Genomic DNA, 72,089 nt, shown 5'->3' with positions numbered 1-72,089 from the left:
TGTCCTTCAAGCGGGTGTCAGGCCTTCAGCGGGTACTCTGCCAACTTCTACCAGTCCACTTTGCCACTCATATCTGGTATCACAATAGCGTGCCGTTAAAAATAAAAAAGTTTTTCACTGTAAGCTAATAGCAGCCAGTGTCCTTCAAGCGGGTGTCAGGCCTTCAGCGTGTACTCTACCAACCTCTGCCAGTGTACTTTGCCACTCATATCTGGTGTCACAATAGCGTGCCTTTAAAAAGAAAAAAAAGTTTTTCACTGTAAGCTAATAGCAGTCAGTTTCCTTCAAGCGGGTGTCAGGCCTTCAGCGTGTGCTCTGCCAACTTCTGCCAGTCCACTTTGCCACTCATATCTGGTGTCACAATAGCTTGCATTTAAAATAAAAAAAAAATTTCACTGTAATAGATTGAATAGCAGTTAGTTGTCTGCAAGCGTCTGGGTGTCAGGCCTTCAGCGTGTACTCTGCCAACTTCTGCCAGTCGACTTTGCCACTCATATCTGGTGTCACAATAGCGTGCCTTTAAAAAGAAAAAAAGTTTTTCACTGTAAGCTAATAGCAGTCAGTGTCCTTTAAGCGGGTGTCAGGCCTTCAGCATCTACTCTGCCAACTTCTACGAGTCCCCTTTGCCACTCATATCTGGTGTCACAATAGCGTGCATTTAAAAAGAAAAACGTTTTTCACTGTAAGCTAATAGCAGTCAGTGTCCTTCAAGCGGGTGTCAGGCCTTCAGCGTGTACTCTGCCACCCTCTGCAAGTGCACATTGCCACCCATATCTGGTGTCACTATTGCGTGCATTTAAAACCAAAAACCTTTTTCACTGTTATAGATTGAATAGCAGTTACTTGTCTTCAAGTGGGTGTCAGGCCTTCAGCGGGTACTCTGCCAACTTCTGCCAGTCCACTTTGCCACTCATATCTGGTGTCACAATAGCGTGCCTTTAAAAAGAAAAAACGTTTTTCACTGTAAGCTAATAGCAGTCAGTGTCCTTCAAGCGGGTGTCAGGCCTTCAGCGTGTACTCTGCCAACCTCTGCCAGTCCACCTTGCCACTCAAATCTGGTGTCACAATAGCGTGCCTTTAAAAAGAAAAAAGTTTTTCACTGTAACTAATAGCAGTCAGTGTCCTTCAAAGGGGTGTCAGGCCTTCAGCGTGTACTCTGCCAACTTCTACCAGTCCACTTTGCCACTCATATCTGGTGTCACAATAGCGTGCCTTTAAAAAGAATAACGTTTTTCACTGTAAGCTAATAGCAGTCAGTGTCCTTCAAGCGGGTGTCAGGCCTTCAGCGTGTACTCTGCCAACTTCTACCAGTCCACTTTGCCACTCATATCTGGTATCACAATAGCGTGCCTTTAAAAATAAAAAAGTTTTTCACTGTAAGCTAATAGCAGTCAGTGTCCTTCAAGTGGGTGTCAGGCCTTCAGCGTGTACTCTGCCAACCTCTGCCAGTGTACTTTGCCACTCATATCTGGTGTCACAATAGCGTGCCTTTAAAAAGAAAAAAGTTTTTCACTGTAAGCTAATAGCAGTCAGTGTCCTTCAAGTGGGTGTCATTCCTTCAGCGTGTACTCTGCCAACCTCTGCCAGTGTACTTTGCCACTCATATCTGGTGTCACAATAGCGTGCCTTTAAAAAGAATAAAGTTTTTCACTGTAAGCTAATAGCAGTCAGTGTCCTTCAAGCGGGTGTCAGGCCTTCAGCGTGTGCTTTGCCAACTTCTACCAGTCCACTTTGCCACTTGTATCTGGTGTCACAATAGCATGCCTTTAAAAATAAAAAAGTTTTTCACTGTAAGCTAATAGCAGTCAGTGTCCTTCAAGCGTGTGTCAGGCCTTCAGCGGGTAGTCTGCCAACTTCTACCAGTCCACTTTGCCACTCATATCTGGTATCACAATAGCGTGCCTTTAAAAATAAAAAAGTTTTTCACTGTAAGCTAATAGCAGTCAGTGTCCTTCAAGTGGGTGTCAGGCCTTCAGCGTGTACTCTGCCAACCTCTGCCAGTGTACTTTGCCACTCATATCTGGTGTCACAATAGCGTGCCTTTAAAAATAAAAAAGTTTTTCACTGTAAGCTAATAGCAGTCAGTGTCCTTCAAGTGGGTGTCATTCCTTCAGCGTGTACTCTGCCAACCTCTGCCAGTGTACTTTGCCACTCATATCTGGTGTCACAATAGCGTGCCTTTAAAAAGAATAAAGTTTTTCACTGTAAGCTAATAGCAGTCAGTGTCCTTCAAGCGGGTGTCAGGCCTTCAGCGTGTGCTCTGCCAACTTCTACCAGTCCACTTTGCCACTTATATCTGGTGTCACAATAGCGTGCCTTTAAAAAGAAAAAAAGTTTTTCACTGTAAGCTAATAGCAGTCAGTGTCCTTCAAGCGGGTGTCAGGCCTTCAGCGGGTACTCTTCCAACTTCTACCAGTCCACTTTGCCACTCATATCTGGTATCACAATAGCGTGCCTTTAAAAATAAAAAAGTTTTTCACTGTAAGCTAATAGCAGTCAGTGTCCTTCAAGTGGGTGTCAGGCCTTCAGCGTGTACTCTGCCAACCTCTGCCAGTGTACTTTGCCACTCATATCTGGTGTCACAATAGCGTGCCTTTAAAAAGAAAAAAGTTTTTCACTGTAAGCTAATAGCAGTCAGTGTCCTTCAAGTGGGTGTCATTCCTTCAGCGTGTACTCTGCCAACCTCTGCCAGTGTACTTTGCCACTCATATCTGGTGTCACAATAGCGTGCCTTTAAAAAGAATAAAGTTTTTCACTGTAAGCTAATAGCAGTCAGTGTCCTTCAAGCGGGTGTCAGGCCTTCAGCGTGTGCTCTGCCAACTTCTACCAGTCCACTTTGCCACTTATATCTGGTGTCACAATAGCGTGCCTTTAAAAAGAAAAAAAGTTTTTCACTGTAAGCTAATAGCAGTCAGTGTCCTTCAAGCGGGTGTCAGGCCTTCAGCGGGTACTCTTCCAACTTCTACCAGTCCACTTTGCCACTCATATCTGGTATCACAATAGCGTGCCTTTAAAAATAAAATAGTTTTTCACTGTAAGCTAATAGCAGTCAGTGTCCTTCAAGTGGGTGTCAGGCCTTCAGCGTGTACTCTGCCAACCTCTGCCAGTGTACTTTGCCACTCATATCTGGTGTCACAATAGCGTGCCTTTAAAAATAAAAAAGTTTTTCACTGTAAGCTAATAGCAGTCAGTGTCCTTCAAGTGGGTGTCATTCCTTCAGCGTGTACTCTGCCAACCTCTGCCAGTGTACTTTGCCACTCATATCTGGTGTCACAATAGCGTGCCTTTAAAAAGAATAAAGTTTTTCACTGTAAGCTAATAGCAGTCAGTGTCCTTCAAGCGGGTGTCAGGCCTTCAGCGTGTGCTCTGCCAACTTCTACCAGTCCACTTTGCCACTTATATCTGGTGTCACAATAGCGTGCCTTTAAAAAGAAAAAAAGTTTTTCACTGTAAGCTAATAGCAGTCAGTGTCCTTCAAGCGGGTGTCAGGCCTTCAGCGGGTACTCTTCCAACTTCTACCAGTCCACTTTGCCACTCATATCTGGTATCACAATAGCGTGCCTTTAAAAATAAAATAGTTTTTCACTGTAAGCTAATAGCAGTCAGTGTCCTTCAAGTGGGTGTCAGGCCTTCAGCGTGTACTCTGCCAACCTCTGCCAGTGTACTTTGCCACTCATATCTGGTGTCACAATAGCGTGCCTTTAAAAAGAATAACGTTTTTCACTGTAAGCTAATAGCAGTCAGTGTCCTTCAAGCGGGTGTCAGGCCTTCAGCGTGTACTCTGCCAACCTCTGCCAGTGTACTTTGCCACTCATATCTGGTGTCACAACAGCGTGCCTTTAAAAATAAAAAAGTTTTTCACTGTAAGCTAATAGCAGTCAGTGTCCTTCAAGCGGGTGTCAGGCCTTCAGTGGGTACTCTGCCAACTTCTACCAGTCCACTTTGCCACTCATATCTGGTATCACAATAGTGTGCCTTTAAAAATAAAAAAGTTTTTCACTGTAAGCTAATGGCAGTCAGTTTCCTTCAAGCGGGTGTCAGGCCATCAGCTTGTGCTCTGCCAACTTCTGCCAGTCCACTTTGCCACTCATATCTGGTGTCACAATAGCTTGCATTTAAAATCAATTTTTTTTTTTACTGTAATAGATTGAATAGCAGTTAGTTGTCTGCAAGCGTCTGGGTGTCAGGCCTTCAGCGGGTACTCTGCCAACTTCTGCCAGTCCACTTTGCCACTCATATCTTGTGTCACAATAGCGTGCCTTTAAAAAGAAAAAAAGTTTTTCACTGTAAGCTAATAGCAGTCAGTGTCCTTCAAGCGGGTGTCAGGCCTTCAGCGGGTACTCTACCAACTTCTACCAGTCCACTTTGCCACTCATATCTGGTATCACAATAGCGTGCCATTAAAAATAAAAAAGTTTTTCACTGTAAGCTAATAGCAGCCAGTGTCCTTCAAGTGGGTGTCAGGCCTTCAGCGTGTACTCTACCAACCTCTGCCAGTGTACTTTGCCACTCATATCTGGTGTCACAATAGCGTGCCTTTAAAAAGAAAAAAAAGTTTTTCACTGTAAGCTAATAGCAGTCAGTTTCCTTCAAGCGGGTGTCAGGCCTTTAGCGTGTGCTCTGCCAACTTCTGCCAGTCCACTTTGCCACTCATATCTGGTGTCACAATAGCTTGCATTTAAAATAAAAAAAAAATGTTTCACTGTAATAGATTGAATAGCAGTTAGTTGTCTGCAAGCGTCTGGGTGTCAGGCCTTCAGCGTGTACTCTGCCAACTTCTGCCAGTCGACTTTGCCACTCATATCTGGTGTCACAATAGCGTGCCTTTAAAAAGAAAAAAAAGTTTTTCACTGTAAGCTAATAGCAGTCAGTGTCCTTTAAGCGGGTGTCAGGCCTTCAGCTTCTACTCTGCCAACTTCTACGAGTCCACTTTGCCACTCATATCTGGTGTCACAATAGCATGCATTTAAAAAGAAAAACGTTTTTCACTGTAAGCTAATAGCAGTCATTGTCCTTCAAGCAGGTGTCAGGCCTTCAGCGTGTACTCTGCCACCCTCTGCAAGTGCACATTGCCACCCATATCTGGTGTCACTATTGCGTGCATTTAAAACCAAAAACCTTTTTCACTGTTATAGATTGAATAGCAGTTACTTGTCTTCAAGCCGGTGTCAGGCCTACAGCGTGTACTCTGCCAACCTCTGCCAGTGCACATTGCCACTCATATCTGGTCTCACAGTAGCTTGCACGCATAGTACCACTAATCCAAAAAAAATGACATGAGGGGCAAGCCACCCCGCAGGGGCCGTCCTGGTCGTGGTGCTGTGATTCCCTTTTGCCCTAGAATAATGCCCAATTTTCAGAGGCCACGTACCCTGAACTTGAAAAGTTCTGAGGACATAGTTGACTGGCTAATTCAGGACACCCAATCTTCTACAGCTTCCGCTCGGAACCTTGACGCACCATCCTCCTCCAGCTTAGCTTTGGGCACCTCTAGAGTTACCACTCACCCGCCTGCCACCACCACCAACACTAGCACCACAGCCGCTTCACTTTATTTGTCAGAGGAGTTATTTACACATCCGTTTGAAGAAATGAGTGATGAGCAACCATTATTGACAGAGGATGTAGATAACAGGGATATGTCTCAGTCAGGCAGCATTACACACATGGACGTACGGTGTGATGATGATGATGTACCCGCTGCTGCTTCCTTTGCTGAGTTGTCAGATACAAGTGAAGCGGTTGATGATGACGATGCGTCCATGGATGTCACGTGGGTGCCCGCTCGGCAAGAAGAAGAACAGGGCGAAAGTTCAGATGGGGAGACAGAGAGGAGGAGGAGATGAGTTGGAAGCAGGGGGAGGTCGTCGCAAGGGGCTAGTGGCACAGTCAGACAGCATGCATCGCACCCGGGGTCAGCCCGACAGCACGCCAATCAACGCATGCTGTGTCCACCACCAGAATGCTGTCATTGCAGAGCTCAGCAGTGTGGCATTTTTTTTGTGTGTCTGCCTCTGACAACAGCGATGCTATTTGCAACCTGTGCCAAAAGATACTGAGTCATGGGAAGTCCAACACCCACCTAGGTACAACTGCTTTGCGTAGGCACATGATCGCACATCACAAACACCTATGGGATCAACACATGAGTACAAGCAGCACACAAACTCAAAGCCGCCATCCTCCTCCTGGTCCAGCATCTTCAGCCACGTCAACCACTGCTGTCCTCCTTGCCCCCTCTCAACCATCCGCCACTCCGTCTCTCGCCTTGAGCAGTTCCCGCTCATCTGCCCACAGTCAGGTGTCTGTTAAGGACATGTTTGAGCATAAGAAGCCAATGTCAGAAGGTCACCCCCTTGCCCAGCGTCTGACAGCTGTCTTGTCTGAACTATTAGCCTGCCAGCTTTAACCATACAAGCTGGTGGAGTCTGAGGCATTCAAAAAATTTGTGGCTATTTCTTTTCACAAAAGGCAATCCCCAACCTGTACTCGATTGTGCAAAAGGAAGTAATGGCATGTCTGGCACACAGTGTTGGGGCAAGGGTCCATCTGACCACTGATACCTGGTCTGCAAAGCATGGTCAGGGCAGGTATATCACCTACACTGTGCATTGGGTAAACCTGCTGACGGCTGCCAAGCATGGAATGCGTGGTTCTGCAGCAGAGTTGGTGACACCGCCACGACTTGCAGGCAGGCCTGCTGCCACCTCCTCTACTCCTCCTACTCCATCCTCTTCCAAAACCTCCTCGGCTGAGTCCTCTTCTGCTGCTGCTTCTTGCTCCACATCAACGGCACCCCCCCAGCTCCCCAGGTACTATTCCACATCCCGGATACGGCAGTGTCACGCCGTCTTGGGTTTGACTTGCTTGAAAGCAGAGAGTCACACCGGACAAACACTCCTGTCCGCCCTGAACGCACAGGTGGAAAAGTGTCTGACTCCGCAGCAACTGGATATTGGCAAAGTGGTTTGTGATAACAGAACAAATTTGTTGGCGGCATTGAAGTTGGGCAAGTTGACACATGTGCCGTGCATGACACATGTGTGTAATCTGATCGTACAACGCTTTGTGCATAAGTACACAGGCTTACAGGACGTCCTGAAGCAGGCCAGGAAGGTGTGTGGCCATTTCAGTCGTTCCTACAAGGTCATGCTGCACTTTGCAGATATCCAGCGGCGAAACAACATGCCAGTGAGGCGCTTGATTTGCGACAGCCCGACACGTTGGAATTTAACACTCCTAATGTTTGACCACCTGCTCCAACAAGTAAAAGCCGTTAATGAATATTTGTATGACCGGGGTGCTAGGACAGCCTCTGGGGAGCTGGGAATTTTTTTGCCACGTTACTGGACGCTCATGCGCAATGCCTGTAGGCTCATGCGTCCTTTTGAGGAGGTGACAAACCTAGTCAGTCGCACCATGGCACCATCAGCGACATCATACCATTTGTTTTCTTCCTGGTGCATGCCCTGCGAAGAGTGCTGGATCAGGCGGTAGATGAGCGTGAAGAGGAAGAGTTGTGGTCACCATCACCAACAGAAACAGCCTTATCAGCATCGCTTGCTGGACCTGCGGCAACGCTGGAAGAGTATTGTGAGGAAGAGGAGTCAGAGGAGGAATGTGGCTTTGAGGAGGAGGAGGAAGACCACCCACAACAGGCATCCCAGGGTGCTTGTTGTCACCTATCTGGTACCCGTGGTGTTGTACGTGGCTGGGGGGAAGAACATACCTTCATTGAGATCACTGAGGAGGATGAACGGGAAATGAGTAGCTCGGCATCCAACCTTGTGCAAATGGGGTCTTTCATGCTGTCGTGCCTATTGAGGGACCCTCGTATAAAAAGGCTGAAGGAGAACGACCTGTACTGGGTGTCCACGCTACTAGACCCCCGGTATAAGCAGAAAGTGGTTGAAATGTTACCAAATTACAACAAGTCGGAAAGGATGTAGCATTTGCAAAATAAATTAAAAAGTATGCCTTACACAGCGTAAAGGGTGATGTCACAGCACAACAGGAATCTAACAGGGGAAGAGGTGAAAGTCATCCTCCTCCTCCCATGACCACGCCGGCAAGGACAGGACGCTTTAAAGACGTGTTGTTGATGGAGTACATGCAGAGCTTTTTAAGTCCTACGTATCGCCACAGCCCTTCGGGGTCCACCCTCAGAGAGCGACTCGACCGACAGGTAGCAGACTACCTCGCCTTAACTGCAGATATCGACACTCTGAGGAGCGATTAACCCCTTGACTACTGGGTATGCAGGCTTGACCTGTGGCCTGAGCTATCCCAATTTGCGATAGAACTTCTGGCCTGCCCCGCTTCAAGTGTCCTGTCAGAAAGGACCTTCAGTGCAGCAGGAGGTATTGTCACTGAGATGAGAAGTCGCCTAGGTCAAAAAAGTCTAGATTACCTCACCTTTATTAAGATGAATGAGGGATGGATCCCGAAGGGACTGACAGTGGGCGATACATTCAACTTAAAAAAGGCCTGATGAGATTAACTGCTTTGGGCTAAAAATGGTCCACACGCTGCTGTATTTTAGCTCTGAATGCCGGTTGACTTGAGTGACTTATCCGCCACCAACTAGGGTTCAAGCCGCAATGTTTTAGGGCACTTTCTGCCTGGGAAACAAACATCAATTTTTTCTGGCCGCTGCTACAGCAGCGGCTGCAACAATACCTAATTGTGTACATGCCTAATCTGGTGCTGAACTGTGGCTTCAAAAACCAAACCAAAAAAAAGGCACATAACAGGGATTAAACTGATAGGAATAGTACTACTTAACACACCACTCCTATCTGGTGGCAAGTTAGATTGCATGCGCAGTGCCCAAATTTGAAGTAGGAGGACCGACCAAGCATCTTTTTCCATCTCCCGGTTCCTAAAATCGATGCCATATACACGTCCCCTGATAGGGTGCCAGCTCGTTATTCTCTTGGGCGCCAGCTCGTTATTCTCTTTTTCACTTCACTAGGGACACTTTACTGCACTATGGGCACTTAGACCCACTCTTTGTCTTGCACAGTGTTATTCCTAGCCAGCATATGTGATGGGAAATCAGGCAGTCATCTAAACGTTTAGATTGAGCTTTAGCTTAGAACACCCTTGAAGGTGTTTAAGGAGATTAGGGCTAGTTTAGAGGATTCTTCTTAGACCTCTCTGAGTCTTTATAGCCCTTCTACCTATCCAGCATTTCTTGAAACTAGCTAAGAGAAAGGGTGGCTGTGTGTCTGTGATACATTTAACTTTATATCACCTTATTGACACTTTATCACTCCGGTCTCCATACTCTCTGCCTATACCCATCTATTTAGAGGGAATTTCCTTGCCCCTGCCAATATTATATAATAGGTAATAGTATTTCCATTATTACACAATTAGCCACTATAGGGGAATGAGTATAGTATCCCTTTGTTATTTATAAATGATACAATTAAGACTTTTGTCCATTACTCAATTTACTTTAACAAAGGGTACTAACCACGATATTAGGAAGCATTACTCTGCTTTCCCTTTCTCCCTCTATTATACACCTATGCTCACTAGAATTTGTAGGTATCACTTTATTATAGTTGTCTAACCTTTTCCTATGCCAGTTTTAGATCTCCTTCTTGGGAGATTTTTTTCTTTTTTTCAGTTTATTAGCATACTTTCAGGGACCCTTCGCGTTGTACGTGGCTGGGTGGAGGAAGAGACCTTCAATTACATCAGTGAGGACAAGGAACGGACATGGCTAGCTTGGTATCCAACCTTGTGCAAATGGGGAGTTTGCATATGTGCAAATGGACTGTTTGCGTTTTTTTGCGGTGCGTTAAACGGGGAGTTTGGTCTGTCACTGTGAAGCGGGCGTAACCCTTACACTACCTGATCGATACAACATCATACAGTAGGTCACCCCCTCATTATTTTTATGGCCCCAAACCAACACTCACGGGTGGGGGCGGGCGGGAGGACAGTAGGTCCCCCCATTGTGATTTATAGCCCCCAGTAGGTGCCCCCCCCCTTATCCTTATTTACTGAATATTCCCCTGTATAACAATGTTTGGCATTTAGTGAATATTCCCTATTCTGCTCTGTGTCAGTGTGTATCAGGGTCCCTGAGGACAGGTGTCAATCCATATCTGCCAAGTGACCCTATGTAGGGGGAACAGTCCCTATTCTGCTCTGTGTCAGTGTGTATCAGGGATCCTTAGGATAGGTGTCAATCCATACCTGCCAAGTGACCCTATGTAGGGGGAACAGTCCCTATTCTGCACTGTTTCAGTGTGTATCAGGGATCCATCGGATAGGTGTCAATCCATATCTGCCAAGTAACCTTATGTAGGGGGAACAGTCCCTATTCTGCTCTGTGTCAGTGTGTATCAGGGTCCCTGAGGAAAGGTGTCAATCCATATCTGCCAAGTGACCCTATGTAGGGGGAACAGTCCCTATTCTGCTCTGTGTCAGTGTGTATCAGGGTCACTGAGGGCAGGTGTCAATCCATATCTGCCAAGTGACCCTATGTAGGGGGAACAGTCCCTATTCTGCTCTGTGTCAGTGTGTATCAGGGATCCTTAGGATAGGTGTCAATCCATATCTGCCAAGTGACCCTATTTAGGGGGAAGAGTCCCTATTCTGCTCTGTGTCAGTGTGTATCAGGGTCTCTGAAGACAGATGTCAATCCATATGTCAAGGTGTCAATATGTCATATGTCAGGTGTCAATCCATATCCATTGGGATTTAGGAATGTTAGGTGATTTATGCCCTTTATGGATTAAAACCAGACTCTGCATCAACTGTGTAATTTTCCATGGGAGTTTTGCCATGGATCCCGCTCCAGCATGCCACAGTCCAGGTGTTAGTCCCCTTGAAACAACTTTTCCATCACTATTGTGGCCAGAAAGAGTCCCTGTGGGTTTTAAAATTCGCCTGCCCTTTGAAGTCTATGGCGGTTTGCCCGGTTTGCCGGTTCGCGAACTTTTGCGGAAGTTCGCGTCCGCCGTTCGCGAACCGAACATTTTGTGTTCGCGACATCACTATTTGTTTATATTAACTTAATATATACGGAGGAGAAATAGTTATTTAAAATGCCTGCCTTTTCCTGGTCTTCATTAACTAACACCCCTGTTTCAGTTTTTAGTGTACCTACACTTTCATTTTTTTTTTTTATTTAGGTACTTAAAAAATGCTTTGGGGTTTTGCTCTCTTAAGCTATAATTTTTTCATTTTGAAGTTTAGCAAATCTAATCGCCTTTTTGCATGCATTATTTGCTTCCTTATATCTTTTATAAGATGCATCTGATTTGTCCGATTTAAATGCTTTAAATGCCCTTTTCTTATTTTTAATCTATTGTTTTACTTCTCCCCAGTATGCCACATTGGTTTTAATGTGTTTCTTTTATATTTATTACCCAATGGTACATACTGAGAAATGTACCTTTCTAATATTTGTTGGAAGATGATCCATTTATCCTCAGTGTTCTTTTCACTAAAGAGTTTATGCCAGTCAATATATTGTAAAGCTGCCCTTAACTTATTGAAATTGGCGAAAAAGGCGCTTCCTAGGTATAAAACCTAAAGGGAGCCCCAAAGAGAAAGGGTTATTGGGGTGGAGAAAAGGGCATAACCCTGCATATAGCACAAATAGAAAAAAGAAATGAAGGATAAGACCACCCTGTTAAAAACAGGCTAATCACCTTCAAGCCACCCCAAAATGGCGTCTCACACAAAATAATAAACAACTTTATTGAAAAATAAGTAAGAGTAAAAACTCAAGCGGCAAAAAAATGCCTAAACAGAGATAGGTTCCTGATAAGTAGCTACAGTTGTGTATCCTAATAACAATCTCGAGTGTTTGTAACAAACTGTGACAATAATGTAAAGTATGGATACAATTTAGCAATGTAGCTTAAATGTAGCAGGCACCAAGCCCCACATGGTTAATAATTAAAAAGCAGAAATCGAAAGGATAGAGGAGGGCATAGTTTAAGAGTGAAAATAAAGTGGAAATAATCAAGTAAACCTGATAGAGGTAATATATACAGGTAGTATCACCATTAAACCAAGACAAATGTAGCCCAACCTCCCTTTGAATAGAGTACCAGAGTCTCAAAGCGACTCCTAAATTGAGAAGTATAGTATCCTGCTAAATAAGTTATGTCAGTTCGAAGTATAAATCACCATGGTAACCCATGGATAGCCCAACGCGCGTTTCGGCGGTCCAAACCGCCTTTCTCAAGGGCACAAAGTAAATAAAAGTAAAGTGAAAATCGACCGCACTTAGGTTCCCCCCCCCCCGCAGTCAATTTAAATGTCCCCTCGTACCTCCCATCCGACATGATTGGTCACTAACGGCCAATTGGGTAATTCCTCTCAGTAGGAGGGGTAGGGAAGACTGCGCATGTCATCCATGCAGCGCGCATATCCGGAGAAACAGTGTCGTTCATGCGCATGTCAGAAAAGGAGATTCAAGTGCGCATGTGTATATCTCGGCAATCGCGCATGCGCGAGAACTTAGCAAATTTGTATTGCGGGCGCATGTCTATCGGCAACACAAAAATACTGTAGGAAGTGAGTCGCATATAGTTATTTCTCACTTCTATAGCAGTGGCCGGTATGAAACAGACCACTGGCTAAGACTCTAAGGTCATATAAGGGGAGAGTCAGGGGAGGATAAAAAATAATAATAAATGGTCCAGCTGCAAATATATGGTATATGGAGACTAAAGAGAGGATTTCATGACAAATTAACTCAAAAAAGGCTGGGAAAAAGAGAAAAGAAGAAAATAAGAAAATACACGATGCTAATGAACTAAAGTAAATTAATTAATTGAATAAATAAATAAATAAAGAGAACATGCTAATGCAACCACAACAAATGTGTATGTATATATAGATATATTGATAAGTAATGAGTGTATATACATAATGTGTATGTAATTATAGATATATTAATAAGTAATGAGTGTATATACATAACTGTGACAAAATGTATTTACAGATCCATATACAAGGGAATGTGTACATATATAGATGTATATATCGGTAGGGTGCATGCACATACATATATACAGGCAAGGTGTATGCATACACATATATACACACACCCGGTCATGTACATGAGACAGAGAATCCACCTGGAGGTTGTTAAATAAACGGGGCAAAGGAAAACCCCTCATTCAAACCTGCAGGTTGAAGTGTCTTTAGTTCGTAAATCCATCTGGACTCTCTCTGTCTCAGAATTTTGTCAAAATCTCCCCGTCTAGGGGTCCTTTTGACCAACTCTAGACCACAAAACCTCAAGTTATTGGAATCCCCCCGGTGATGTTCCTTCAGGTGTCTCGAGATAGGAGTCTCAAGGCGATTTCTTGGAGACCTGACATGCTCCATGATTCTATCTTTAAATGCCCTAAAGGTTTTCCCTACATACTTCTGTCCACACGTACAGGACAGTAGATATACAAGGCCCTTTGTGTTGCAGTTAAAGAAGCTTTTAATTTTGAAGGAGCCATGTCCCTTGCTGTCACTAACGGTTTTGGAGCCTTTCTGAATAAACTTACAGGCTACACATCTAACGCAGCCATAGGAACCTACTGGAGGGGTACCCAACCAAGTGGCACGTGGTTGTGACTTGATTGAGAAATGACTAGGGACCAGAAGGTCACGAATATTCCGTCCACGTCTAGCCGTGATGTTGGCATGTGGACTTAGGGAGTCTTTAAGATGTGCATCATTCAAGAGGATGGGCCAGAATCTCTCTAGGGACTTTCGTACTTCTGGCCACCCCAAATCAAATGTTGCAACCATACGGATAATGCCGGCATCCTGACTGGTATTACTCTTTGAATTGTCACACAACAAGTCACTCCTGTCTGTTTGGAGCGCTCGTTTGTAGGCTCTTTTCAAACAACGATTCGGGTAGCCCTTCTCTTTGAAGTATTGCCGAAGTTGTTTTGCTCGTACTATAAAATCCTGGATGTCACTACAGTTTCTCCGAAGGCGGAGGTACTGACCTACCGGTATACCCTCTTTGAGTGGCCGGGGGTGGTAGCTAGTCCAGTGTAGGAGAGAATTGGTTGCTGTGGGTTTCCTAAACAGCGTAGAATGAAAGGTACCATTTTCACTGATGCTGATAGTGACATCGAGGAAGTTTATAGAACGTCCTCCAAATTCGGACGTGAAGCGAAGGTTTTCATTATTTTGGTTAAGAAGTGTAACCATATCTGAGAATTCCTTGGGGGTGCCTTGCCAGACAATCAAAATTTCGTCGATATATCGACCCCACCATAGGACCTTGGATAGGTATTCACTTAGTGAGTCTGAATGACGAACCTGTTGTTCCCACCAACCCAGGTGAAGGTTTGCGTATGAGGGGGCACAAGCCGTCCCCATCGCAGTTCCCCTCACCTGGTGGTAGATACGATTGTTGAAAAGAAAATAATTGTGTGACAAAATAAACTTCAAAAGGCGTAGAAGAAATGCCGTATGTAGATCATCCCTAGGGATTCTTTGATCCAAGAAAAAGCCCACATGATCAATTCCTCTATCATGAGGTATAGAGGAATATAAGGATTCAACGTCCAGACTGCAATGTTGGACAGTGGGAGAGAATTTCAAGTTGGCTAATTTGTTCAGTGCCTGCTTGGTATCCCTGATGTATGAGGGTAAGGTTTCCACAAAAGGTCTTAGGATTCTGTCAATATACAGGCTGCCATTTTGTGTAAGGTTATCGACCCCAGACACAATAGGGCGTCCAGGCGGTATCTCCAAACTTTTATGGACTTTCGGTAGGCAGTAGAAGGTTGCTATCTTAGGGTGGCGAGTGAAAATAAAATTAAACTCGTCACCTGATAGCAACCCCCCACTGCGACCCTCGTCCATGATCTCCTTGTATACAGAAAGATTAATATATCTATAATTACATACACATTATGTATATACACTCATTACTTATCAATATATCTATATATACATACACATTTGTTGTGGTTGCATTAGCATGTTCTCTTTATTTATTTATTTATTCAATTAATTAATTTACTTTAGTTCATTAGCATCGTGTATTTTCTTATTTTCTTCTTTTCTCTTTTTCCCAGCCTTTTTTGAGTTAATTTGTCATGAAATCCTCTCTTTAGTCTCCATATACCATATATTTGCAGCTGGACCATTTATTATTATTTTTTATCCTCCCCTGACTCTCCCCTTATATGACCTTAGAGTCTTAGCCAGTGGTCTGTTTCATACCGGCCACTGCTATAGAAGTGAGAAATAACTATATGCGACTCACTTCCTACATTCTTTTCGTGTTGCCGATAGACATGCGCCCGCAATACAAATTTGCTAAGTTCTCGCGCATGCGCGATTGCTGAGATATACACATGCGCACTTGAATCTCCTTTTCTGACATGCGCATGAATGACACTGTTTCTCCGGATATGCACGCTGCATGGATGACATGCACAGTCCTCCCTACCCCTCCTACTGAGAGGAATTACCCAATTGGCCGTTAGTGACCAATCATGTCGGATGGGAGGTACGAGGGGACATTTAAATTGACTGCGGGGGGGGGGGAACCTAAGTGCGGTCGATTTTCACTTTACTTTTATTTACTTTGTGCCCTTGAGAAAGGCGGTTTGGACCGCCGAAACGCGCGTTGGGCTATCCATGGGTTACCATGGTGATTTATACTTCGAACTGACATAACTTATTTAGCAGGATACTATACTTCTCAATTTAGGAGTCGCTTTGAGACTCTGGTACTCTATTCAAAGAGAGGTTGGGCTACATTTGTCTTGGTTTAATGGTGATACTACCTGTATATATTACCTCTATCAGGTTTACTTGATTATTTCCACTTTATTTTCACTCTTAAACTATGCCCTCCTCTATCCTTTCGATTTCTGCATTTTAATTATTAACCACGTGGGCTTGGTGACTGCTACATTTAAGCTACATTGCTAAATTGTATCCATACTTTACATTATTGTCACAGTTTGTTACAAACACTCGAGATTGTTATTAGGATACACAACTGTAGCTACTTATCAGGAACCTATCTCTGTTTAGGCATTTTTTTGCCGCTTGCGTTTTTACTCTTACTTATTTTTCCAATAAAGTTGTTTATTATTTTGTGTGAGACGACATTTTGGGGTGGCTTGAAGGTGATTAGCCTGTTTTTAACAGGGTGGTCTTATCCTTCATTTATTTTTTTTATTGAAATTGGCCTTTTTAAAATTATATGTTTTAGTATACCCCATTTGCTTTTGTTTTTTTGAGTTTATATCAAAGGACACTATATTGTGATCACTATTTCCAAAGGGCTCACGTACTTCAATGTTGGTCAAAAGATAAATGTTGTTTGTTAAAACCAGGTCCAGACAAGCATCTGTTCTAGTTGGTGCTTGTACAAGCTGTGACATGAAGGTGTCATTTTACAATTTTAAAAACCTAATTCCCTTTGCTGAGCTACTAGTCCCTCTGTCCCAATTAATGTCCGGGTAATTAAAATCTCCAATAATTAAAGTGTTACCCAGATTTGCAGCTTTCTCAATTTGCTCAAACAGCTGTTGTTCCTTGTCATATTAACATTAGGTGGTTTATAACATATCCCAACCAATAGTTGGTTTCCCTTCTTTTCCCCCAAGCAAATATTTACCCATAAAACTTCCACATTTTCCTCATCACATTCCACTTGCTTAAGATTTGGATTTAACTCGTGGTTGACATACAAACATACCCTACCACCCTTCTTGTTTTTCCTATCCTTCCTAAATAACATGTACCCATTTAAGTTAACTGCCCAGTCATGTGTCTCATCCCACCATGTTTCAGTTATGCCTATTATATCATATTGTTTAGTGTAAGCCTCTAGTTTCCCCATTTTGTTATTTAGACTCCTTGCATTAGTAAGCATACATTTAATATCATGAGTCACTTGTACTCTTTTTGAATTATCAACATTACATATCTTCTCTGTTCTGAGCTTGCCCCTCTCCCCGTCTCCACCCCCTTATACTGAGCTAAAGCCGATCTCCTTTCTGTCCTATCTTCATTTTGTAGATTGCTATAACCCTCCCCCCTACTACTAGTTTAAAATCTCCTCCAACCTTCTAGCCATTCTATCCCCCAGCCCTGCAGACCCTCTCCCGTTTAGGTGCAATCCATCACTACTATAAAGGTTGTACCCAAGCGCTGTACCCAGTGCTCTAAAAACCCAAAACCCAAAACCTGCATCAAGACCTGCATCAAGACTTAAGCCACGCATTGACCTCTCTAATCTCCTGCTGCCTTTCCACTGTAGCGCGTGGCACAGGTAATATCTCAGAGAATACCACCTTGGAGGTCCTTTTCTTAAGTTGGCTACCTAATTCCCTGAAATCATTCTTTAGGACCTTCCATCTTCCTCTTACTTTGTCATTGGTTCCAAAATGGACCATGACCACTGGGTCATCCCCAGCCCCTCCCAATAATCCATCCACTCTGTCAGCAACATGCCGGATCCGAGCATCCGGGAGAAAGCAAACTGTCCAGTTGAGCCGATCAGAGCGGCAGATTGCCCTATCTACTCTCCTAATGATAGAGTCCCCTACCACCACAGCCTGTCTTGCCTTCCTTACATTTTGATCCCCACCCGTACTAGAGGGGCTGTTATTTCGGCTGTTAGAAATAACAGCTTCCTCTAATACAGCTACTCCTGAGCTGATGCTCCCAACATTTTCACTCAAACAGGCAAAACTGCTAGGTTGCACTAAATCAGGACTAGCTAGCCCTTTCCTCTTTCCTCCTCCCCGCTTCCTCGCCCCACTGTCACCCAGCTACATGCCTGTTCCCCATCTGTCTTATCTCCTCCCTCTCCACTACCTGTCCCCACTAAACTCTGCTCAGTGAGCATCAGTCTCCTCTCAAGATTGTCAATCTCCCTCAAAGTTGCGATTTGCTTCTCGAGAATCTGAGCTTCCAGAAAAGCCACTCGCACACAACCGTCACAGAGGTATGGACCCTGGATGGATGTGCATTGAGTCAAACCACCAATCTTGCTAACACTCATTTCCCCAGATACAAAACAATAAAACAATTACCTTGTTAGTTTAAACCCTTTGTTAGTTTCAATTCCTGATTTTCTAACTCCTACTTGAAAGAGTCTACTTAATAGAGTCTGCTTTCAAGTAATGTGAGCAAGCTCAGGAAGTAAGGGGTGTGCCTTTATGGGGATACAAATCCCACATAGGTGCAATGAATGAACACTCCCCTAATCAATCAAGCAGCAGCACAATATTCCCTATAATTGGGAAGGTTGTGAGTGGAATGGAATATAAACCTATATGAGCTACACTACCTCACATTTTAATTTATATCAATATATAATTACTCACAAAAAATAATAATCAATTTTTCAATAAAACTCTTTCTAGTTATGGGTTTGCATTTTCATATTGAAATGCAATTATGTCAAAGCCAGGTGGAGAAGATAACCAACTCATTTAAAGTTTGGGGGGATTTTTCCCCCTTTTTTTAAACAGTAAAACATGTACTTATAAAAGCTAGATACTACGACAAAAGGGGATATTATTTCTACTACCAATCGATTTTCTAGTCACCCCAATCCCTTGTTGCTTTCTACACTAAGAAGAATTTCCCTATGTGTTGCTAAATAGAGAGACATTGTAGAAGACAGTAATTGTGATGTGGTTGATAAAAATCATAAATCTATATGTTAGTGTCCCAAAACTGCATAATAGAAACAAGAGCAAAACAGTCTTTTTTGTGATTAATGCGATTTATTTAAAGTTTTAAAGGTAGAAATATGTATACAGGAAAAGAAAGCATTTCAACCCACTTGCCAAGCTTAACGTAAGAAATATGTTTTTGTGCAAACTTGTTGTAGTGTTGTAAATAACATTTTTGTAGTTATCAGTTTAAGATCAATACTTATCAACCACAAGATTGCAACATCTTACAATAAGCATCACTTTTAGAATCCGATAGATGTATATTTCATTTTGTGGTATGTTTTTTTTTTAGAACTTAATATCTCCTCGAGCTTGAGGAGCTTTGGGAGGTTTTTGACACGATTTTTACATTTGAGCCGCTGACACCTCCGGAGCCAACATATGCATTTCTTCCACTGCTGGTGCTGACGTTTCCACCTCCTAAACCGTATCCTCCAATACTAGAACTAAATCCACTTCCAGAACCCATGCAGCCTCCAACTCCAACTCCATAACCATGGCTGGATCCACTGCTGCTACCATAGCTTGAACTCATTACAGCTGTTAATTAAAATATACATGTTAAGATATAATCCATTTTTTTTTTTTAAAGGAGAAAAACATTTTTTTTTTTTTTTTTTTTACCAAATACAAAGGCTTACTTACAGATGTTTACAGGGCCCACACCTTCTCCTGCCAACCTGTTTAATGAAATTAAAAAGGTTAAATTGTTTACGTCTATAACATTGATTAAAATATAGTGACTACAATTAATTAAGGATTAATCTTTTGCTTTGTTCATGACATGTATCTTTCTCTTGATTATTGACAATTCATTGTAATTTGAAGAAATATTAGATTACCTGCTCTCCTCTCCTTCCAGCAGTTTCCTGTATGTGGCAATCTCAATATCCAGAGCCAGTTTCACATTCATCAGCTCCTGGTATTCTCGCAGTTGGAGAGCCATGTCCTGCTTGGCCTTCTGCAGAGCAGCTTCAAGTTCAACCAACTTCTGCTTGGCATCTTTCAATGCATTTTCCCCACGGGCCTCAGCCTCAGCAATGTCACTCTGAAGCTTGGCACACTGGGTGCATAAAGAATATACTTAATATGTTATATATACAGAATATATTACTAAGTGTATTCTTAAAGTTATAGTGAAGCATAAATGTCATCCTGCAATGAATTATAAGGCAGAATTGATTCATTGAACATCGTGAAATCTCTGAGTCGCTCTCAATACAATTTAGGAATGGACATTTGTCCACCCGATAGTGATAATCTTACATATGCAAATATGCTTGGTATTACTGTAACTAATTTCATAGATTTAAAGTTATCAAGTAGACTAAGACACATTTTTTTCTACTTTTATACTTCTTGGTAACCCATGTTTTTTTTTTTTTTTTAAGTTTTAAGTTATTCATGTTCCATCATAGAAACATAGAAACATAGAATGTGACGGCAGATAAGAACCATTCGGCCCATCTAGTCTGCCCAATTTTCTAAATACTTTCATTAGTCCTTGGCCTTATCTTATAGTTAGGATAGCCTTATGCCTATCCCACGCATGCTTAAACTCCTTTACTGTGTTAACCTCTACCACTTCAGCTGGAAGGTTATTCCATGCATCCACTACCCTCTCAGTAAAGTAATACTTCCTGATATTATTTTTAAACCTTTGTCCCTCTAATTTAAGACTATATCCTCTTGTCCACCAACCATTTTTTTTTTACTCTAAAGGCTGAAAGTAAACAAACATTTACCTGCTTTTTAACATTATCAATTTCAGAGCGCAGTCTGTTAATCATACGGTTTAGCTCAGATATTTCAGTCTTTGTACTTTTCAGATCATCGCCATGTCTTCCAGCAGAAACTTGCAATTCCTCATACTGAAAAAGAAATGTAAAAGATACATTTAATATTTTCTCATACATCACAATGTCATTTAGTTTTCAAGAATCAAAGCATAAAAACCCAAAAAAAAAAAAAATAGCATTAACACATTCGCAAGCTAATGCAAGTTTCAACATATATGTACAATAGTTTAGTTATTAGTGGTATCAAATTGTTGTGTTACTGTTATTGGATTTGCCAATTTTATAATGAGTTGGACAATAAAGGTATTACAATCATATACAACAAGTTTTAAACTTATAATGTTTCAATATCGTTGCATAATCATGTCTAAAGTGGAACGATTTGCAACCAGTATAAAACAAGTCACATACTCCCACTGCCATTGCCGAATTTTTCTAAAGCCGTTCATTTATGGATCAGTTCCTTCTGTTGTTAATCAAAGTCTCCATCATATACTAAGCATAGTTTATATTAGCCAGTGTAAAACTATTACCTCTAAAATTATCAACACTATTCGTAGTTTGCACACAGTGTTTTATAAATTGTGCTTGTTTTTTAAAAAAGGGTTTATTTTATATATCTTTATTTTTTTACTTCTAACATTGTGTCAAGATAGCACCTATCACTGCGGGTCTTAAAATAAATATGAACTTTAATAAAAGGATTGTTCAGGATACTTCTAGGCTTGGCAGCAACTACAGCTATTCTTGGACTGCAATAACATGCCTTACTAATCCATTCTGTTTGAATGGTTAAGGGTGATGTAATTTAGAATGTGAGAACAAGTATAATGTTGTAGCATGTCTAACTCTTGCAAAGAGCATCACTTTAGGAAATATAAGACTAAGACACTCACTTTTGATTGGTACCAGGACTCAGCTTCAGCCCGGCTCCTGTTAGCAATTTCCTCATATTGGGCCTTCACTTCAGCGATGATACCATTCAGGTCCAGACTTCTGTTGTTGTCCATGGAGAGAACAACTGATGTGTCGGAAATCTGTGTTTGCATCTGTGCAAGTTCCTAAAGCCAACAAAACATATCCATCATTGTATAAGCTTCATTAGTTCTATTAGTTCAACAAAAGTATGGTTTTAGAAAATACACAATCATGAGCTAATCACATTTACACATTTAACTCAGACACTTTTTAAACTGTGGGTAACTACCTCTGCTAACATCTGTAAAGGTAAGAGGTTTAAAAAAATAAATCTGTTCACAAAATCAGATTTTGAGCATAGTTATACATAATCAAATAGTTTTATTTTATTAATTTCTTACTTAACAAATGTAAAAATTGTTTTAACTTCAGAGAGAAATGGTATTCTTTTATTATGTCTATGTACTAATCAAATCATATTCACTATTTTTTAGCGGAACAAAGTACTTGGGACTGGATTCTATTTCAAGTGATAAAATCATATCTGTCTGTCAAACAGTTTCATATGGAAGCATCATAGCCACTTAACACCGTGCAGAATTATACTTACAGCTTCATAGAGAGCTCTCATAAAGTTGATTTCATCTGTCAAGGCATTCACTTTACCTTCTAATTCCACCTTGTTCATGTAAGAAGCGTCAACATCCTGAAACAAACCCAGCAGGACAGGTATCAAATCACATGAAGAAACAGGCTCTTTTTAATTCAGGAGCCATACGTACTGGATGAAATGTATCTTACCTTTTTAAGAACCACAAAGTCATTTTCCGCAGCTGTTCGCTTGTTGATTTCATCTTCATACCTGTTGGGAAAAAAATAGTTTGCTTATGCTGACCACACAAAATCCAGCACACCTATTGTCATTTATTTCTGGTGCATTCATTGCATTTTCTATAAATTACCAGTTGTTGCTGAGATGGGTAAACGAAAAAAAAAAAAATTATATAGGTATTGATGCAAAAACATAGAATATGAGAACTCGGAGAACTGACAAAAGCTTAGAGAAACCTTAATATCTTTCCCTTCGGAAACGTTTCGCAAGCAAGGCACTTGTACAATTAGAAAGTCAACCTACACCATTTACATATCAGACTGATCCCACCCAAAGGTGCAGTCCAGATACAGAATACCGGCAAGTTAAAAGGGTAATCCAGACCTCATGTTCCCTCAACAGCAAAAAATATATGTGAGGAAAGCTGAACTTGATGGACGCAAGTCTCTTTTCAGCTATGTAACTATGTAACTATACTATGTTCACTGTACCTAGAGGGTTATCAGTCACACCTCACTGATGAGTTCCAAAAAAAGCTAAAGTGATTGTCCAGGGTTGCTGTATTTCCAGTGCAGCTGAAACTTGCTGACATTTCGGATCTGGACTGCCCTTGAGGGTGGGATCAGTCTGATGTGCAAATAGTATAGATTCTGTTTGTAATGGTCCAAGTGAGTGGGGATTTACCTGTCACATTTTTGCCCATTTTCAGAGTTCTCAAATTTCTTTGTTTTTGTTGCAATATCGATATATATATAACCCAAAATAAATCAGTTTGATTTAATTTATCAAAGCATGCTAGGGATTTATATTAATTTCATTACAGACCACAGAAAGTTAATTGTATAGTTAATCTAAGATATAAAGACACAATGAGAATATAGTTTCCATTTTCCTAGTTACTGATAGATGACCTTTCACACTTCAGCAAAGCATCATGAAATAATGAGCTAGAAGCCAAAATCTGGACATAATTAGACTAATCTGTAATGTTGCAGTATTAATGCAGCAGTTAAATGAAGAAGTGCAACTATACATCAGTTAAAATGGATTCAAAAAGAATTATACGATTCAATGACTTATACTACATAAACTATTTGACATATTTCTCTACTCACTTTTTCTTGAATTCTTCTACAGCATCCTGTATTTGGCTCAGCTCTGAAGTTAAACGTGCTTTATCATTTCCCAAGCTGTCAAGTTGCCTTCTCATGTTACTGATATAGGTTTCAAAAAGTGGCTCAATTGTATTTTTAACTGTTTTCACACCTTGCTGTTGTAAGAGGTTCCATTTTGTTTCCAGTACTTTGTTCTGTTGTTCTAAGAACCGCACCTGTTGTACAGAAATATTAATGTCCACAAATGAAGTGGGACATTACGATAGGCTTACACTAAAATAACCAGAAACATTAAGCACGATTCAAAATGTATTTTAGAACTAAAGAATTTCATATGTTATTTTATGGACGATGGAACAAGCTAAAACCTTTGCATGATCAGACTTACCTTGTCAATGAAGGATGCAAATTTGTTGTTAAGAGTCTTAATTTGTTCTCTTTCTTCTGTTCTCACTCTCTGAATGGTGGGGTCAAATTCCAAATTCAGTGGGGCTAAAAGACTTTGGTTAACAGTGACTTGTTGGATTCCCCCAGGTGGGCACACTGGAAAGCCGGGACCACCACCAAATCCAGAACCCAGCCCTCCACCAAATCCAGAACCTAGTCCTCCACCAAATCCAGAACCTAGTCCTCCACCAAATCCTGCTCCAGCTCCAAAACCTTGTCCATAACGGGACTGTGAACTGATGGAAATTCTTTTACTTCCTCTTAGATTCTGGAGACTTCTGCTGCCAAAGCCACCAACACTAACACGGCCAGAGCCTGCACCTCCACCACCTGAACGACAGACAGAGAGTGTGCTGAAGCTGCCTATGTTTTTCCCAGGTGAAGCAACTGAAGAGGCACTGGAGACTTTGTTGCTTCCTCCAACAGAGTTTGTTTGGCGATACACAGACATGGTCCTGTTGTGTTAGGATTTGATGCTGAGAATGAGCAGAAAAAAGACAGAATACATTTCTCAGTGATGGAACTCTCCTTTTATTAGTCTCTGCATGTGGGTTTGGTCATATTGATGCCTATGTATCATCACCATTCAATAATGGGTATGGCATGCCTGTCAGCAATATGAATATTGTGATTTTCTAACTCACACCTAGAAAACCAGATTTGTAACAAACTCGACATATACATTTTTTTTTTGTTTTTTGTTCATTCTTTGGTCGTATTCAAGGAATGTGTCATCTTTATTGTGCAACTCTTTTGTGTAACTACAGCACATGCTAACACATATATGATGCATTTTAAGATGACAAAATACCAGAGTATTGCAATATGCAATAATACCCTTTTTTTTTTTTTTTTTAGCAAATTCTACACTTTACATACCCAGAAAAGAAAATGACATGGAAAATATAACAAGAAGTAAACAGTGTACATGTAAAAAGGCAATGAAAAAAGTCATATGTATACACATGCTACCTTTCAAATAATATCACGCCCCTTCAACTATTGATTTAAAATATATAGAGATATGATAGGAAGCGAAGAATAGTTATAGGTTTTGTGTATTAACCTTTTGGCACTTTTACCTTTCAAATAAGCTATAGAGAATCATTTTAGACATATATTTTAATTAATCAATGATAATTAATCAATCTTGATCAAGGTCCCTAACACTGAATAGGTAATTTCATTCTGAATGTGAAGAAATATAAAAATGAGGACATATTTCTAGTAGCAATCATGAATAGATGTATTTATGAATAGCAAGCGCACAGGGGAGGTAGCACTAACATAAATTTTAAATTGCAAATGTATACTTTTGGAGGTTAGTTTATTGCAAAATGCTAGATGTAACAGTTTAATGTGTTTACTGTTATCAAGACATTATGTATAGAGACTAACAATGCAAAAATGGTCGATGAAGAACCAGCTAAGTGTACAACCTGTTAAAGTATAGATGAAAAAAAGGATATGAGGTGCCAGAGAGTGTATCAAAGTGTCCTGTTATAAAGAATGGTGGCAAATTGCAAAAGTATATAATATAGATAGATAGATACTAGATAGATAGATAGATAGACAGACAGACAGATGGACAAATGTCGTGACTAATTTTAAGGGAGGTGAAGGTACTCAAAAGAAAACCATGATCAATAAGTGTCAAAAGATATTGAGATTTCAAACAGGATTAAAAGAGGGCGTCATCCTTATGTTTTTTACTTTGTATGAGTCAGTGGCTTGGTTTGGTAAAGCATTTTCAGTAAATTATAAGGAAAAAAACTCTAGCGAATCAAGTATATTGTATTTTTTTTTTAAATTTGACAATTTTTATTTTTTATGCGGTTAAGGGTACAGAAAAGAAGAGGGAAGGCAGGGGGGGAAGGTAAACAGATTTCATCCATGCATGTTACAATTCGAATACAGCTGGCAGTGAGTATTTAAGTATTTAAGTATTTAAGTAGCGTGTACCACACTTATTCACATAAACTGATTGTTACATCCTTCATGGGACGGAGTGTTCTGGTGGCACCTATGACACATTCCCCTATGGGATCTAGCAGGATGGCCCTAATCTTTGTGTTCTAGTTCCACACTCTAACCGCTTCCTCTAATCCAATTACGAGGTGCTGTCCCACTTATAAATTCCATATACAGTGTTATTGGTAGGTTACATTTACTTTCGTTTATTACCCGATCTCCATGATTTCCACATGTCCCATGCTGCCTGGGCGGTGTTCGCCGGTGGGAACAGCGTTTTTAGGCCCGTTTCAAACGAGCATTGTGTATCTAATTCTACAGTGACTCGTTGTATACTAGGGGTGGCTGTTTGTTTCCAATGTTGCGCGATTAAGCGTTGCGCTGTTAAAAAGATGTGCAGCAGGAGTTTTTGTGTGGCCCTGGGCAGTCCTCTCGGGAGGTCCGTTATCAACATCTGCTGGGGCCCAAAGGGAAGAATGCAACTAGTTGCCGCTTGGGCAAGTTTGTGGACCCCCGCCCAGAAGGTTTGGAGGTGGGGGCACATCCACCAGATATGTAAGACAGTGCCTTCCGTCCCATTGCAGCGCCAGCACTTATTGGGGGTGTTTGGAAAATTTTTGTGCAGCCTGCTCGGTACCATGTACCATCTATAAATTGTTTTGTAAAGTTGTTCTAGGTGTGTAGATGATTTGATCAGGAGTTGAGGCAATCGGAATATACGTTCCCAATCTGTGCTCGAGAGGGAGCAGTTCAGGTCTGTTTCCCACAGTAATGCTATTTTTGAGGCAGCAAAGGGCAGATGGCGTGACAGTAGTCTGTAACACACAGAGATCGGTTTACACGCAGTGGGGAGCAATCCCTTAATAAGCATCTGTTCCCATATATTAGGAATTACGGGCAGTAGGTTGGGTACCGCATCCCTACAGTAGTATTTAGTCAAAAATGAACGTAACTGGATATAGGAGTAGTATGATGTGGGAGGCAGTGAATGCCGGGTTTGCAGCTCCTCAAAGCTGAGCAGTTTGCCCTGTTCGTACAAGTGTGTCAGGTGAGTGATACCCCGGACGTGCCATGGCGTGGCGTGGAATGTGGAAATGCAATATGTGAAGGACATGATCGGTGTTGCCAGCGATAAGCCATTGTGGCCGCTGAGTTGTGTCGCGTGTTTGTCCCAGAGCTTTAGAAGTAGCTCAATCGAGTGAGGTGCTAGGGGCCATTGTGGTCTAGATTTTTTTGGTATCCATACTACATTGGATAAAGTGTGTGGGGCCACCAGCTCTCGTTCTAGTTGTACCCATTGCGGGGGTGGTGTTTGGAGGAAATGTGGGAGGGCAGTGGCTATGACAGTTGCACAGTAATACGTGTGTATGTTAGGCAGCGCCAGTCCCCCCTCTCGTCTAGGTGCATTTAGCAAAGCTTGTGTCACTCTGGGTTTGCCCCCTTTCCACACAAAATGGTTTATATCTGATTGGACCGTTTTAAAAAAGGATCTGGGGAGTTCTAGCGGCAGGTTACGAAACAGATATAGGAGCCTAGGTAGGATAGACATTTTGATCGCTAAGATCCTTTCCGTCCAAGACAGGTATAGTGGTGACCATTTTTTAAGTAATTTACGACAGTTATTCCATACCATTACATAGTTTGCTGCGAACAGGGCAGAGTGGGTTCTCGTGTATGTAATCCCCAAGTACGTGATAGTATCAGTTCTCCATTCGAATGTGTAGTCTCGCTGAAGTTGTTTGGTTAGGGTGGTTGATAGTGATATGCCTAGTGCCTGAGTTTTGGACGTGTTGAGGGAGTAGTAGGACACCCTCCCATATTCCTTGATCAGCCTCATAACTACGGGGAGTGTGGTACCTGGATGAGTTAGATAAAGTAGGATGTCATCCGCAAAAGCTCCTACCTTGACCACTTTGTGGCAGATCGTAACTCCTTGGATTTCATCATTAAGTCTGATTCCCTCTAACAATGGCTCTAAAGCTAGGACGTACAACAACGGGGAGAGCGGGCACCCTTGCCTCGTACCGTTGGTTATCTGGAAAGGGGAGGAGAGGAAACCCGACTGGAGCACTTGTGCCGAGGGGCTCGCATAGAGTGCGAATATTTGTTGGCAAACTTGAGATGGGACCCCATATGCCTCCAGTACCCCCTGAAGGAAGGGCCAGCCAAGGCGGTCAAACGCTTTTTCGGCGTCTAATGCTAACAGGAGACCGCCCCCTCTGGCCCCCCTAAGTTGCTGGAGAATCACTGATAGCTTTCGGGTGTTATCCAGGCCCTGTCTTCCTCTCACGAAGCCTGTCTGGTCATCTTTGATAAGGGAGGGCAGCAAAGGGGCAAATCGGTTAGCCAAGATTTTTGCATACAGCTTAGCGTCCGTATTGAGTAGGGAGATAGGTCGGAAATTTTTACAGTTGTCAGTCGATTTACCGGGTTTTGGGAGGGTCACTATAGTGGCCCGCAGCATATCCGGCGGCAGTGCTCCCCTCTCCATTGCCTGTTGGAAGGTATCCAGCAGGTGTGGTGCCAAGGTCGAGGCGTACTTTTTATAGTAGAGATTGGAAAACCCATCTGCTCCAGGTGACTTGCCATTAGGCAATTCCCTGATAGTGTCTAAGATCTCCGTCACCGTGAGGGGGCGTGTCAGGGTGTCTATTTGGCTTTGCGAGAGTTGGGGTAGTTTAATGCGGTCTAGAAATGTTTTCACTTCAGTTGCAGTGGGGGTGTGTGTCTTGGGGTCGTCTTTCAAATTATACAGTCTGGAATAGAAGGTGGCGAACGTGTCACTAATCTCTTGGGGCCCTAGTTTTTTTGTCCCGTCTTCCCCCAGTATGTGTGCTATTTTGTTAGTGCACAGTTTGTCCCGCAGTCGTGCTGCTAAGTACTTGTTAGTTTTTCCACAGGAGTGGTAGTTAGTCGCTCTCAATCTATTTAGGAAATACGCAGTTTTCGCTGCGTTTAATGTATATAGTTTACTGTAGGCTTGCTGAAGTTCCGCAGCAAGTTTTCTGGTGGGGTTGGCCTTGTTCCTATTTGTTAGTTCTGCAATTTGTTCTTGACATCGGAGAAGATCTCCCTGTCTCTGTCGTTTCAAGAATGCTGATCTCTTAATGAATAGGCCCCGGATGACCGCCTTATGGGCTAGCCAAACCGAGGTTTCTGATACCTCTCCTCCGCTATTCAGTCGGAAGTAATGGTCTAATTCGTTTTTTACTAGGTCAGCAAAGGAATCGTCAGAGAGTAACGACTCATTAAGTTTCCAGGTCCCTCGCCCCCGGAATTGGAACGGGTCATGTAGTGTAATGTAGACTGGGCAATGGTCTGACCAAGCAAATGATCCAATTTTACATTCCGCCATTTGGGCCAGGGATCTGCTGTCTAGTAGGAATGTGTCTATGCGGGAATAAGTATTATGCACCGCGGAGTGGAACGTGTAGTCCCTCTCCATGGGATGCGAGATCCTCCAGCCATCATACAGGCCATATTTTGAGATAAGGGTGGTGAGGTTTTTGCACGCCTTGGACAGGCGTCTGCCCCTATTACGGGATGGCGTAGCTGATGTGTCCAATTGTGGTGATTGGATAAAGTTAAAATCCCCACACAGGATTAGGCCTCCCTGACGGTAGTCCTCCACTATTTGGAGGAGTTTGGTAAGAAAGTTTGTCGAGTCTGTGTTGGGGAAGTAGGCTGTGACCAGTGTGTACTGTGTCGCATTAAAAAGCCCCACTAATATAATGAACCTCCCTTGCGGGTCAATGTACTGTCTCTGAACGTCCAGAGCTATGTCCCTGTTAATTAGGATTGACACCCCTTTCGTTTTGGTAGCAGATTTAGCATGGAATTGGTTAGGGTATTGTTTAGCAAATAGTTTTGGTTCTATGGTTGATTTAAAATGGGTTTCCTGGATACACGCTATATCTACATGTTGGTGTTGTAGCGTCTGAAGTAATAGGCTTATTTTATTTGGGAGTTAAGTCCCTTCACGTTATAGGAAACTATTTTCATAACAGATTATTAGATATCGGGTAGGCGATGACTCATGAGTCTCATATTCATAAAGCGTATGGTATTGTGAGGTGACTAGTGAGTAGTATATACTGTTGCTCAGCTGTGTAATGGTAGGTCTGTTGGTAATCACAACGGTGCAGTAGATTGAAATCCAACTTGGTGAGGGGGGGGGAGTGGAGATAGGGGTAACATAGAAAAACATTTATAAACAAGTGACAAGAGCTCAAAACCACTTGAGCTATATCGTGCCTAGTTATACTAGGCACAGGTGGTGGGTGACGTGGCTCTCGGTCGTTTTGGTGTTCTGACGACCGTATCTAGGGGGGTGGGAGTCACGTGTAGGAGGTGAAAATTTCTCCTTAGATTATCTCCTGAGTGTGTGGGTGGAAGAGACCTCGCTACATGAGGCACAACCAATATCCATCAGTGCCGTGCCCTATTTATGCTTAAGTAACAGGGACCAGTTTGTCCTGGAGTGTATCTGCTAATGGGCAGCGCCTATTCTAGCCGTCAACTAAAAGTTGTTGCGGTCATTATGTACGTCAGATAGTACTCACAACAATAAGCATTATATAAACATTATATAAACATAACCTCTTTGCACTTAAGGTCGTGGGACCAGGTGAATCAATGAGCAATGGCACAACATATAAACAATATTGGAACAGTTAGTGAAGTATTGGTCTAGCAATCACGCAGCATATACTCAGCCTTCCCGTTAGGCCTTGGACCAGTCCGCCGACAGTCTCGGTATTTTTGCAACAGGTTGTGCAGGTACGTCCGGCCCAGGTAGCCCCCAATCCGCCAGCTTCTTCAAGCCTTCTTCCACAGAAGAGATGGGGTGATTGGAGTTGTCGTGGTGGACAATAAGTTTTGCTGGGAAGCCCCATCGGTACAGAACCTCCTGCGCCCTCAGTGTGGTAGTGATAGGTGCAAGCGATTTGCGAAATTGGAGGGTGTGCGCTGACAAATCCGCAAAGATCTTCAGGTTCCCATACTGAGAGGGTATATTATCTTTTCTAGCTGCTTTGACAATTTTCTCCTTTACATGGAAAAAATGCACTCTGGTTATTACATCTCTGGCTGCTGAGGCAGGAAGATGTTGGGGTCTCCTGAGGCGGTGCGTTCTATCCAGGACCACTTGATCCGGGTGGACTTCTGGGATCAGTTCCAGGAAAAAGGCCTGGAGGTAGTTGTGCAGGGCTTCATTTGTGATCGATTCAGGGATACCCCTGATGCGCAAATTATTTCTCCTGGATCTATCTTCCAAGTCAGCAATTTTCAGATTTTGTTCACGGAGAAGTTGTTGCACACGGTGTAGCTGGTCAGCCATGCTGTTGTGCGCGGAGGCGTGCTTGCTAATCGTGTTCTCCATGTGAGACGTGCGTAGGCCCAGGTCTTGTATGTCCCTTTTAAGTTCGCCGGCTAGCGTTTTGATTTGCCCTGCAATGGTGCCCTGTATCTGCAGGGTGAAATCCTCCATGAAGGCCTTCATTGTGGTAATTGTAAGGGGGCTATCCTCTAGTATTGAGGTGGGTGAGGAGGGAGGGGACGGAGAATCTTCCCTGGATCCGTGGCCGCCGCCATCTTGGATTTCTTCACAGCCGTCGCGGCGTTTAGGATTTGCGACCTTAGCCATAAAAAAGGTCGCTTTATCCGCTTTCACCGGTTTCTTGGTGGAACGGTGTGACATCTTGTCGGTCCTTGCAGGTTTTTGCATCGGAGTTTGGTATGTAGCCCGGTTATTTTTCCTCCTTTAGCGTGTATCTCCATGGAGCTCTAAAGGAACACGTCCATGCGGCTCGAGTGTTAGGCCACGCCCCCCAAGTATATTGTATTTTAAGGACCGATAATAATTTCCCTGAGGCTTATTCATTCACTAAACATGGAGCTTTTACAGAGCTAGTAAAAAGTTTCCAAAACATATAAGCTTGTTTTTTTTTTTTTATTAGAGTTTATATGTCACTTAATCTTTTCACTGCTAATCTTTACTTTAGAAGATATAGAAGATAAGGTAAATGTTGAGGATAAATTAAAGAACACATTGCTTAAGCGATAATATTTTGTACTTTAATATTGGCATATTGTGTTCATTCAATGAAAATGTTGTAATAATTATTTAGAAAAGTTGTCTGGTGTTTTTTCTAATGGCTTTTTGGGTGCACTTTGGCCTTATATGACGCATCCTATTTACATATTAGAGAGCATGACCACGGCTCTCAAAAACAGGTTGTAAGCACTTTATTAGAACATTTATTGTCAATGTGCACTATGTATGTTTTGTACATTTGTGATTTCATTGTCTTGTGAGGTCAATGAAATCACGTTTTCTTTAAGAGCAAACCATTTTTAGGGTGCAACTGTGTAGTTTTGGTACCCTATTCTCAACATGAACTGCAACAATAACGTTATTATATGTTTTGAATTTTGGGGTTACATGTGTATCAAATTCTAATCAACATGATATAACTTACATTGCAAAAATCTAAGAATCTTTTTTTTTTCCAGACAAATTTCATGTTTTATACATGCTCATCAGGAATTTAATCATACATCATAATAATATATAAGATGTCATGAATATATAAAATTCAGAACATGTGTGGGTTTTCTTAATATTTTCTTAATATTTTAGTATAGGACACAAAAGAAAGTATCTTAATAAGTAATTATCTAGTTAAACGACTGGTTAAACGACCACTAGTTAAACGACCACTGATACCTGGTCTGCAAAGTATGGTCAGGGCAGGTATATCACCTACACTGTGCATTGGGTAAACCTGCTGACGGCTGCCAAGCATGGAATGCGTGGCTCTGCAGCGGAGTTGGTGACACCGCCACGACTTGCAGGCAGGCCTGCTGCCACCTCCTCTACTCCTCCTACTCCATCCTATTCCAAAACCTCCTCGGCTGAGTCCTCTTCTGCTGCTGCTTCTTGCTCCACATCAACGGCACCCCCCCGGCTCCCCAGGTACTATTCCACATCCCGGATACGGCAGTGTCACGCCATCTTGGGTTTGACTTGCTTGAAAGCAGAGAGTCACACCGGACAAACACTCCTGTCCGCCCTGAACGCACAGGTGGAAAAGTGGCTGACTCCGCAGCAACTGGATATTGGCAAAGTGGTTTGTGACAACAGAACAAATTTGTTGGCGGCATTGAAGTTGGGCAAGTTGACACATGTGCCGTGCATGACACATGTGTGTAATCTGATCGTACAACGCTTTGTGCATAAGTACACAGGCTTACAGGACGTCCTGAAGCAGGCCAGGAAGGTGTGTGGCCATTTCAGGCGTTCCTACACGGCCATGGTGCACTTTGCAGATATCCAGCGGCGAAACAACATGCCAGTGAGGCGCTTGATTTGCGACAGCCCGACACGTTGGAATTTAACACTCCTAATGTTCGACCACCTGCTCCAACAAGAAAAAGATGTTAATGAATATTTATATGACCGGGGTGCTAGGACAGCCTCTGGGGAGCTGGTAATTTTTTTGCCACGTTACTGGACGCTCATGCGCAATGCCTGTAGGCTCATGCGTCCTTTTGAGGAGGTGACAAACCTAGTCAGTCGCACCATGGCACCATCAGCGACATCATACCATTTGTTTTCTTCCTGGTGCGTGCCCTGCGAAGAGTGCTGGATCAGGCCGTAGATGAGCGTGAAGAGGAAGAGTTGTGGTCACCATCGCCACCAGAAACAGCCGTATCAGCATCGCTTGTTGGACCTGCGGCAACGCTGGAAGAGGATTGTGAGGAAGAGGAGTCAGAGGAGGAATGTGGCTTTGAGGAGGAGGAGGAAGACCACCCACAACAGGCATCCCAGGGTGCTTGTTGTCACCTATCTGGTACCCATGGTGTTGTACGTGGCTGGGGGGAAGAACATACCTTCATTGAGATCACTGAGGAGGAGGAACGGGAAACGAGTAGCTCGGCATCCAACCTTGTGCAAATGGGGTCTTTCATGCTGTCGTGCCTGTTGAGGGACCCTCGTATAAAAAGGCTGAAGGAGAACGACCTGTACTGGGTGTCCACGCTACTAGACCCCCGGTATAAGCAGAAAGTGGTTGAAATGTTACCAAATTACAACAAGTCGGAAAGGATGTAGCATTTGCAAAATAAATTAAAAAGTATGCCTTACACAGCGTAAAGGGTGATGTCACAGCACAACAGGAATCTAACAGGGGAAGAGGTGAAAGTCATCCTCCTCCTCCCACGACCACGCCGGCAAGGACAGGACGCTTTAAAGACGTGTTGTTGATGGAGGACATGCAGAGCTTTTTAAGTCCTACGCATCGCCACAGCCCTTCGGGGTCCACCCTCAGAGAACAACTCGACCGACAGGTAGCAGACTACCTCGCCTTAACTGCAGATATCGACACTCTGAGGAGCGATTAACCCCTTGACTACTGGGTGTGCAGGCTTGACCTGTGGCCTGAGCTATCCCAATTTGCGATAGAACTTCTGGCCTGCCCCGCTTCAAGTGTCCTGTCAGAAAGGACCTTCAGTGCAGCAGGAGGTATTGTCACTGAGATGAGAAGTCGCCTAGGTCAAAAAAGTCTAGATTACCTCACTTTTATTAAGATGAATGAGGGATGGATCCCGAAGGGACTGACAGTGGGCGATACATTCAACTTAAAAAAGGCCTGATGAGATTAACTGCTTTGGGCTAAAAATGGTCCACATGCTGCTGTATTTTAGCTCTGAATGCCGGTTGACTTGAGTGACTTATCCGCCACCAACTAGGGTTCAAGCCGCAATGTTTTAGGGCACTTTCTGCCTGGGAAACAAACATCAATTTTTCTGCCCGCTGCTACAGCAGCGGCTGCAACAATACCTAATTGTGTACATTCTTAATTTTCCGGGCCTCTGGTGCTGAACTGTGGCTTCAAAAACCAAACCAAAAAAAAGGCACATAACAGGGATTAAACTGATAGGAATAGTACTACTTAACACACCACTCCTATCTGGTGGCAAGTTAGATTGCATGCGCAGTGCCCCAAATTTGAAGTAGGAGGACCGACCAAGCATCTTTTTCCATCTCCCGGTTCCTAAAATCGATGCCATATACACGTCCCCTGATAGGGCGCCAGCTCGTTATTCTCTTGGGCGCCAGCTCGTTATTCTCTTTTTCACTTCACTAGGGACACTTTACTGCACTATGGGCACTTAGACCCACTCTTTGTCTTGCACAGTGTTATTCCTAGCCAGCATCTGTGATGGGAAATCAGGCAGTCATCTAAACGTTTAGATTGAGCTTTAGCTTAGAACACCCTTGAAGGTGTTTAAGGAGATTAGGGCTAGTTTAGAGGATTCTTCTTAGACCTCTCTGAGTCTTTATAGCCCTTCTACCTATCCAGCATTTCTTGAAACTAGCTAAGAGAAAGGGTGGCTGTGTGTCTGTGATACATTTAACTTGATATCACCTTATTGACACTTTATCACTCCGGTCTCCATACTCTCTGCCTATACCCATCTATTTAGAGGAAATTTCCTTGCCCCTGCCAATATTATATAATAGGTAATAGTATTACCATTATTACACAATTAGCCACTATAGGGGAATGAGTATAGTATCCCTTTGTTATTTATAAATGATACAATAAAGACTTTTGTCCATTACTCAATTTACTTTAACAAAGGGTACTAACCACGGTATTAGGAAGCATTACTCTGCTTTCCCTTTCTCCCTCTATTATACACCTATGCTCACTAGAATTTGTAGGTATCACTTTATTATAGTTGTCTAACCTTTTCCTATGCCAGTTTTAGATCTCCTTCTTGGGAGATTTTTTTCTTTTTTTCAGTTTATTAGCATACTTTCAGGGACCCTTCGTGTTGTACGTGGCTGGGTGGAGGAAGAGACCTTCAATGACATCAGTGAGGACAAGGAACGGACATGGCTAGCTTGGTATCCAACTTTGTGCAAATGGGGAGTTTGCGGTTGTGCAAATGGACTGTTTGCGTTTTTTTGAAGTGCGTTAAACGGGGAGTTTGGTCTGTCACTGTGAAGCGGGCGTAACCCTTACACTACCTGATCGATACAACATCATACAGTAGGTCACCCCCTCATTATTTTTATGGCCCCCAACCAACGCTCACGGGTGGGGGCGGGCGGGAGGACAGTAGGTCCCCCCATTGTGATTTATGGCCCCCACCCACCGCGCAGGGGTGGGGGCAGGGGGGGAGGACAGTAGGTGCCCCCCCCTTATCCTTATTTACTGAATATTCCCCTGTATAACAATGTTTGGCATTTAGTGAATATTCCCTATTCTGTTCTGTGTCAGTGTGTATCAGGGTCTCTGAGGACAGGTTTTAATCCATATCTGCCAAATGACCCTATGTAGGGAGAACAGTCCCTATTCTGCTCTGTGTCAGTGTGTATCAGGGTCCCTGAGGACAGGTGTCAATCCATATCTGCCAAGTGACCCTATGTAGGGGGAACAGTCTAATTCTGCTCTGTGTCAGTGTGTATCAGGGATCCTTAGGATAGGTGTCAATCCATATCTGCCAAGTGACCCTATGTAGGAGGAACAGTCCCTATTCTGCTCTGTGTCAGTGTGTATCAGGGTCTCTGAGGACAGGTGTCAATCCATATGTCAAGATGTCAATATGTCATATGTCAGGTGTCAATCCATATCCATTGGGATTTAGGAATGTTAGGTGATTTATGCCCTTTATGGATTAAAACCAGACTCTGCATCAACTGTGTAATTTTCCATGAGAGTTTTGCCATGGATCCCCCTCCGGCATGCCACAGTCCAGGTGTTAGTCCCCTTGAAACAACTTTTCCATCACTATTGTGGCCAGAAAGAGTCCCTGTGGGTTTTAAAATTCGCCTGCCCTTTGAAGTCTATGGCGGTTCACCCGGTTTGCCGGTTCGCGAACGTTTGCGGAAGTTCGCGTCCGCCGTTCGCGAACCGAACATATTAACTTAATATATACGGAGGAGAAATAGTTATTTAAAATTCCTGCCTTTTCCTGGTCTTCATTAACTAACACCCCTGTTTCAGTTTTTAGTGTACATACACTTTCATTTTTTTTATTTAGGTACTTAAAAAATGCTTTGGGGTTTTGCTCTCTTAAGCTATAATTTTTTCATTTTGAAGTTTAGCAAATCTAATCGCCTTTTTGCACGCATTATTTGCTTCCTTATATCTTTTATAAGATGCATCTGATTTGTCCGATTTAAATGCTTTAAATGCCCTTTTCTTATTTTTAATCTATTGTTTTACTTCTCCCCAGTATGCCACATTGGTTTTAATGTGTTTCTTTTATATTTATTACCCAATGGTACATACTGAGAAATATACCTTTCTAATATTTGTTGGAAGATGATCCATTTATCCTCAGTGTTCTTTTCACTAAAGAGTTTATGCCAGTCAATATATTGTAAAGCTGCCCTTAACTTATTGAAATTGGCCTTTTTAAAATTATATGTTTTAGTATACCCCATGTGCTTTTGTTTTTTTGAGTTTATTTCAAAGGGCACTATATTGTGATCACTATTTCCAAAGGGCTCACGTACTTCAATGTTGGTCAAAAGATCAACGTTGTTTGTTAAAACCAGGTCCAGACAAGCATCTGTTCTAGTTGGTGCTTGTACAAGTTGTGACATGAAGGTGTCATTTTACAATTTTAAAAACCTAATTCCCTTTGCTGAGCTACTAGTCCCTCTGTCCCAATTAATGTCCGGGTAATTAAAATCTCCAATAATTAAAGTGTTACCCAGATTTGCAGCTTTCTCAATTTGCTCAAACAGCTGTTGTTCCTCGTCATATTAACATTAGGTGGTTTATAACATATCCCAACCAATAGTTGGTTTGCCTTCTTTTCCCCCAAGCAGATATTTACCCATAAAACTTCCACATTTTCCTCATCACATTCCACTTGCTTAAGATTTGGATTTAACTCGTGGTTGACATACAAACATACCCCACCACCCTTCTTGTTTTTCCTATCCTTCCTAAATAACATGTACCCATTTAAGTTAACTGCCCAGTCATGTGTCTCATCCCACCATGTTTCAGTTATGCCTATTATATCATATTGTTTAGTGTAAGCCTCTAGTTTCCCCATTTTGTTATTTAGACTCCTTGCATTAGTAAGCATACATTTAATATCATGAGTCACTTGTACTCTTTTTGAATTATCAACATTACATATCTTCTCTGTTCTGAGCTTGCCCCTCTCCCCGTCTCCACCCCCTTATACTGAGCTAAAGCCGATCTCCTTTCTGTCCTATCTTCATTTTGTAGATTGCTATAACCCTCCCCCCTACTACTAGTTTAAAATATCCTCCAACCTTCCTTTTCTTAAGTTGGCTACCTAATTCCCTGAAATCATTCTTTAGCACCTTCCATCTTCCTCTTACTTTGTCATTGGTTCCAAAATGGACCATGACCACTGGGTCATCCCCAGCCCCTCCCAATAATCCATCCACTCTGTCAGCAACATGCCGGATCCGAGCATCCGGGAGAAAGCAAACTGTCCAGTTGAGCCGATCAGAGCGGCAGATTGCCCTATCTACTCTCCTAATGATAGAGTCCCCTACCACCACAGCCTGTCTTGCCTTCCTTACATTTTGATCCTCACCCGTACTAGAGGGGCTGTTATTTCGGCTGTTAGAAATAACAGCTTCCTCTAATACAGCTACTCCTGAGCTGATGCTCCCAACATTTTCACTCAAACGGGCAAATCTGCTAGGTTGCACTAAATCAGGACTAGCTAGCCCTTTCCTCTTTCCTCCTCCCCGCTTCCTCGCCCCACTGTCACCCAGCTACATGCCTGTTCCCCATCTGTCTTATCTCCTCCCTCTCCACTACCTGTCCCCACTAAACTCTACTCAGTGAGCATCAGTCTCCTCTCAAGATTGTCAATCTCCCTCAAAGTTGCGATTTGCTTCTCGAGAATCTGAGCTTCCAGAAAAGCCACTCGCACACAACCGTCACAGAGGTATGGACCCTGGATGGATGTGCATTGAGTCAAACCACCAATCTTGCTAACACTCATTTCCCCAGATACAAAACAATAAAACAATTACCTTGTTAGTTTAAACCCTTTGTTAGTTTCAATTCCTGATTTTCTAACTCCTACTTGAAAGAGTCTACTTAATAGAGTCTGCTTTCAAGTAATGTGAGCAAGCTCAGTAAGTAAGGGGTGTGCCTTTATGGGGATACAAATCCCACATAGGTGCAATGAATGAACACTCCCCTAATCAATCAAGCAGCAGCACAATATTCCCTATAATTGGGAAGGTTGTGAGTGGAATGGAATATAAACCTATATGAGCTACACTACCTCACATTTTAATTTATATCAATATATAATTACTCACAAAAAATAATAATCAATTTTTCAATAAAACTCTTTCTAGTTATGGGTTTGCATTTTCATATTGAAATGCAATTATGTCAAAGCCAGGTGGAGAAGATAACCAACTCATTTAAAGTTTGGGGGGATTTTCCCCCCTTTTTTTAAACAGTAAAACATGTACTTATAAAAGCTAGATACTACGACAAAAGGGGATATTATTTCTACTACCAATCGATTTTCTAGTCACCCCAATCCCTTGTTGCTTTCTACACTAAGAAGAATTTCCCTATGTGTTGCTAAATAGAGAGACATTGTAGAAGACAGTAATTGTGATGTGGTTGATAAAAATCATAAATCTATATGTTAGTGTCCCAAAACTGCATAATAGAAACAAGAGCAAAACAGTCTTTTTTGTAATTAATGCGATTTATTTAAAGTTTTAAAGGTAGAAATATGTATACAGGAAAAGAAAGCATTTCAACCCACTTGCCAAGCTTAACGTAAGAAATATGTTTTTGTGCAAACTTGTTGTAGTGTTGTAAATAACATTTTTGTAGTTATCAGTTTAAGATCAATACTTATCAACCACAAGATTGCAACATCTTACAATAAGCATCACTTTTAGAATCCGATAGATGTATATTTCATTTTGTGGTATGTTTTTTTTTAGAACTTAATATCTCCTGGAGCTTGAGGAGCTTTGGGAGGTTTTTGACACGATTTTTACATTTGAGCCGCTGACACCTCCGGAGCCAACATATGCATTTCTTCCACTGCTGGTGCTGACGTTTCCACCTCCTAAACCGTATCCTCCAATACTAGAACTAAATCCACTTCCAGAACCCATGCAGCCTCCAACTCCAACTCCATAACCATGGCTGGATCCACTGCTGCTACCATAGCTTGAACTCATTACAGCTGTTAATTAAAATATACATGTTAAGATATAATCCATTTTTTTTTTTTAAAGGAGAAAAACTTTTTTTTTTTTTTTTTTTTTTACCAAATACAAAGGCTTACTTACAGATGTTTACAGGGCCCACACCTTCTCCTGATAACCTGTTTAATGAAGTTAAAAAGGTTAAATGGTTTACGTCTATAACATTGATTAAAATATAGTGACTACAATTAATTAAGGTTAATCTTTTGCTTTGTGCATGACATGTATCTTTCTCTTGATTATTGACAATTCATTGTAATTTGAAGAAATATTAGATTACCTGCTCTCCTCTCCTTCCAGCAGTTTCCTGTATGTGGCAATCTCAATATCCAGAGCCAGTTTCACATTCATCAGCTCCTGGTATTCTCGCAGTTGGAGAGCCATGTCCTGCTTGGCCTTCTGCAGAGCAGCTTCAAGTTCAACCAACTTCTGCTTGGCATCTTTCAATGCATTTTCCCCACGGGTTTCAGCCTCAGCAATGTCACTCTGAAGCTTGGCACACTGGGTGGATAAAGAATATACTTAATATGTTATATATACAGAATATATTACTAAGTGTATTCTTAAAGTTATAGTGAAGCATAAATGTCATCCTGCAATGAATTATAAGGCAGAATTGTTTCATTGAACATCGTGAAATCTCTGAGTCGCTCTCAATACAATTTAGAAATGGACATTTGTCCACCCGATAGTGATAATCTTACATATGCAAATATGCTTGGTATTACTGTAACTAATTTCATAGATTTAAAGTTATCAAGTAGACTAAGACACAATTTTTTCTACTTTTATACTTCTTGGTAACCCATGTTTTTTTTTTAAGTTTTAAGTTATTCATGTTCCATCCTAGAAACATAGAAACATAGAAACATAGAATGTGACGGCAGATAAGAACCATTCGGCCCATCTAGTCTGCCCAATTTTCTAAATACTTTCATTAGTCCCTGGCCTTATCTTATAGTTAGGATAGCCTTATGCCTATCCCACGCATGCTTAAACTCCTTTACTGTGTTAACCTCTACCACTTCAGCTGGAAGGTTATTCCATGCATCCACTACCTTCTCAGTAAAGTAATACTTCCTGATATTATTTTTAAACCTTTGTCCCTCTAATTTAAGACTATGTCCTCTTGTCCACCAACCATTTTTTTTTTACTCTAAAGGCTGAAAGTAAACAAACATTTACCTGCTTTTTAACATTATCAATTTCAGAGCGCAGTCTGTTAATCATACGGTTTAGCTCAGATATTTCAGTCTTTGTACTTTTCAGATCATCGCCATGTCTTCCAGCAGAAACTTGCAATTCCTCATACTGAAAAAGAAATGTAAAAGATACATTTAATATTTTCTCATACATCACAATGTCATTTAGTTTTCAAGAATCAAAGCATATAAACCAAAATAAAAAAAAACAAAAACAAATAGCATTAACACATTCGCAAGCTAATGCAAGTTTCAACATATATGTACAATAGTTTAGTTATTAGTGGTATCAAATTGTTGTGTTACTGTTATTGGATTTGCCAATTTTATAATGAGTTGGACAATAAAGGTATTACAATCATATACAACAAGTTTTAAACTTATAATGTTTCAATATCGTTGCATAATCATGTCTAAAGTGGAACGATTTGCAACCAGTATAAAACAAGTCACATACTCCCACTGCCATTGCCGAATTTTTCTAAAGTCGTTCATTTATGGATCAGTTCCTTCTGTTGTTAATCAAAGTCTCCATCATATACTAAGCATAGTTTATATTAGCCAGTGTAAAACTATTACCTCTAAAATTATCAACACTATTCGTAGTTTGCACACAGTGTTTTATAAATTGTGCTTGTTTTTTAAAAAAGGGTTTATTTTATATATCTTTATTTTTTTACTTCTAACATTGTGTCAAGATAGCACCTATCACTGCGGGTCTTAAAATAAATATGAACTTTAATAAAAGGGTTGTTCAGGATACTTCTAGGCTTGGCAGCAACTACAGCTATTCTTGGACTGCAATAACATGCCTTACTAATCCATTCTGTTTGAATGGTTAAGGGTGATGTAATTTAGAATGTGAGAACAGGTATAATGTTGTAGCATGTCTAACTCTTGCAAAGAGCATCACTTTAGGAAATATAAGACTAAGACACTCACTTTTGATTGGTACCAGGACTCAGCTTCAGCCCGGCTCCTGTTAGCAATTTCCTCATACTGGGCCTTAACTTCAGCGATGATACCATTCAGGTCCAGACTTCTGTTGTTGTCCATGGAGAGAACAACTGATGTGTCGGAAATCTGTGTTTGCATCTGTGCAAGTTCCTAAAGCCAACAAAACATCACCATCATTGTATAAGCTTCATTAGTTCTATTAGTTCAACAAAAGTATGGTTTTAGAAAATACACAATCATGAGCTAATCACATTTACACATTTAACTCAGACACTTTTTAAACTGTGGGTAACTACCTCTGCTAACATCTGTAAAGGTAAGAGGTTTAAAAAAATAAATCTGTTCACAAAATCAGATTTTGAGCATAGTTATACATAATCAAATAGTTTTATTTTATTAATTTCTTACTTAACAAATGTAAAAAATGTTTTAACTTCAGAGAGAAATGGTATTCTTTTATTATGTCTATGTACTAATCAAATCATATTCACTATTTTTTAGCGGAACAAAGTACTTGGGACTGGATTCTATTTCAAGTGATAAAATCATATCTGTCTGTCAAACAGTTTCATATGGAAGCATCATAGCCACTTAAAACCGTGCAGAATTATACTTACAGCTTCATAGAGAGCTCTCATAAAGTTGATTTCATCTGTCAAGGCATTCACTTTACCTTCTAATTCCACCTTGTTCATGTAAGAAGCGTCAACATCCTGAAACAAACCCAGCAGGACAGGTATCAAATCACATGAAGAAACAGGCTCTTTTTAATTCAGGAGCCATACGTACTGGATGAAAAGTATCTTACCTTTTTAAGAACCACAAAGTCATTTTCCGCAGCTGTTCGCTTGTTGATTTCATCTTCATACCTGTTGGGAAAAAAATAGTTTGCTTATGCTGACCACACAAAATCCAGCACACCTATTGGCATTTATTTCTGGTGCATTTATTGTATTTTCTATAAATTACCAGTTGTTGCTGAGATGGGTAAATGAAAAAAAAAATTATATAGGTATTGATGCAAAAACATAGAATATGAGAACTCAGAGAACTGACAAAAGCTTAGAGAAACCTTAATATCTTTCCCTTCGGAAACGTTTCGCAAGCAAGGCACTTGTACAATTAGAAAGTCAACCTACACCAATTTACATATCAGACTGATCCCACCCAAAGGTGCAGTCCAGATACAGAATACCGGCAAGTTAAAAGGGTAATCCAGACAGAGACCTCATGTTCACTGTACCTAGAGGGTTATCAGTCACACCTCACTGATGAGGTCCAGAAAAAGCTAAAGTGATTGTCCAGGGTTGCTGTATTTCCAGTGCAGCTGAACCTTGCTAACATTTCGGATCTGGATTGCCCTTGAGGGTGGGATCAGTCTGATGTGCAAATAGTATAGATTCTGTTTGTAATGGTCCAAGTGAGTGGGGATTTACCTGTCACGTTTTTGCCCATTTTCAGAGTTGATTTAATGTATCAAAGCATGCTAGGGATTTATATTAATTTCATTACAGACCACAGAAAGTTAATTGTATAGTTAATCTAAGATATAAAGACACAATGCGAATATAGTTTCCATTTTTCTAGTTACTGATAGATGACCTTTCACACTTCAGCAAAGCATCATGAAATAATGAGCTAGAAGCCAAAATCTGGACATAATTATACTAATCTGTAATGTTGCAGTATTAATGCAGCAGTTAAATGAAGAAGTGCAACTATACATCAGTTAAAATGGATTCAAAAAGAATTATATGATTCAATGACTTATACTACATAAACTATTTGACATATTTCTCTACTCACTTTTTCTTGAATTCTTCTACAGCATCCTGTATTTGGCTCAGCTCTGAAGTTAAACGTGCTTTATCATTTCCCAAGCTGTCAAGTTGCCTTCTCATGTTACCGATATAGGTTTCAAAAAGTGGCTCAATTGTATTTTTAACTGTTTTCACACCTTGCTGTTGTAAGAGGTTCCATTTTGTTTCCAGTACTTTGTTCTGTTGTTCTAAGAACCGCACCTGTTGTACAAAAATATTAATGTCCACAAATGAAGTGGGACATTACGATAGGCTTACACTAAAATAACCAGAAACATTAAGCACGATTCAAAATGTATTTTAGAACGAAAGAATTTCATATGTTATTTTATGGACGATGGAACAAGCTAAAACCTTTGCATGATCAGACTTACCTTGTCAATGAAGGATGCAAATTTGTTGTTAAGAGTCTTAATTTGTTCTCTTTCTTCTGTTCTCACTCTCTGAATGGTGGGGTCAAATTCCAAATTCAGTGGGGCTAAAAGACTTTGGTTAACAGTGACTTGTTGGATTCCCCCAGGTGGGCACACTGGAAAGCCGGGACCACCACCAAATCCAGAACCCAGCCCTCCACCAAATCCAGAACCTAGTCCCCCACCAAATCCAGAACCTAGTCCTCCACCAAATCCTGCTCCAGCTCCAAAACCTTGTCCATAACGGGACTGTGAACTGATGGAAATTCTTTTACTTCCTCTTAGATTCTGGAGACTTCTGCTGCCAAAGCCACCAACACTAACACGGCCAGAGCCTGCACCTCCACCACCTGAACGACAGACAGAGAGTGTGCTGAAGCTGCCTATGTTTTTACCAGGTGAAGCAACTGAAGAGGCACTGGAGACTTTGTTGCTTCCTCCAACAGAGTTTGTTTGGCGATACACAGACATGGTCCTGTTGTGTTAGGATTTGATGCTGAGAATGAGCAGAAAAAAGACAGAATACATTTCTCAGTGATGGAACTCTCCTTTTATTAGTCTCTGCATGTGGGTTTGGTCATATTGATGCCTATGTATCATCACCATTCAATAATGGGTATGGCATGCCTGTCAGCAATATGAATATTGTGATTTTCTAACTCACACCTAGAAAACCAGATTTGTAACAAACTCGACATATACATTTTTTTTTTGTTTTTTGTTCATTCTTTGGTCGTATTCAAGGAATGTGTCATCTTTATTGTGCAACTATTTTGTGTAACTACAACACATGCTAACACATATATGATGCATTTTAAGATGACAAAATACCAGAGTATTGCAATATGCAATAATACCTTTTTTTTTTTTTTTTTTAGCAAATTCTACACTTTACATACTCCTACCCAGAAAACAAAATGACATGGAAAATATAACAAGAATTAAACAGTGTACATGTAAAAAGGCAATGAAAAAAGTCATATGTATACACATGCTACCTTTCAAATAATATCACGCCCCTTCAACTATTGATTTAAAATATATAGAGATATGATAGGAAGCGAAGAATAGTTATAGGTTTTGTGTATTAACCTTTTGGCACTTTTACCTTTCAAATAAGCTATAGAGAATAATTTTAGCCATATATTTTAATTAATCAATGATAATTAATCAATCTTGATCAAGGTCCCTAACACTGAATAGGTAATTTCATTCTGAATGTGAAGAAATATAAAAATGAGGACATATTTCTAGTAGCAATCATGAATAGATGTATTTATGAATAGCAAGCGCACAGGGGAGGTAGCACTAACATAAATTTTAAATTGCAAATGTATACTTTTGGAGGTTAGTTTATTGCAAAATGCTAGATGTAACAGTTTAATGTGTTTACTGTTATCAAGACATTATGTATAGAGACTAACAATGCAAAAATGGTCGATGAAGAACCAGCTAAGTGTGCAACCTGTTAAAGTATAGATGAAAAAAAAAGGATATGAGGCGCCAGAGAGTGTATCAAAGTGTCCTGTTATAAAGAATGGTGGCAAATTGCAAAAGTATATAATATAGATAGATAGATACTAGATAGATAGATAGATAGATAGACAGACAGACAGATGGACAAATGTCGTGACTAATTTTAAGGGAGGTGAAGGTACTCAAAAGAAAACCATGATCAATAAGTGTCAAAAGATATTGAGATTTCAAACAGGATTAAAAGAGGGCGTCATCCTTATGTTTTTTACTTTGTATGAGTCAGTGGCTTGGTTTGGTAAAGCATTTTCAGTAAATTATAAGGAAAAAAACTCTAGCGAATCAAGTATATTGTATTTTAAGGACCGATAATAATTTCCCTGAGGCTTATTCATTCACTAAACATGGAGCTTTTACAGAGCTAGTAAAAAGTTTCCAAAACATATAAGCTTGAGATTTTTTATTAGAGTTTATATGTCACTTAATCTTTTCACTGCTAATCTTTACTTTAGAAGATATAGAAGATAAGGTAAATGTTGAGGATACATTTAAGATTATGCTAGCTTTAGTGTACTAATAATCTTAATTTTAATAAGGACAGGAGGCGAGTATTTTGCATTAACTCTCTTTACTAAACTCCACAGCAGTAAAGAAAAAAACGTAAAGTAACAAGTAAATCACTGAGCAGCACAGTATATAAGGGTCATGCTGTCTGCATAACTTCCTCTTTCTTGAAGCGACATCCAAGTCCAGATAGATGCTCGAACGTCCAGAAACTCAACGAAACTGTAACTGTGGTCTCTGGCGAGCGGAACTTGAGTAGACTCCTGGTAACGAGGTAGGAGATAAGACCAAAACAAAGTCGTCATCCCATTTTACGGAGTCGTGAGGTTAATCAACCAGCGATCAGTGGAGGTCCTGAAGAGGGTTACACTGAAAGGAGAGTATAAAATCGGTTAGGTACTGAACCGTAACTGTTCACGCCTGTGTGCTTTAACAGAATGGAGTTAATTAACTCAATACAGACTGATTGTAAACTGATTATAGAGTAAAAAAGGGTGTGAGATGTAAGTATGTTGTACGACTAGAGTGTCTGTCTAGATGGCCGTACGGGCATGTAGGTGGAAAGATACCGAATGTGTCTAGTTGGTAGAGTAATCACTAAATAAATCCCAATATCCGTCACCTTCAGATCCACTCCCCCGAAGAGTCAGGGTAGGGAACAGAAGGGAGGGAAAATACTCGCCTCCTGTCCTTATTAAAATTAAGATTATTAGTACACTAAAGCTAGCATAATCTTAAATTGTATAACATGACAGGAGGCTTCCTATTTTGCAATTTTAACGCTGAAGAAGAGACATCCCAGCAGAAGGGGGCGTGCGAAAATAAAATGTACGGAAGGTGGATTCCCGAGACCAGTCCGCTGTTCGGAGAATATCCGAAAGGGACGCTCCTGCCATGAAGGCTGATGATGCAGCCGCTCCGCGGACGGAGTGGGCGCCGAAAACGGGGTCTATACCTGCAAGGGAAAGGATCCAGCGGATCCATCGGGCCAGCGTGGTGACCGAGACTGGTGCATGAGGGCGTACGTAGGAGACTAGGAGTTGACCCGACGTAGAGGGGCGGAGTGAGGAGGTGATCGAAACATACCTGCGGAGGGTGTGTAGGTGCAAATATCCATTTTGATATCTATCCTAGCTGTTCATATAAGGGTTAATTTGAACCAAGATTAAGTTTGGCATTTTATCTCATATTCTCGGAAATAGGATTTATATAAAATCCTAGTTACGGGAAAAGTACTGATTTCGAAATGTTCTTGTTAATTGTCCAAGATATCGGTATTTTGTAAATATCTGGTTTTAATCAAATATGTATTGCGTTATATTGCGAAAGATTATAACTAGAAACAGCTGTTTATAACTTGTCAAAAACAAATTATGTCACTAATGCTCATGGCCCCCACCGACATGAGAGTAGGGTATAAATGCATATGACTGTATAATAAACTTTGAATTGGTTATTGAACAAGTCTCTGCTATTCATTTCCAATTTCCAGAGCTCTGAATGAGTTGGCAAATATCCATCATCCACAAAGGGTCCGGGCTGATTTTATCCCCAACAAACTGGTGTCAGAAGTGGGGTCAATTAAAGGAGGAAATCAGGTAGGAGGATTTGGTGTCTTTTTTGACCTTTATTCTTTTACCTGTCTTTTCCCAACCTTTACACATTGCACATTAGATTATGATTTTATTTAAAGGGGAATTTCACTTTTGAGATTTTTTTCACTCCTTGGGTAGGAGATGAGGTTGTACATAACTGTGGGAGACGTCCCAGGACCCCTCTTTCTTTGAAAGAAAAGAGGTTGCCTTTGTTAAGGTTGTAAAAAAAGGTATTCAGTCTGACAGGTATTGGCAGACTGCGGTATAATTCAGTCTGTTAGACAGACTGCGGTATAATTCAGTCTGTTAGACAGACTGCGGTGTATAATTCAGTCTCTTAGCAGACTGCGGTAAAGTTATGTACAGGTAAAACTTTTGCAAACTGTAATGTTTTAGCAAAGGAAAAAAAAATAAAATAAATAAAACAAAATTAAAAAGGCAATTGTGTTAAACTACGTACTCTGTTGATGGGTATTTGGCTGTCCTGCAACCTGTTTGGCTGTTCTGCTTGCATGCGATATATCTGTTGGCTTTTGTGCTTTTTGCAAGGGATTGGAATTTCTGATTTTAAGCGATACAGCTCGTGGAGAAGTAGCAGTTTTGTTGGAACATTTGATTCCGTACAGCTGTTCTTTAACCACTGAATAATCAGCTATTCCAAATCCAATTCTCATTAAGTTTGAAATGGGTACTTCCCAGTCTAAAAAATACCCTCGCCCTAATCCAGGGGAGACTTGCAAACAGTATGTTGCTAGAGTTGGTGAGCTGGGGGATTATGTAGAGGATCCTTGGGTGGATAATATGTCAGGGTGGACACAAAGACAGGGTAGTGAAACTCCCTTCCCTAAAGACGGGGCTAATGATGATTTTCTGAGTATGGTTAAGGGATTATGTTTGGGAGATAAGAAATATTTTCCATGATATGAGGGAGATCCAGGATGGGATAAGGAATACATGATACAGGGGGGTGAGAATTGGCTTAAGATTGCACCTCACTGATACCCTGTTTCCCAAGAGGAGAGACTGTTGTTGATACCTGCAAATCACTGCCCCCTCCTGATTACCTAAAGATAATGATGATTGGGTGCTATCCTTGCTGTGGTAGTTAGTACCCACTGCTCCATAGAGTTCCCTTTTACCCCCTCCCCAGGAAGAAAGGATTGGGCAGCTCCTCTAAAGCCCTGAGGGTGTCCAAACCAGGTATAAGAAGTAAGGGAATAAAATAATTGAGGGAATGTCAAAGGTACATGAGAAGGTGATGATAAATAAAAGAAAAAATAGAGGTTAATTAAGGGGGGCTACAATTTCATGTTGTAAATGTAGGTGATTATAAATTAATATGAAATTTATATTTTCAGCACATGCTTCATTTCGTGCTGTAAACTAACTTGCTTGCTACAGGTACCTGACATGTTGTAAATGCTTTAAATTGTATGTATTCTGTAGAATTGTGCAAATCTGTAAATTGTTGTCTGGGGATGCAGAGATTTTATTGATTGTGACCCAAATGGTGGACCCCCTGTGCAGAAGTGGGTTTGAAATTTTGGTCATAGAATGTAGGATCAGAAACCATGGACAAAGGTTTTTACCTGTGTTTTTATGACTTTTGGGAACTCAAATTGACCGGTCAAAATTTCCCATGCTTTTAACATGGAGTAGTATAAATATTTTGAGTGTTTGAGAGTTCTGACAAATGCAGGTGATACCATGTCTGTGTAATCTGGTCCAAATGTTCTATAAGCGTATAGGAGAGAAATTCTATTGATAAGGTACATATGTTGCAACTGGTTAATGCAAGTGTTATACAAATGTTTAAGTTAAACGCGTTATATGGCCATACGGGATCCCTTCTTTAATAAGAAAACCATTGGTACCAGAACTCCTAAATAATAAAATCAAATAAAAATAAAGAAAATATACAATAATATGTTCTGAATACAGCTGTTAAAAGTTTATTCTGTGTAAATGGTGATTGTGATAAATGTGTTTTGGTTACTCATTTTAAAGTATGCAGTTTGATTGTCATGTATGTTAATGGGTAATTTGCTGTGCTATTCTAAATTATATTTGAATAAATTTGTCTCAGTATTGATACAGCTGGAAATGGTAGCGTAATAATCTAATAATCTATTAAATAACTGATTTATTATTGAATACTAGTCCAAGAGCAATATGAGTTGTAATCCTTAAAGAAAAGAAAAAAAAAAAAACACGCTAAGTTTTAGCTGTTTTCCAAAATTCTGTTGTAATAATGGACTTCTTGCCAAAATTCGACTTTCCAGTCCAGCTGCCAGGTTTTCTGATCTTAAAGCAGTACTGCTTGCATAGTTGCAGAATGCACAAACAAGGGAAACCTACATTATGTCTGTGTTTCTTTTGGGTGTGACATTTAATAATGTATTTTGGATTGAGTTAATTGCCTGTCCATTAATGGGTTTTTGTGTTGGGATGTCTGCTGGATATCTGCTACATTCGTTGTGTTCTGTGTTATAAGAGGACATGTGTGATATTACAATGAGTATGAAGACTATTTAAAGAATATTTGCATGTCATTAACGCAAGCTTTTAGTGTCTTTTTACAACAGATTAAATGCTGATCAGCTCACGAAAAAGGGGCCCCTGGAAAAAATCTGCTTCTCAAAATCGTGGATCTCTCATTCTTCATATTATTAGGGGAGTATTTAGCGTTATCTTTAACATAAACAATTGTTATGTTATATGGTTATTTAACAAGAAAAAAATTAATGGATATATAGGATAAGTTTTTCCCCAGATTAAGATTAATCTTATATGCCTCATTGATTATAGCAAAATGATGAAATGGTATTTTTAATAGAGATCAGACAATTTATTTTGAGGCAATTCTAAACTACTGTATTATATTTGTATTGGTATATTGAAAGCATTTTGCAGACCTAGGAGAGAATAAATAATATAATAATTCTAAAAGGAACCATACTATGGGAAGAGGTCACCCTATTAACTCTCTAAGGGGTTAAACTCATTTTTGATAAGTATATAACGTTTAGTTTTTGTGGTTAGACTTTTGATTCTCAATTTGAACTCAATTGAAGTATAACAACCATATCCTTATAGGTGTAGGAAACGGCTGCAATATTTGCAATATATGTTTTCAATGTATTCTAACAATAGAAAAGTAACTAACTGCATTACACCTATGACCCAGACTGTCAGTATTGCAAACCCTGTAGGAAGACTCTGCTTTCACTGTTTATGTACTAATTCTTCAAAAGCTTATTAATATTATATCTGTGTGGTACACTAAGAAGTGTACACAAAGAGGGGGTGTGAGTTAGGTAATCTCGACCTGCATATGGAATATGCTTCATGAGAAAGATACAGCAGGTTGTTTTGTTATGCTTCATGAGAAAGATACGGCAGGTTGTTTTGTTATGCTTCATGAGAAAGATACGGCAAGTTGTTTTGATATAAAGAAAGAGGGAAAAGTATGTTGTATCGGTCACAAAGGATTGTGATCTTAAGCAGACGAGACAAGGACATTTGGGAGGTGATAGGAGATTGAATCAGACAAGTTTTGGAGGCAGAGGTAGAGAATTTTATCAAAGGGTCTAACTTTTGTAGAGGTGGCAACTTCAGCACTGTTTTAATTGTTTTAATTGTGGAGAGCAGGGGTTCACCCCAAGGTACTCGTGGTGAACCCGGTCAAGCTGGCCCCACTGGTACTCCTGGTATTGCTGGTGCCCCTGGCTTCCCTGGTGCCTCTGGCTTCCCTGGTGCCTGTGGTGCTCCTGGACCCACCCTGGCAGGTTCCTCAATACCAACCACAGCTTCCAACCTATACCCACACCCAATAACCTCAGCCTAGTACACAGATGGTTCATGTTCTTAATGTTTTATATATAGATAAAACAGTATTAATGCTGGCTCTTAGGGAAAGTATAAGCTGAAGTTGAGATGTAGACATTGTTTGCAAAAGGCTGCACAATGTGAAATAACTAAAATAAAATAGGATAATAATAAGTATGCTTAGTCAATTTGTAACGTGGTATCATAGAGGCATCTGCAATAAAATAAGTGAGTTTACAAGACCTGACAAGTGAGGGCAACTTCATATAACATATGTCTACAGTTTGCTGCCCCTTCCTTATCAGAGACCACTTGCAATTTTAGCAAAGCAAGACAACTCTGTCTTAAACAAAGCACTTTGCAACAACAGTAATTCATTTTGTTTCTCCTATTTCATTCCTAGTTGTTCTGAAAAAATAAATATTGTTTAAGTGGGATAACTGTATGGAGGTTCCACCATGTATTAAACATGATCACACACATACAGAACTGGTGGCTTTTTGGACATCGGGATCTATAAAAGGCTTTGGTTTAAAAAAATGTTACCTGGGTCCACAACATTTTTGACAGAATTCAGCATTCCAATTCTATTAAAGTAATTAATTGGGAATATCAAATTAAGGTTTAAGTTTAAGAACAGTATTTTATTAGGAATTATTAGGAATCCAATATGTATATGTTAGTGTTTTAGTACTCAACAAGCATTTATATAGAATGAGTGCTTCTCTCATCCATGCAAAGGCATTCTAAAGGGAAATTATGTATTACAATTGTATAAAGGACAATGCAATGAAATATAAGCAAAGCTAAGAGAAGTACATGTTACACAAGTTAAGGGTTTAACTTTAGTCTCTAATTTGAGTTTAGCCTAGATAATGAAGTTATTGATGTCGTACTGATCCTTGTGTTTGTATGATTATAGAGACCATACTGGAGTATTTGTGCCGCCTGATATTTGGGACTACACACCAATCTCTCTGGCTGACCTACCTGCCTGCCTACCTACCTTTTTTTGCAATTAAATCTGTTTGGTCAAAATCCATGCTGGCAGAAGAAACTAAGATGCTTACTTATGAGTACATAGACTGACTTGGAAAGTCCTGAAGGTGCAGTGCTGTCTAATGCCGCTATGTCTGTATTAACCCTTTCAACAATTGGGGTGTTGCACAGAGCATTGTGGTGAACATCCAGCAAACAGAAGAATTAAGAACTATGTGGAAGCTGACTGTCTTGTTGTCAGCCATATTGCTACCCATAGCTATGTTATGGTGTCTAAGATTATGGAACAAAGTTTATGGTGTCTAACATTCTTTATTCTCCTTGAAAGACTTATTCTATTTTTCAGGACTATGCTGGACTATGCTGGACTATTGAACTATTTTGTTATTTTTATTTTTGTAGAGTTAGCCGGAGAGAGAGGAAGTGTTTACTTACTCAGGCATGGATGTATTATGTGTGTCATTGATGTATGTTGAGTGTACCAAGGATGGATTCCCATTTATTAAGTGTGGATATGACTGGACCATCGAAATAGCGATGTGATTAGGAGGCATAGGACGCAAGGTCATGATTGGTATTATTGTTAGAATTACAAACTGATTATAAGTTATCTCATGATTTAATATGTAAATGGGCCTTTTGAAACTAATCAAGAAATGTTTCCCAATCCCGATACCCAGCTATTTACTTACAAATGCAGGGTTTTATAAGTCACTCTAATGCTGTCAACGTGAGGGGATGGCCCTCACTCAGAGTTTCCCCAGGTGTGCTTTTTTCCTCAAATATGAGTTTTTGCCACTGGGTTTTTTTGACCTGGCCCCAGATCACCGGGTGGAATGGTAATCCAGGACCCTGGTCCAAAGAGGGGATGGATCTTATTCCCGTTTTGACTATACGAGCTTACATTTTGAATTGTAATAATAATAATATTCCCGTTGTTGGGAATAACACTTTGCCTTCACAAATACACTTTGCCTATATTGACCCAAGACTCAAGATACAGATAACATGATGTACACTTAAAAGATGTGTTCAACAGATAATTGAAAAAGCTGAAATCAACAGCTAGAACTCCTCTTTAAGGGTAAACCTATGGCACAGAGCAAATGGGGGAAATCGAGGTGAAGAAATAATAAAAGTCCCGCAGACATGATTAGCACGTCTGAATATACCTCCTCTTGTTTCTCTGCCGCAGGCCTCCCATGGATATTTACCGTAAGATAGATCATGATATGATCTAAGAGGGGAATTGTAGGTGCAAATATCCATTTTGATATCTATCCTAGCTGTTCATATAAGGGTTAATTTGAACCAAGATTAAGTTTGGCATTTTATCTCATATTCTCGGAAATAGGATTTATATAAAATCCTAGTTACGGGAAAAGTACTGATTTCGAAATGTTCTTGTTAATTGTCCAAGATATCGGTATTTTGTAAATATCTGGTTTTAATCAAATATGTATTGCGTTATATTGCGAAAGATTATAACTAGAAACAGCTGTTTATAACTTGTCAAAAACAAATTATGTCACTAATGCTCATGGCCCCCACCGACATGAGAGTAGGGTATAAATGCATATGACTGTATAATAAACTTTGAATTGGTTATTGAACAAGTCTCTGCTATTCATTTCCAATTTCCAGAGCTCTGAATGAGTTGGCAAATATCCATCATCCACAAAGGGTCCGGGCTGATTTTATCCCCAACAGGGTGGACACGACGCAGAGCTGCGGGTCGTCGGGGAAGAAGGGGTAAAAAGCCGAAGTCGATCCCGACTTAGTGCGACGAGAAATGCAGAAAGTGATCCCTTCAGGGGCCACCTCAAAGGCGTCAACATCGAAGGCCCGAACATCGGAAACCCGTCGAAAGGACACTAGGCAAAGGAGAAAAGCGAACTTAGCGGATAGTTGGCGTAGGGAGAGGCGGTCATTCGGAAGCCAATCCCTGAGAAAACGAAGGACTAGACCCACATCCCATAGGTGAGGGTATTTGGGAGCCGCATACCGCGGAGTAGACGGGGGTGTGAGCCGCCGAAATCGCGGAACGAACGACGTTGACCGAACTGAAGGAGCGGCCAGCTAAGAACAAGGAGGAGAGAAAATTAAGAATCATGGGAATAGGTGCTGTAAATGGATCAGAGTCCCATTCCATGCACCAAGTAGACCAGGAGGCCCAAGCTGAAAGGTAACAGCGTCTAGTTCCCGGGGCCCATGAGTCCCATAAGAGGTCCCTAGCCGCCTGCGATAGTCCGCTGACTCGCCAGGAACCCCGGAAAGAGACCAAGCCACCAGGGGTAGCCGGTCTTCCAGGAGGAGAGGGTGGAGATACCCTTTGGGATCCGTGAGAAGGTCCGGGAAGGATGGTAGGAGGAGAGGGTCCCTGTAGGAGGAGGCCAGGAGGTCCGGGAACCATGGTTGGCTCTGCCACAAGGGTGTTATGACAACTAGTTTGATCCGTTGCATCCGCATCTGGTGTAGTGTTCTCACAATCATGGAGAATGGGGGAAAAGCGTAGGCTCCTGTCGTCGGCCATTGTTGGAGAAAGGCGTCCGTCGCCTTGCTCTCCGGGTCCGGGAGCCAGCTGAAGAATTCCGGAGTCTGGTGATTGTTGCGAGAAGCGAACAGATCCAGGTGAAATGGACCCCTCCGGGCTGCCAGGGCCCTGAAAATTATCGTGCTTAGCTTCCAGTCGCTGACGTCTCTCCAGTGGCGAGAGAACCAGTCGGCTGTGAGATTGATCTCTCCCGGTAAGTATTCCGCCTGTAGAGTGATGTTGCGAGGAAGACAGTAGTCGAAGATGTCCCTCGTGATATCCGACAGCAGGCGTGAGCGAGCGCCTCCCAGGCGGTTCATGTACTGGACTGCGGACACATTGTCCATGCGTAGGAGGATGCAACAGTTGGTGCTTTCTCGGGCCAAGCTGCGGATCGCGAAAGATCCTGCCAAGAGCTCGAGGCAGTTGATGTGCATGGAGAGCTCTTGCGCCGTCCATGTTCCTCCCGTGGAGACGGTTCCGTTGGTGGCACCCCATCCCCACAGACTGGCGTCTGATTCCAGTACGAAGTCTGGGGGGTCTCCGAATATGGCCTTGCCGTTCCAGGCTTGCATGCTGTCCAGCCACCATGAGAGTTCCTCGCGAACCTCCGTCGTCACCGGGACGGGTTGGTCGTAAGTAGGCCTGTGGCGTAGGTACTTGGTCTTGAGACGTTGCATGGCCCTGTAGTGGAGGGGACCCGGAAATATGGCCTGGATGGAGGCGGATAGGAGTCCCACAATCCTGGCCAGGTTGCGTAGTGGAATGGAGTCGAGTCGGAGAACCCTGTGAATCTCCTTGCGAATGGCTGTGATCTTTGAGGCTGGTAGTCTCAGAGTGCAAGTCGTCGAGTCGATCTCGAAGCCGAGGAATTGTATAGTTTGGGTAGGGATCAGCTCTTCCAGAGGAAACGTAGGAGTGCTCGACAGTCCGGGTGCACCGGGACTGACAGGTAGGTGTCTTTTAGATCGAGCCTGGTGAACCAGTCGTGACTTCGAAGGAGGTCTCGTAGGAGGTGGATGCCTTCCATCTTGAAGTGGCGGTAGACCACATAAGCGTTGAGGGCGCGTAGATTGATGACAGGGCGGTATTCTCCTGACTTCTTCCGAACCAGGAAGATGTTGCTGAAGAAACCACCCCTGTCGTGGGCCGGCTGGATAGCCCCTTTGTCTCGGAGCTCGCGTAGCTCCACGTTGACAAGGTTGTGGTCGGAGGTTGACATGTGGATGGGGCGAGGGGGCTGAACCTGAAAGGGGGTCCCCGCTAGGTCTATGATATAACCCTGTACAGTTTGTAGAATCCATGTGTCTAAGCAAAGGGCGGCCCAATTCTGGAAAGAAAGGGAAATACGGCCCGCAGTGCGGGTACATGGTAACAGTGGAGGAATATGGGTACTTACCTGCGGCAAAGCGGGAACGTACGCGTCCGCGGGGTCCGCGACCTGCGGGGGCCTGAAGGCCAAAATCGGCTGCCGGCACGGCCCCGTTGCCGGTCAGCCCTTCCAAAAACCCCTCTGGTAGGGTTGCTTCGGAAAACTTTGCGCATTGATGACTGCGCCTTATTGAGGGAGGTGAACACGTTTACGTGTTTATTGAGTTCCTTGAGGAACGGTTCACCGAAAATTTTCCCTTGTGCCTGGGGCCCAATCTCCTTTGTGCCAAGGTCTGCCAGTTTGCCGTTAATACGGTACAACGCTGCTTTTCGCCTCACCGAAGAGAGCGTAACATTGGTGTTTCCGATGAAGCAAAAACACAGTTGTGCCCATTCATGAACATCATGTGCCCATTCCCTGATGTCCTCGGAGGAGAAGGAGTCGGCTTTTGTGTAGGCGTCATCCGCCAGATACATAATGCGTGCCAGGGGGCCTACGGAATCCAGCAGGTTATCTTGGGCGCCCCATAGGCCTTTCTCTACCCCACGGCGGGGGTCTCTACCACTGCGCATCATGAAGGTCGACATGACCTTATCGAATTCCGGGGTCTGAGCGACTTTATCCGGCAGGGAAGGGCGTGGGCATTCAGACCTGAGTCGGCTGCGGACATCTTTCTCAAGGGGTTTGCGGAGCCACAGGTGCATGAACCTGGCAAGGTGTTCTGGAGGCAACCAATCACCCGATCTGGGGTGCCGTATGTTACGGGGGTCGAACATTGCTTGACCTGAGGGGTCCAATATAGTGTCTGAGTCACGAGGTTCTGCGTCCGCAGTATCCTCGATACCTCCAGACTGGGCAGCACCGAGGAGGGTCTCTCGCATGAAAGCGTGGAATCTTCGCCTTTGTCATGGCGCTTTTTAGGGCGGGAGTCATCCCTTGACTGGTGGTCGGACAATTCAGATTCCGATTCGTGGCGGGGACGTCTGCGTTTTGGTACGTCAGGAGCCGCGGCTCGGGTCTTGGAGAGTGCCTTCTCCACAGAGGCAGCGACAGCTGCGTTAATCATGGCCTGGAAGTCCACAGGGAGGTTCTGGGATTCTTCCATGTTAAGGGTAGGCAAGTATGTCACTGAAGGCACAGCAATAAACGGACACCCAGGTCTTAATAATAATAGTAGTAGGCGTAGGGTCAGATTTAGTATGATGGTGGGAACAAGCCCAGATTAACCCCAGCAGGGTATGATAGTGACCTTATAAACTGGGACTCACCCAGTTAGAGAGAACTGCAACAGCTAGTCTCCCAGTAAGCAGCGTATTAGTAATGGGGGCTCACCCCGGTTGCACAGGGTTGGAACCCTTAAGTGCAGGTCACAGTAATAATAAACAGGCAGCAGCACTGACCTGACTGACCCAGCCACAGTATATCTTGATAGAAGATGATGAGACAGAGGCTGTAGCAAGTGGATGACAGATAGTGGTGCTTGTGCAGGTAATCCTTCAGTCCCAAGGGTGTCAAACACAAAAGGGGGGTGAAGAACAGCAGTGCAGGGGCAACAGCAGGTTAGCACAGGCACACTGAGTCTCTGATGAGATGCACGAGGCAAAACTAAGATGGGCGCGAAAATCTCGCGAGATTCGCGATCCAAAATGGCAGCCGCGAGGTAGGCCGCAAAGCCGGGGACTAAATTTATTAGGCCGGCCGCGGGCGGAAGCGGGCCGGCGCGGAACCGGTCGCGAATGGAACCGGCCGCAAGGAGGGAGCCCAGGAGGGTACTCCAGGTAGGGGGGGCGGTGGGGAGACCTGGGGGGACCGGGGTAAAGCCAGGGAAGGGTCCCAGAAGGTGTAAAGGGGCAGAGAAGAGGGCAGAAAGGCCACAGAGAGCCCCTAGTCCCACAGCCCACTACATAAAGTAAAAGGCTAATGTAAATAGCAAAGTAGAGAAATTAAGATAAAATTAAACAGAGAAATAGGACAAAAAAAAATGATAATAAGTGCAAAAGCTCCAGACGAGCAAATATTCTGACCTGTCTGCGATGGAGCAGTAAAGAAAGAGGAAGTTATGCAGACAGCATGACCCTTATATACTGTGCTGCTCAGTGATTTACTTGTTACTTTACGTTTTTTTCTTTACTGCTGTGGAGTTTAGTAAAGAGAGTTAATGCAAAATAGGAAGCCTCCTCTCATGTTATAAAATTAAAGAACACATTGCTTAAGCGATAATATTTTGTACTTTAATATTGGCATATTGTGTTCATTCAATGAAAATGTTGTAATAATTATTTAGAAAAGTTGTCTAGTGTTTTTCTAATGGCTTTTTGGGTGCACTTTGGCCTCATATGACGCATCCTATTTACATATTAGAGAGCATGACCACGGCTCTCAAAAACAGGTTGTAAGCACTTTATTAGAACATTTATTGTCAATGTGCACTATGTATGTTTTGTACATTTGTGATTTCATTGTCTTGTGAGGTCAATGAAATCACATGTTTTCTTTAAGAGCAAACCATTTTTAGGGTGCAACTGTGTAGTTTTGGTACCCTATTCTCAACATGAACTGCAACAATAACTTTATTATATGTTTTGAATTTTGGGGTTACATGTGTATCAAATTCTAATCAACATGATATAACTTACATGTCAAAAATCTAAGAATCTTTTTTTTTCCAGACAAATTTCATGTTTTATACATGTTCATCAGGAATTTAATCATACATCATAATAATATATAAGATGTCATGAATATATAAAATTCAGAACATGTGTGGGTTTTCTTAATATTTTAGTATAGGACACAAAAGAAAGTATCTTAATAAGTAATTATCTATTTAAACGAATGGTGGAGTCTGAGGCATTCAAAAAATTTGTGGCTATTTCTTTTCACAAAAGGCAATCCCCAACCTGTACTCGATTGTGCAAAAGGAAGTAATGGCATGTCTGGCACACAGTGTTGGGGCAAGGGTCCATCTGACCACTGATACCTGGTCTGCAAAGCATGGTCAGGGCAGGTATATCACCTACACTGTGCATTGGGTAAACCTGCTGATGGCTGCCAAGCATGGAATGCGTGGCTCTGCAGCGGAGTTGGTGACACCGCCACGACTTGCAGGCAGGCCTGCTGCCACCTCCTCTACTCCTCCTACTCCATCCTCTTCCAAAACCTCCTCGGCTGAGTCCTCTTCTGCTGCTGCTTCTTGCTCCACATCAACGGCACCCCCCAGCTCCCCAGGTACTATTCCACATCCCAGATACGGCAGTGTCACGCCGTCTTGGGTTTGACTTGCTTGAAAGCAGAGAGTCACACCGGACAAACACTCCTGTCCGCCCTGAACGCACAGGTGGAAAAGTGGCTGACTCCGCAGCAACTGGATATTGGCAAAGTGGTTTGTGACAACAGAACAAATTTGTTGGCAGCATTGAAGTTGGGCAAGTTGACACATGTGCCGTGCATGACACATGTGTGTAATCTGATCGTACAACGCTTTGTGCATAAGTACACAGGCTTACAGGACATCCTGAAGCAGGCCAGGAAGGTGTGTGGCCATTTCAGGCGTTCCTACACGGCCATGGTGCACTTTGCAGATATCCAGTGGCGAAACAACATGCCAGTGAGGCGCTTGATTTGCGACAGCCCGACACGTTGGAATTAAACACTCCTAATGTTCGACCACCTGCTCCAACAAGAAAAAGCCGTTAATGAATATTTGTATGACCGGGGTGCTAGGACAGCCTCTGGGGAGCTGGGAATTTTTTTGCCACGTTACTGGACGCTCATGCGCAATGCCTGTAGGCTCATGCGTCCTTTTGAGGAGGTGACAAACCTAGTCAGTCGCACCATGGCACCATCAACGACATCATACCATTTGTTTTCTTCCTGGTGCGTGCCCTGCGAAGAGTGCTGGATCAGGCCGTAGATGAGCGTGCAGAGGAAGATTTGTGGTCACCATCACCACCAGAAACAGCCTTATCAGCATTGCTTGCTGGACCTGCGGCAACGCTGGAAGAGAATTGTGAGGAAGAGGAGTCAGAGGAGGAATGTGGCTTTGAGGAGGAGGAGGAAGACCACCCACAACAGGCATCCCAGGGTGCTTGTTGTCACCTATCTGGTACCCGTGGTGTGGTACGTGGCTGGGGGGAAGAACATACCTTCATTGAGATCACTGAGGAGGAGGAACGGGAAATGAGTAGCTCGGCATCCAACCTTGTGCAAATGGGGTCTTTCATGCTGTCGTGCCTGTTGAGGGACCCTCGTATAAAAAGGCTGAAGGAGAACGACCTGTACTGGGTGTCCACGCTACTAGACCCCCGGTATAAGCAGAAAGTGGTTGAAATGTTACCAAATTACAACAAGTCGGAAAGGATGTAGCATTTGCAAAATAAATTAAAAAGTATGCCTTACACAGCGTAAAGGGTGATGTCACAGCACAACAGGAATCTAACAGGGGAAGAGGTGAAAGTCATCCTCCTCCTCCCACGACCACGCCGGCAAGAACAGGATGCTTTAAAGACGTGTTGTTGATGGAGGACATGCGGAGCTTTTTAAGTCCTACGCATTGCCACAGCCCTTCGGGGTCCACCCTCAGAGAACGACTCGACCGACAGGTAGCAGACTACCTCGCCTTAACTGCAGATATCGACACTCTGAGGAGCGATTAACCCCTTGACTACTGGGTGTGCAGGCTTGACCTGTGGCCTGAGCTATCCCAATTTGCGATAGAACTTCTGGCCTGCCCCGCTTCAAGTGTCCTGTCAGAAAGGACCTTCAGTGCAGCAGGAGGTATTGTCACTGAGATGAGAAGTTGCCTAGGTCAAAAAAGTCTAGATTACCTCACCTTTATTAAGATGAATGAGGGATGGATCTCGAAGGGACTGACAGTGGGCGATACATTCAACTTAAAAAAGGCCTGATGAGATTAACTGCTTTGGGCTAAAAATGGTCCACACGCTGCTGTATTTTAGCTCTGAATGCAGGTTGACTTGAGTGACTTATCCGCCCTCAACTAGGGTTCAAGCCGCAATGTTTTAGGGCACTTTCTGCCTGGGAAACAAACATCAATTTTTCTGGCCGCTGCTACAGCAGCGGCTGCAACAATACCTAATTGTGTACATGCCTAATTTTTCGGGCCTCTGGTGCTGAACTGTGGCTTCAAAAACCAAACCAAAAAAAAGGCACATAACAGAGATTAAACTGATAGGAATAGTACATAGAAACATAGAAACATAGAAACATAGAATGTGACGGCAGATAAGAACCATTCGGCCCATCTAGTCTGCCCAGTTTTCTAAATACTTTCATTAGTCCCTGGCCTTATCTTATAGTTAGGATAGCCTTATGCCTATCCCACGCATGCTTAAACTCCTTTACTGTGTTAACCTCTACCACTTCAGCTGGAAGGCTATTCCATGCATCCACTACCCTCTCAGTAAAGTAATACTTCCTGATATTATTTTTAAAACTTTGTCCCTCTAATTTAAGACTATGTCCTCTTGTTGTGGTAGTTTTTCTTCTTTTAAATATAGTCTCCTCCTTTACTGTGTTGATTCCCTTTATGTATTTAAATGTTTCTATCATATCCCCCCTGTCTCGTCTTTCCTCCAAGCTATACATGTTAAGATCCTTTAACCTTTCCTGGTAAGTTTTATCCTGCAATCCATGAACCAGTTTAGTAGCCCTTCTTTGAACTCTCTCTAAGGTATCAATATCCTTCTGAAGATAGGGTCTCCAGTACTGTGTACAGTACTCCAAGTGAGGTCTCACCAGTGTTCTGTACAATGGCATGAGCACTTCCCTCTTTCTACTGCTAATACCTCTCCCTATACAACCAAGCATTCTGCTAGCATTTCCTGCTGCTCTATTACATTGTCTGCCTACCTTTAAGTCATCAGAAATAATCACCCCTAAATCCCTTTCCTCAGATGTTGAGGTTAGGACTCTATCAAATATTTTGTACTCTACCCTTGGGTTTTTACGTCCAAGATGCATTATCTTGCACTTATCCACATTAAATGTCAGTTGCCACAACTCTGACCATTTTTCTAGTTTACCTAAATCATTTTCCATTTGGCTTATCCCTCCTGGAACATCAACCCTGTTACATATCTTAGTATCATCCGCAAAAAGACACACCTTACCATCAAGACCTTCTGCAATATCACTAATAAAAATATTAAAGAGAATGGGTCCAAGTACAGATCCCTGAGGTACCCCACTGGTGACAAGCCCAAGCTTCGAATATACTCCATTGACTACAACCCTCTGTTGCCTGTCACTCAGCCACTGCCTTACCCATTCAACAATATTGGGATCCAAACTCAAAGATTGTAGTTTGTTGATAAGCCTTCTATGTGCAACAGTGTCAAAAGCCTTACTGAAATCGAGGTAAGCAATGTCTACTGCACCACCCTGATCTATAATTTTAGTTACCCAATCAAAAAAATCAATAAGATTAGTTTGGCATGATCTCCCTGAAGTAAACCCATGTTGTCTCTGGTCTTGAAATCCATGTGTTTTTAGATGTTCAACAATCCTATCCTTTAACATGGTTTCCATCACTTTCCCCACTACTGAAGTAAGGCTTACTGGCCTATAGTTGCCCGACTCCTCCCTATTACCTTTCTTGTGAATGGGCACAACATTCGCTAACTTCCAATCTTCTGGGACTACTCCTGTTATCAATGATTGGTGAAATAAATCTGTTAATGGTTTTGCTAGTACACCACTAAGCTCTTTTAATAGCTTTGGGTGTATTCCATCAGGTCCCATTGACTTATTTGTCTTTACTTTTGACAGTTGAAATAGAACCTCTTCCTCTGTAAACTCACGTGTAATAAATGACTCATTTATCCTTTTTCTTAACTGAGGTCCCTTTCCTTCATTTTCATCTGTAAATACCGAACAAAAATATTCATTGAGGCAGTCAGCTAGACCTTTATCCTCATCTACATACCTTCCTTCTTTTGTTTTTAATCTAACTAATCCTTGTTTTACTTTTCTTTTCTCATTTATGTATCTAAAAAAAGTTTTGTCCCCCTTTTTTACTGACTGTGCTATTTTCTCTTCTGTGTGGGATTTGGAAGCTCTTATAACTTGCTTAGCCTCTTTCTGCCTAAACTTATAGGTCATTCTGTCTTCCTCACTCTGGGTTTTTTTATAATTACTAAATGCTAACTTTTTGTTTTTTACTATTTTGGCCACATCTGCGGAGTACCACAGTGGTTTCTTGAATTTTTTGCTTTTACTGACAAGCCTAATGCAATTTTCTGTTGCCTTCAGTAGTGCAACTTTTAAATAATCCCATTTCTTTTGGACTCCATATAAATTGCTCCAGTCTGATAATGACTCCTTTACACATATTCTAATTTTAGAAAAGTCTGTTTTTCTAAAGTCTAAAACTTTTGTTTTTGTGTGGTGTGACTCAGTCACTGTTCTTATATTAAACCACACTGACTGATGATCACTGGATCCTAAACTTTCACCTACAGTAATATCTGATACCAAATCTCCATTTGTTAACACTAAATCTAGTATGGCCTCTTTACGAGTTGGCTCCTCAACGACTTGTTTTAGAGACAATCCCAGTAGGGAGTTTAGAATATGTGTGCTCCTGGCACAAGTAGCTATTTTTGTTTTCCAATTCACATCAGGAAGATTAAAGTCACCCATGATGATAACTTCCCCCTTCATTGTCATTTTAGCTATTTCTTCAACTAGTAGATTATCTAACTCTTCAATTTGTCCTGGGGGCCTATAAATCACACCTACACGAATTACTGTGTGATTACCAAATTCTAACGTAACCCAAACGGACTCTATGTTCGCCTCACTAACCTTTATTAGGCTAGATTTTATGCTATCCTTTACATACAGGGCCACCCCTCCCCCTTTCTTGCCTTCCCTGTCTTTTCTATATAAAGAGTACCCTGGTATTGCTATGTCCCAGTCATTTTTCTCATTATACCATGTCTCAGTAACAGCGACTAAATCTACACTATCAGTTGCCATTATTGCCACAAGTTCATGGATCTTATTCCCTAAACTGCGAGCATTTGTAGACATGACTCTAAGCTTATCATTTTTTAACACACTTGCTACAGGCACCTTCTGTCCTTGTTTTGGGGGACAATTGGATTGATGTTTTATCACCCTTTTGCCCCCCCCTCCTAGTTTAAAAACATCCTAGCAAAACCTCTGAACTGCTCACTGAGAACATTTGTTCCCTTTTGAGAAAGATGCAAACCATCTTTTTTGTACAGTTTATTTCCATTCCAAACAGAGCTACCATGAGCAATGAAGCCAAATCCTTGCTCCCGACACCATTCACCAAGCCACAAGTTAAAGTCCCTAATACGCATCCGCCTGTCGTTCTGAGTGTTATGCACAGGCAGAACTTCAGAGAATGACAGTGTGGAAGCAACCTGCCGTATATCATTGGCAAAAACACTAAAAACTTCCTTAACCTCTGAAACCTCATTGCAAGCCAAATCATTTGTCCCTAAATGGACAAGTACATCCAATTCCCCTTCCTGCTTTGCTTGCTTAACAATATTACAGATACGTCTCCTGTCTCTGTGAGCAGTAGCTCCGGGAAGACACCTCACAAGACCACCATTGTCCATCTCCACACCTCTTATGATGGAATCCCCCAACAACAACTGCTTTCTATTAGGCCTCACCATAGTCTTCAAGCCTCTCTGCACAACACCACTAGCCTCAGTGCCTCTCTGCACAACACCACTAGCCTCAGTGCCTCTCTGCACAACACCACTAGACTCAGTGCCTCTCTGCACAACACCACTAGCCTCAGTGCCTCTCTGCACAACACCACTAGCCTCAGTGCCTCTCTGCACAACACCACTAGCCTCAGTTCCTCTCTGCACAACACCACTAGCCTCAGTGCCTCTCTGCACAACACCACTAGCATCAGTGCCTCTCTGCACAACACCACTAGCATCAGTGCCTCTCTGCACAACACCACTAGCCTCAGTGCCTCTCTGCACAAAACCACTAGCCTCAGTGCCTCTCTGCACAACACCACTAGCCTCAGTGCCTCTCTGCACAACACCACTAGCCTCAGTGCCTCTCTGCACAACACCACTAGCCTCAGTGCCTATCTCCAGGACACCACTACACTCTGAAAGTGCAGAAAATGAATTATGTAGAACAGACTGTGCAATATGCCTTTTATCCACAACTCCAAGTCTACCAGATCCTACAGTAATCCATCTGCCATTCCTAGTATGTCTCTGCGGCAATGGCTTTGCAGCAGTTCCAGCCTGAATTTGTTTACCAGATAATTTACAAATCTCAGACTTCAAAAATACAATCTCCTGCCGCAAGATAGAGAACTGTCTACAGATTAGACAACAACCAAACCTCCAAAAAGTGGAACGTGAAACAAATGCAAAGCAACTATTACACTGAACTAAGTCTGCCATTCCAATGAGGCGAATAATTTAAATCAAACAAATGTTACCTTTTTTTTTTATTTATCCTCCTGGATACCTCAGATTACCTCCAGTTTATCTCCAGAATATCTCCAACCACACACACACTTAGAAGCAACACTTAGATGAAGCAACCAAGCTCTATTAGCCAAGCTAATGACAACTACCCTTATATACTCCTAAAATCACCTCCCACTAGGAATGTTTAACACCTGGGTAGGCCTCTGCTTATTAGCAAACAATAGCTAATTTAAATAGCAATCAATAGCAAGTAGCTACCTAATCCAATCAAATGCCTTATAATTACCAACAGGAAATCAAACCTTGTGCAGTCAGTAACCTTTTCCTACAGATGAATCTTACCTGTAACAGTAAAAAAGAACTCTTAGCACAACTCTTAGACAGTTGAAGCTTCTGTAAAACTCTCCAGAATATCTCCAACCACACACACACTTAGAAGCAACACTTAGATGAAGCAACCAAGCTCTATTAGCCAAGCTAATGACAACTACCCTTATATACTCCTAAAATCACCTCCCACTAGGAATGTTTAACACCTGGGTAGGCCTCTGCTTATTAGCAAACAATAGCTAATTTAAATAGCAATCAATAGCAAGTAGCTACCTAATCCAATCAAATGCCTTATAATTACCAACAGGAAATCAAACCTTGTGCAGTCAGTAACCTTTTCCTACAGATGAATCTTACCTGTAACAGTAAAAAAGAACTCTTAGCACAACTCTTAGACAGTTGAAGCTTCTGTAAAACTCTCCAGAATATCTCCAACCACACACACACTTAGAAGCAACACTTAGATGAAGCAACCAAGCTCTATTAGCCAAGCTAATGACAACTACCCTTATATACTCCTAAAATCACCTCCCACTAGGAATGTTTAACACCTGGGTAGGCCTCTGCTTATTAGCAAACAATAGCTAATTTAAATAGCAATCAATAGCAAGTAGCTACCTAATCCAATCAAATGCCTTATAATTACCAACAGGAAATCAAACCTTGTGCAGTCAGTAACCTTTTCCTACAGATGAATCTTACCTGTAACAGTAAAAAAGAACTCTTAGCACAACTCTTAGACAGTTGAAGCTTCTGTAAAACTCTCCAGAATATCTCCAACCACACACACACTTAGAAGCAACACTTAGATGAAGCAACCAAGCTCTATTAGCCAAGCTAATGACAACTACCCTTATATACTCCTAAAATCACCTCCCACTAGGAATGTTTAACACCTGGGTAGGCCTCTGCTTATTAGCAAACAATAGCTAATTTAAATAGCAATCAATAGCAAGTAGCTACCTAATCCAATCAAATGCCTTATAATTACCAACAGGAAATCAAACCTTGTGCAGTCAGTAACCTTTTCCTACAGATGAATCTTACCTGTAACAGTAAAAAAGAACTCTTAGCACAACTCTTAGACAGTTGAAGCTTCTGTAAAACTCTCCAGAATATCTCCAACCACACACACACTTAGAAGCAACACTTAGATGAAGCAACCAAGCTCTATTAGCCAAGCTAATGACAACTACCCTTATATACTCCTAAAATCACCTCCCACTAGGAATGTTTAACACCTGGGTAGGCCTCTGCTTATTAGCAAACAATAGCTAATTTAAATAGCAATCAATAGCAAGTAGCTACCTAATCCAATCAAATGCCTTATAATTACCAACAGGAAATCAAACCTTGTGCAGTCAGTAACCTTTTCCTACAGATGAATCTTACCTGTAACAGTAAAAAAGAACTCTTAGCACAACTCTTAGACAGTTGAAGCTTCTGTAAAACTCTCCAGAATATCTCCAACCACACACACACTTAGAAGCAACACTTAGATGAAGCAACCAAGCTCTATTAGCCAAGCTAATGACAACTACCCTTATATACTCCTAAAATCACCTCCCACTAGGAATGTTTAACACCTGGGTAGGCCTCTGCTTATTAGCAAACAATAGCTAATTTAAATAGCAATCAATAGCAAGTAGCTACCTAATCCAATCAAATGCCTTATAATTACCAACAGGAAATCAAACCTTGTGCAGTCAGTAACCTTTTCCTACAGATGAATCTTACCTGTAACAGTAAAAAAGAACTCTTAGCACAACTCTTAGACAGTTGAAGCTTCTGTAAAACTCTCCAGAATATCTCCAACCACACACACACTTAGAAGCAACACTTAGATGAAGCAACCAAGCTCTATTAGCCAAGCTAATGACAACTACCCTTATATACTCCTAAAATCACCTCCCACTAGGAATGTTTAACACCTGGGTAGGCCTCTGCTTATTAGCAAACAATAGCTAATTTAAATAGCAATCAATAGCAAGTAGCTACCTAATCCAATCAAATGCCTTATAATTACCAACAGGAAATCAAACCTTGTGCAGTCAGTAACCTTTTCCTACAGATGAATCTTACCTGTAACAGTAAAAAAGAACTCTTAGCACAACTCTTAGACAGTTGAAGCTTCTGTAAAACTCTCCAGAATATCTCCAACCACACACACACTTAGAAGCAACACTTAGATGAAGCAACCAAGCTCTATTAGCCAAGCTAATGACAACTACCCTTATATACTCCTAAAATCACCTCCCACTAGGAATGTTTAACACCTGGGTAGGCCTCTGCTTATTAGCAAACAATAGCTAATTTAAATAGCAATCAATAGCAAGTAGCTACCTAATCCAATCAAATGCCTTATAATTACCAACAGGAAATCAAACCTTGTGCAGTCAGTAACCTTTTCCTACAGATGAATCTTACCTGTAACAGTAAAAAAGAACTCTTAGCACAACTCTTAGACAGTTGAAGCTTCTGTAAAACTCTCCAGAATATCTCCAACCACACACACACTTAGAAGCAACACTTAGATGAAGCAACCAAGCTCTATTAGCCAAGCTAATGACAACTACCCTTATATACTCCTAAAATCACCTCCCACTAGGAATGTTTAACACCTGGGTAGGCCTCTGCTTATTAGCAAACAATAGCTAATTTAAATAGCAATCAATAGCAAGTAGCTACCTAATCCAATCAAATGCCTTATAATTACCAACAGGAAATCAAACCTTGTGCAGTCAGTAACCTTTTCCTACAGATGAATCTTACCTGTAACAGTAAAAAAGAACTCTTAGCACAACTCTTAGACAGTTGAAGCTTCTGTAAAACTCTCCAGAATATCTCCAACCACACACACACTTAGAAGCAACACTTAGATGAAGCAACCAAGCTCTATTAGCCAAGCTAATGACAACTACCCTTATATACTCCTAAAATCACCTCCCACTAGGAATGTTTAACACCTGGGTAGGCCTCTGCTTATTAGCAAACAATAGCTAATTTAAATAGCAATCAATAGCAAGTAGCTACCTAATCCAATCAAATGCCTTATAATTACCAACAGGAAATCAAACCTTGTGCAGTCAGTAACCTTTTCCTACAGATGAATCTTACCTGTAACAGTAAAAAAGAACTCTTAGCACAACTCTTAGACAGTTGAAGCTTCTGTAAAACTCTCCAGAATATCTCCAACCACACACACACTTAGAAGCAACACTTAGATGAAGCAACCAAGTACTACTTAAGACACCACTCCTATCTGGTGGCAAGTTAGATTGCATGCGCAGTGCCCCAAATTTGAAGTAGGAGGACCGACCAAGCATCTTTTTCCATCTCCCGGTTCTTAAAATCGATGCCATATACACGTCCCCTGATATGGCGCCAGCTCGTTATTCTCTTGGGCGCCAGCTCGTTATTCTCTTTTTCACTTCACTAGGGACACTTTACTGCACTATCGGCACTTAGACCCACTCTTTGTCTTGCACAGTGTTATTCCTAGCCAGCATCTGTGATGGGAAATCAGGCAGTCATCTAAACGTTTAGATTGAGCTTTAGCTTAGAACACCCTTGAAGGTGTTTAAGGAGATTAGGGCTAGTTTAGAGGATTCTTCTTAGACCTCTCTGAGTCTTTATAGCCCTTCTACCTATCCAGCATTTCTTGAAACTAGCTAAGAGAAAGGGTGGCTGTGTGTCTGTGATACATTTAACTTTATATCACCTTATTGACACTTTATCACTCCGGTCTCCATACTCTCTGCCTATACCCATCTATTTAGAGGAAATTTCCTTGCCCCTGCCAATATTATATAATAGGTAATAGTATTACCATTATTACACAATTAGCCACTATAGGGGAATGAGTATAGTATCCCTTTGTTATTTATAAATGATACAATAAAGACTTTTGTCCATTACTCAATTTACTTTAACAAAGGGTACTAACCACGGTATTAGGAAGCATTACTCTGCTTTCCCTTTCTCCCTCTATTATACACCTATGCTCACTAGAATTTGTAGGTATCACTTTATTATAGTTGTCTAACCTTTTCCTATGCCAGTTTTAGATCTCCTTCTTGGGAGATTTTTTTCTTTTTTTCAGTTTATTAGCATACTTTCAGGGACCCTTCGTGTTGTACGTGGCTGGGTGGAGGAAGAGACCTTCAATGACATCAGTGAGGACAAGGAACGGACATGGCTAGCTTGGTATCCAACCTTGTGCAAATGGGGAGTTTGCGGTTGTGCAAATGGACTGTTTGCATTTTTTGCGGTGCGTTAAACGGGGAGTTTGGTCTGTCACTGTGAAGCGGGCGTAACCCTTACACTACCTGATCGATACAACATCATACAGTAGGTCACCCCCTCATTATTTTTATGGCCCCCCAACCAACGCTCACGGGTGGGGGCAGGGGGGGAGGACAGTAGGTGCCCCCCCCCCCTTATCCTTATTTACTGAATATTCCCCTGTATAACAATGTTTGGCATTTAGTGAATATTCCCTATTCTGCTCTGTGTCAGTGTGTATCAGGGTCTCTGAGGACAGGTTTTAATCCATATCTGCCAAATGACCCTATGTAGGGAGAACAGTCCCTATTCTGCTCTATATCAGTGTGTATCAGGGTCCCTGAGGAAAGGTGTCAATCCATATCTGCCAAGTGACCCTATGTAGGGGGAACAGTCCCCATTCTGCTCTGTGTTAGAGTGTATCAGGGTCCCTGAGGAAAGGTGTCAATCCATATCTGCCAAGTGACCCTATGTAGGGGGAACAGTCCCTATTCTGCTCTGTGTCAGTGTGTATCAGGGTCCCTGAGGAAAGGTGTCAATCCATATCTGCCAAGTGACCCTATGTAGGGGGAACAGTCCCTATTCTGCTCTGTGTCAGTGTGTATCAGGGTCTCTGAGGACAGGTGTCAATCCATATGTCAAGGTGTCAATATGTCATATGTCAGGTGTCAATCCATATCCATTGGGATTTAGGAATGTTAGGTGATTTATGCCCTTTATGGATTAAAACCAGACTCTGCATCAACTGTGTAATTTTCCATGGGAGTTTTGCCATGGATCCCCCTCCGGCATGCCACAGTCCAGGTGTTAGTCCCCTTGAAACAACTTTTCCATCACTATTGTGGCCAGAAAGAGTCCCTGTGGGTTTTAAAATTCGCCTGCCCTTTGAAGTCTATGGCGGGTCGCCCGGTTTGCCGGTTCGCGAACGTTTGCGGAAGTTCGCGTCCACCGTTCGCGAACCGAACATTTTGTGTTCGCGACATCACTATTTGTTTATATTAACTTAATATATACGGAGGAGAAATAGTTATTTAAAATGCCTGCCTTTTCCTGGTCTTCATTAACTAACACCCCTGTTTCAGTTTTTAGTGTACCTACACTTTCATTTTTTTTTTATTTTTTTATTTAGGTACTTAAAAAATGCTTTGGGGTTTTGCTCTCTTAAGCTATAATTTTTTCATTTTGAAGTTTAGCAAATCTAATCGC

The 72,089-nt window shown here is 41.7% G+C and overlaps 2 protein-coding genes across 2 annotated transcripts; both read right to left on the bottom strand.

Annotated features, from left to right (window-relative positions):
- Window positions 1-18,901: 18,901 nt before the first annotated feature.
- LOC134570265 (keratin, type II cytoskeletal 5-like) lies at window positions 18,902-24,327 on the bottom strand. The gene is made up of 9 exons (XM_063428493.1): window positions 23,760-24,327; window positions 23,372-23,586; window positions 22,226-22,286; window positions 22,035-22,130; window positions 21,403-21,567; window positions 20,453-20,578; window positions 19,550-19,770; window positions 19,353-19,387; window positions 18,902-19,247 (listed from the first exon to the last, which is right to left on the bottom strand). Exons 1-9 carry the CDS (start codon window positions 24,267-24,269, stop codon window positions 19,003-19,005), a joined length of 1,674 nt encoding a protein of 557 aa, XP_063284563.1. The 5' UTR covers window positions 24,270-24,327; the 3' UTR covers window positions 18,902-19,002.
- A 15,355-nt stretch (window positions 24,328-39,682) lies between these two features.
- Window positions 39,683-44,969, bottom strand: LOC134570249 (keratin, type II cytoskeletal 5-like). Its single transcript, XM_063428492.1, has 9 exons — window positions 44,403-44,969; window positions 44,015-44,229; window positions 43,017-43,077; window positions 42,826-42,921; window positions 42,194-42,358; window positions 41,235-41,360; window positions 40,330-40,550; window positions 40,134-40,168; window positions 39,683-40,027 (listed from the first exon to the last, which is right to left on the bottom strand). The coding sequence occupies exons 1-9, from the start codon at window positions 44,910-44,912 to the stop codon at window positions 39,783-39,785; spliced, it is 1,674 nt and encodes a 557-aa protein (XP_063284562.1). The 5' UTR covers window positions 44,913-44,969; the 3' UTR covers window positions 39,683-39,782.
- Between the last annotated feature and the right edge of the window lie 27,120 nt (window positions 44,970-72,089).

Source organism: Pelobates fuscus, chromosome 1 (genome assembly GCF_036172605.1).
Source record: "Pelobates fuscus isolate aPelFus1 chromosome 1, aPelFus1.pri, whole genome shotgun sequence".
In the NCBI taxonomy this organism is placed as follows: Eukaryota; Metazoa; Chordata; class Amphibia; order Anura; family Pelobatidae; genus Pelobates; species Pelobates fuscus.
Note: the sequence above shows the minus strand (reverse complement) of the source record. Positions and strands in the feature narration are given on the sequence as shown.

What these genes read in the sequence shown, in the direction of transcription:
- LOC134570249 (XM_063428492.1), bottom strand. Translation starts at nt 44,912, where the DNA reads ATGTCTGTGTATCGCCAAACAAACTCTGTTGGAGGAAGCAACAAAGTC. An exon ending in AGTCCTGGTACCAATCAAAA is followed by an intron (nt 41,361 to 42,193) that starts GTGAGTGTCTTA and finishes TTTCTTTTTCAG; the next exon opens with TATGAGGAATTGCAAGTTTC. An exon ending in TTGATAATGTTAAAAAGCAG is followed by an intron (nt 40,551 to 41,234) that starts GTAAATGTTTGT and finishes TTATCCACCCAG; the next exon opens with TGTGCCAAGCTTCAGAGTGA.
- LOC134570265 (XM_063428493.1), bottom strand. Translation starts at nt 24,269, where the DNA reads ATGTCTGTGTATCGCCAAACAAACTCTGTTGGAGGAAGCAACAAAGTC. An exon ending in TGAGAGCTCTCTATGAAGCT is followed by an intron (nt 21,568 to 22,034) that starts GTAAGTATAATT and finishes TGTTGGCTTTAG; the next exon opens with GAACTTGCACAGATGCAAAC. An exon ending in AGTCCTGGTACCAATCAAAA is followed by an intron (nt 20,579 to 21,402) that starts GTGAGTGTCTTA and finishes TTTCTTTTTCAG; the next exon opens with TATGAGGAATTGCAAGTTTC.